Genomic DNA, 60948 nt, shown 5'->3' with positions numbered 1-60948 from the left:
CTGAGTAAAAATGAAAGTTTTTAAACTCGTCTTTGAATCTTCAGCTGAATAATTTTTTAAAAAGCTACGTAAATGTCTTGGAGATCACGAAATGAAGGCGTTCACATGTACATTTTAAAATTTTTTTCGAAAAATATTTAGTAAAATTTCAGGTAACATATTTGAAAATTTTCATGTTTACTTTTGCCTTACTATCCGCTTAAAACGAAAATCAACTAATTATGAAAAATGATTAATTATGTATATTGAGCGAATGAGATGGGTTTGACAGAAAATAAATTTATCTGATTTAAATAATAATGAAATTAATGGGTAATGCAAAATGCGTGTCAATTTTATTTTTAATAATGTGCGTGAAAGAATGGAAGGCATGAATTGTAGCAGAAAACTGGGCTTATTTCATCAACGGTGGTAATATACAAAACAATTTAAAAAAGCATGGACTTGATTGTAAAAATTGAAAACAAAGAGACAAAAAAACTCGAGTTCCTAAGATAAGTGAAGCAGTTTTTATGCTATCAATTCTCTATTGTAAAAATGAGCCAGTTGTGTTTTCCCTATATGTTTACATAGACAAACGTGTAAAAAAATACACAAGACAAAATTTTTACACAGGTTTATATAAGTACACGTTTTGATGATCGACGTTCGACGTACGCGCTCATGTTTCAGCCATGCGTTAAATACAGAAATAATCTATATCTATATTCTCTACACTTTAGGGCATTACCTATCATCATCAACAACATTGTAGATCTTAAAAGCAAGTATAAAATGAACAATCCGTTTTTGTTCGCGAGAACCGACGTCGAGCAGAGATTAGAATTTTTATTATTGATTATTATTATTACTACTATTATTAATTATCATTATCATCATTAACTAACCGCTACTGATGCGTATATTGTATATGTTATTTGTAATACTGACAAAGTAATATATTGTAATATGCGATTTTAGCCAGGACGAAAAAAAGAGAGAGAAAATCCAGTAAACACGTAATACCTTGTATAATCCCTATACTCTGGACAAAGTGTGTCAACAATTGCATAAAGTTGAATGAATTTTTACAAAGCAAAGTGATATACAAGATTATGTGATGATAAAGAACGAATAAGGAATTATATAAGGCGTAAAAAAGAAAAACAAATATATGGAAAACAAAAATTACACCAAAAGTACAATCTGTCCGTTATTATCATCATCACATCATTTTTGCACGACTTCCGCCTTGAGTCTCGCTGCCAAGGCTTTGCGGACTTGCAGCACCGACGCGTCGATGATGTTCTGCTGCTGCTGAGCCAACAGCTCGGCCTGGTTCCCGTCGATCGCAGCCTCGGCGACGACCCGCGCCGAGCTCGGACGCGCCGTCCTCGAAGACGAGCCGCCGCCGGCAGCGTGACCGCCGATGTCCGCCGCCGACTCCAGCTTGTGGCTTCTAGCTTGCTTCTTGAGGGCGACGAGCTTGTCGCGCTGAGCTTTCAGGTACTGTTGGCGCTTCTGCAGGTCGATCTTGCTGAGGACGTCCTCCTTCTGACCAAGGGAGTGGCGAATCGTAGTGAACGAAATGACGATAAGAAAATTTATCGCGCTCTATAGGGTGTACTTACCGCGGGCTTGACGTTGATGATCTCCGCCGTGGGGATTCTCGAGGCTGCCGCCGCCGCAGCCGGGGCGATAGCAGCGGTGATCGCGGCACTCGCCGCGGCTATCGTCGCCGCAGGACCGTCGCCGTCTGGACTTTCCAACGACTCCTCTCGGGTCTGCTGCTCTCCATTGAACTCGGTCTCTTGCTCGAGCAAGGGTGACTCGACGCTGCTCGGCTCGTCGCTGGTATTTTTCAATGCCTCCATGAGCAGCGCGCTCTCGTTGCGATATTCCGCGGCGAGACGCTCGTGCTCTTGTCGAACCGCCTCTTCGGCTTTGTCCATGTCCAAATCAGGCGGCGGTGCTACCACGTCCTCCATTTCCTCCTTTTCTGTTTCGTTGCTAGCCGGTGTCCTGGATCACACGCGATTTTCACGCGTTGAAAATCAGAACGTTGAGATTAAAAAAAAAAAAAAAAAAATGTCGAGCGATTGCGAGTCGAAACTTACGGATCGGTACGGAGTAGTTCTTCGATCGGCATATCGTCGTCTTTGCCGGTTTCCTCGTTGGTGAACGACGCCGGAGTCAAGCCGTACTTTTGCTCGATCATCCGCAGCGCTTGCAGCTGAAGCTCCAGATTTTTCTGAATCATCATGCGCTTGAATATCTCGAATTCGTTGGCGGCCCATATCTGCTCGAACAAGCTCTAAAACATGGAAGCGATATTTATAAGCACAAAGAGCCCCTCTGTGCGAGTATCGATTTTTGCAACTATTATATACGCGTACTTGCTGAAACTGGACGCCGATCCTCGAGCTGGTGTTCATGGTGCAGGCTCGCTCGAACTGCTCCGGCGTGATCTCCATGTCCTCCATGTAGCAACCGAGCAGCAGATCGACGAGGTTCTTGTAATCTTGGTAGACCTCTCGATACTCCTGGCAGTCTTGCGTCTCGGGCTCGAATACTGCATTATTGCGAATCGAGTAAATAGCAGCGGAGCTTGTAAAATTAATGAAAACTGCACGCGCGGATCGATTCGTTCGAGCCGAGCGGCTATAGTCGCTCACATCCGCCGCGTATTACGCGCGATCCACACGGTGATAATATCGATACTTACTCAAGGATTTGTCCTCGATGAAGGTGAGCAGCGGGGCCGACCAGATCGGGCCGTGCAAAAAGCCGATGAGCGAGTCGAAGACCCAGGCGATCTCGTCGTCGGGCTCGCTCGTCATCATCATGCTCTCGGCCTTGCCGCTCTCGGACATGATCTGGCTGAAGAGGACGCGAGGCGGCGGCTTGTGACTGCAGCTCGGCAGATGCCGATAATCCTCGGCGTCCGGACGACTGCAGCGACGACGACGGGGCTGATGCTGATGATGCTGCTGATGCCGATGAGGAGCGTCGTCGTGATCGGGCGCAGCGCCAGCGGTGGAGGAAGCTTTCTCGAGCTCGCCGCCACTGCTGCCTGCACTGGCCTGCTGCGAGCTATTGTTGTTGGCGGCTCGGACCGCCGACTGACCCATACGTGCGACGATGTGCCTCGCGTTCTATACACACCTACGCGCGCCGTATTTACCGGTTCGATATTGTTATAGCCGAGCGATTACGCGTTGGCGGCCGCGCGCGAACCTGCCTACGTCGAGTTGTACGATGTTAAATGGAAGCTCGAGGGCGCGTGTCAAGGAGCGAGTCATCGCCTCTGTTCCGCAAGCACTCGCGCGGCCTCGCGACGTCGCGCCGTCCAGCTCTCCGGCCTATAGAGCCTTTGTTGTTTTTTTATTCCTTGCGGCGCTGCCCGCACCGACGACGCCGCGATTGAACGCTCGCTTAGTACAATGCCACCTACGCCTCGAGCGTAGATTTTTTTGCCGTCACCAGTGGCAACCGACGGTGCCGCAGTGGCCACAACACGATGCTTATAGCAACACGTATGTACTACGCGCGGTAATCGGTATTATGTACTCGGACGCGCGCCTGATCGCGCACCTCCGTAACACAGCTGCGCCGCTGCTCTACGATACTTATTTTTTTATATTTTATATATGTGTCGCACGCGTAGTCGCGCTGCGCGATGAATGAAGTGAATGCCTTCCGAGTCGGCGGTGTAGTCGTCGCTGTGTGCAGTTACATTTCGAGCTTGATAGAGTCACTGTTCCGAAGCACGAAAGCATGAAAGCACGACGAGTCGCCCGCAAGCTCGGCGCGTTACACGCGGCTCTGTGTAGCTCGCGCTCTTATTATTGATTACGAGGATGGTATCTTGAGCCAGCTGCAGCGGCAGTAGTAGCAAGCGTATATGTGTTTGCAGCTGCATGTGGTCTATTTTTTTTTTCGAGTGCCACTGCGGATGACGTGTTCTTGCTCTCTTAACCCTCCTCCCCCGAGTTTGGAGTGCCGCGCGCGAGCCGAGAGCTCGCCAATTGTATAGAGCACGCGCACACACACACACACACATGCCATGTGTACAACCTGCACACTAAGCGTCTGGCTAGCTCAATTATAAAGGATTATTTGTGCAAGGTATAAGATGTGACGAGCGGCCCTTCGTGGGCGAGCTAATTATGTCGCGCTCGTAGGCCGGAGTTCTTAAATTACTGCTTTTACCGAGTATATGGCCGATTCTCCGTGAAGTCGAATTGCTAAAAAAAAATTGTTTTTCCGCAAATATGAAAAACTTGTTGTTTCCGATGTCAGATTTGTCCCGAAAATTTTTAGAATAATTGGGGCTTTCTGTGACGGGTCCGGCTATTCAGGGGAATTTGGTGGACGAAAATATTTTCGTACACGAAAATTTTATGAAAACTCATGTATTCAACAATTTTCGGATATGAAAATTTGGATTTTCCGGGATAAGTTCATCGACGTAATTTTCCGGGCATTTTGGTACACGATGCACGAACAAAATTTTCCAAAACAATTATTTTATCTATCAACAATTTCGTGGACGAAATCTCGAAATTTCTACAACGAGTTTATTAACAAAATTTTCAGGAAAATTTTCGTGTACGACACGGAAGGTCCCCGAAGATACAACACGTACAATCTAAATATTCTCAGGTTCACTTATAAAAATAAACTTTTTTCTTCTGTCTTGATCGATCTTCCTGAAAATCGATGAATACCACTTCGAAAATCCTGTCTTCGATGGTTCCTAAAGTCACTAATCAATACGTTTCATTTTATCTCGATGACAATTGAAGAAATTCACACTGAACAAAAAAAAATGAACAATCGCAATCGAATAAAAGCTGAAAAGAGCACCTATCGTTCAATATAACACCGTGCCTAACGAGATAAGTCCACCTTTGCGAGCTCCAAAATGCGATTAAGAGTCTGGATTGATTTGAAAATGGAAAAAAATGATATTCCAACATACAAATGGCTCTCACACTCTTCGAATGTTGTGAATTTCACTATACGATTGGTACATTTGATACGCGAGGGGCCATTTTCGCGATTTTCAGTGTGGCCTTTTTTCGTTGCAAGATTTGAGATCTAACACCAGTATAACGTTAAATGAGCTATTTTATCAATGAAAAATCATTACATGAGGTTTTGATCACAAACTAAGCGAAATTATCAATATTGAAAAAAGTGTGACCGCTAAAAGTGGACTTATCTGCTAAGCGGGGAAAGGGCTAACGAGATAAGTCCATATTTTTTGCTCCGTATCATCACTATGATGCGTCTTTCAATTTCACAAGTACATAGTTCAAAAGATACCTCATAATAGGTAAAAATGTCATAGATACAGATCTTTAGTCGTCCGCGTCTAGCTAGGCCTTCGTGCGCAACTTAAAACGCGTTTTTCTCGAAAACACGAAAAATGGAGTTATCTCGTTAGGCCTTTCCACCACAGATATATTTGAGCAATTCTAGACAAAATCATTCGTTTATTAACTTTCGTATATTTCTCTATAGGTTTGACGGAATAAATTAACTCATCTCGATCTGCGTTCCAAGCGACTCCTAACGTCTTATGAATCATTATTACCATCTCTCTCATTCAAATCTCGCAAAGCTCTGTCCGAATTAGACGCCCATTTTCTAATATCGAATCCACCTTTTTTCAAAATTCCGATTACAGCAGGCCCTCCGTATTCGCGGTAGTTAGGTTCCTAAAAAACACCGCGAATACGGAATCCGCGAATAATTGAAAAAAAATAATAATACATGTAATAATAATAATGTCGAATAACAAAAATATTCAATAATTGAAAGTATTTATTTTATTGGCATTTTTCAAAATATTCCGTAATGCGGGATTGTTTTATTCGCCGAACCATGTCTGTGTGCAACTTTTTATAAGGATTTAATGCCATCGTTTAAAAAATGTAAACAACAAATGCAAAAGTTAACTAAAAAGTTGTGTTTGGCATCAGGTAAACACCGCGAATATAGAATTCGCGTATACTGAATCCGCGAATACGGAGGGCCTACTGTACTTCGTCTCGTAAAATTAAAAGCTCTTCGATTGTGTTCGCGCCTGAAATAAAATCATCGACGTAGAAATCAAGCAACAACGTAGGCCGATCCTACTGAAAAACTTTCCTTTTCGTCTTTCGCAAGCTCATGCAGCGTCCTTATCGCCAAAAACGGAGCTGAGGACACACCGAATGTCACTGTGTTTAACTGAAACACTTGCGTTTTTCCATTTATTTGCCAAAATATACGCTGAAATTTACGATGATCTGCATGAACCCAGATCTGTCTGTACATCTTAACAATATCGGCCGTTAACGCATATTTGTGAGTACGAAACCGAATAAGGTGATCAAAAAGCTTTGCTTGTATTGTCGGGCCAGTTATTAGTGAATTATTTAACGAGATTCCTAAGTTCGTCTTAGCCGAAGCATCAAATACTACTCTAACCTTAGTTGTTGTACTTGACATTTTCACGACAGAATGATCTAACTTATAAAAAAGAGATGGACCTAAAAGTGAAGCCAATCTATTCGGCCTCTGATTGGTCGACTGACTTTTGACTCGAGTCGAAACGTAATAAAGTGACATCTACGGTCATAATAGCAACTTTTTCGAAACTGACTGAAAGATGTACGCACGCGAAGCGCGCCTGAAAGTTGCTAACCTCAAAACACAAATAAAAAAATTGATACGCGCGGAGCGCGTCTTAAACGTCTAGTGAGGTAAATAATAACCAGCTGTTGAATCATCATTTATCGGTGTCATGTGGCTTTTTTGAATTTACTCATCCATTACCTCTGTATACGCTAACTGCAACGAATGATCCGAACTGAACTTTTTCTGTAAGCTCACCCAGTTGAAAAAAATTGCGTGGATATCCACGTGGAATATCCACGCTGATTCCATGTGGATCATACAGGGATTCCTTGAGGATGAGACATTGATTCCACGTGGATCGAACATGGATCATATAAAGAGTCCACGTACGTAAACCACGGGGATTTGCACGGAAATCCTCGTTGATTTTCGATCGATCCACGGGGATTTTCGCGCAAATCCTCGTTGATTTTCGCCACATCCACGAGGATTGAAAAAAAATCAGCATGGATCAGTCGAAAATCCGTGGTGATTCGCCGCAAATCTCCGCGGATGTTTCGAGCGCGTGTTCGCGAACAAGTTCCACATCCACGAGGATTGAAAAAAAATCAGCATGGATCAGTCGAAAATCCGTGGTGATTCGCCGCAAATCTCCGCGGATGTTTCGAGCGCGTGCTCGCGAACAAGTTCCACATCCACGAGGATTGAAAAAAAATCGGCGTGGATCAGTCGAATATCCGTGGGGATTGCATTTTTTTCAGCCCATGATCGATCCACGAGGAATCCCTGTATGATCCACGTGGAATCCCTGTACGATCCACGTGGAATCCCTGTATGGTCCACGAGGATTAGTAATCCTCGTGGATTTCCACGTGGATATCCATGCAATTTTTTTCAACTGGGCATAAATCATTGAAATGCTAGAGCTCTAGATTACCCCAAATCAACGCCTTTACGAAATGGCAATTTTACAACATAACGCCCGGAATTTTCTCGATACGTATTATTAATATAGTGTGTTTCGCAATCGTGAGTCTCCTTACTATCATCACTATCCGAGTCATTTTCTAATTTCCAAAATTTTTCCGTTAAGTTCTCTAACTTCGAGACGTGACACACGGCTTCCTTGCAATTCGACATTCCTCCTGCGACAACCCATCCAAGCCGAGTTTTTTGTAATACCAAATCATCGTTATTTTGATTTAAATTAATTTGACCAATTGAAAACATAGATAATGTTGCACCTGAACCAATTAACAGATCAACCTCTCCTGGTATATGAAACTGCGGATCGGCTAATTTTATATTATTTGGTATATTCATTGATTCTCGCAAGAAAACTTCATCAGGAACACGATTAGTAATTTTAGACATAACTAAACTAGTTAACGTTTTACTGAAATCGCCATGAATCGAATTAAATGTACATTGTACTATTCCTAAGGATTTAGTTTTCAAATTGTTCATAGCTTCCACCGAAAACGAGCATGGATGAGGCTTCAAAGAGAGTTTATTAACGAGCTTTTCTGTAATAAAATTTGCGTCGAACAAGTGTCCAGTAAAGCCCGACAACTTATGAAATTCCCTTTAGGATCTTTGAAACGCAACTGTGCTGTTAACATTAATTGAGACTGCAGCGATTCAAATTCAAGCTTGTGATTCTCCGAATATAGTCATAATGGATTCTTAGCTTTCGATTTCTCTGGAGGTTGACTGACGTCGCGATGTAAGAGAGTGTTGTGAAATTTCGCGCACTTCTTGCATTTGAAATACGAACCCTCGCCATTGTGCCTCGATAAACAATTTCGACAAACACCAGCTTTTTTAACAATTTCCCACCTTTGCTGAATTTTAGCTACTCTAAAAGCATGACAACGGTATAAAGAGTGTTTTTCTTTATCCAAGCTAGACAATTTTCAGATAAGTCAGATAATAAAACTCTCGCCCCCTTGTCAGACTTGCTACGTTTATTTGCACCGGACTCTGTACATGGCAATGAACGCTTTTGACCGCTCTCTTTAACACTTGATTGACCGATGGCATTTTGTTCGATCGTGAATAACCTAAATGCTGCTTCGGATATAAAGGTATACAGTTCCTTCAGAATCGGTATTTGATCCAATGCTAATGTTTCTTCGCATTTCGATCGAATATCATTAGGCAAAGCGCGTTCTAAAATACGTATTAATAAATTTTCATCGAGCTTTATATCTAATGTCGCGAGCATGTTCACGTGCTGACGCATTTCGTCAGTCAGCTTGGTTAGACTCCGACGAGAACTTTCGAGAACGGGCTGTAAATTCAAAATTGCATCCAAGTGTTTTACCATCAAAATTCGTTTATGATCGTACGCGTCCAATAACAATTGCCAAGCAGAATCATAATTTTCCTCGCTAACGTTATCAATCGAAATTTTTTGTAATGCGTCACCCGGTAAACAATTTTGTAGGTACAGGAATTATTGCAATTTTGAAATGTCATTCGTGCCAACCATTGCTGTAAACGAATTTTTAATTGATAGCCATTCCGTGACGTCTCCGTCAAATTTAGGTAAATCCGCTACTGTCAATTTTAATCTGTGCGTCTTGTCCCCCGAGACTATTGAAGTAGCATTCAAGGAATTTTGTATCGTTGAAGAACTGGGGAACAACAATTCGCACTTCCCGATAAGATTGTAATATCGTGTTTGTATTGGCTCAAAATCTGCTATATTTTCTTCACCCGGCCCGTCAAGGATTGCAAGCTCATCGTGCGATTCCTCATATGATTCAAATAAGATTTTTACCCGGTCAAAACGTGCTTTCGCGGACGCAAGTTCCGTATGACTTAATGGCTCGCTCTGATCGGTATGAACGTTCACAATCCTTTCTAACTGAGTGATTTGTCCTTTCAGAGATATTCTTTTTTGGTTAATCGTTTTAATTCGCGATGCCATTGCTAATGCATGAAATTTTTATCACAGAGAACACACGAATTTCACAGCAAGCAAGAAAAAATATTGATAACTAATTAAGTTTTTCAAATGCTTTATTCGATGGCAAATGATAATTGAAGCTAAAAAAACAACGGACTAGAAGGCATATATAAGGTTATACTTAACGAACTGCACGAAACGTCAAAAGTTTTTTTTAAATTGTACTTAAATTTTTACTGGTTATGAACCGCCGGACTTGGGCAGCGCGGTAAACGGAGTGGTTAAGATGGAGATTGGGATGAGATGTGAGAAAAGTCGTCGTTGTCGATTGTAGAGTTGGCGTGGTCGTAACATTCGTTGTGAAGCGTAGTGGTATGAAGTGGTATCCTGGTCGAGGCACCAAAAAATGTTGTGGCGAGATCGTCAATAGGTTGATAGATCCCGAAATTGTTCCGAAAAGACACAATTGATTTTCGTGAAAAAAATCGTATTCAAAAAACTCACGTTTATTTTTGGGAAAAAATACAACATTGCTCAATTGAGAGCACTCTTTAAATCAAATTTATGATTTAATGTAATCAATGAGATTAATATAACAAAGAAAGAGAGAGCGATGAGCGTAGCTCCTCTTCTTTGCCCGGTTACCTGGAGAATGAATTTATTGATCATTACTCCGAACGACAAGACAACGGTTGCTATGCAGCCTTCGTTTTTTTTTAAAAATATATTTGTTCGATGTATATCGAACAAAATGTATTCAACCTTTGAAGCGAGTGTTTAGCTTGTGGCAAATGTCATTTCATATTCTTCCACATAGCAAGCAAGTGTATAGCTTGTGCGAAAATGTCGAATAATTTTACTCCACCTCAGGAGCAACGCAAATTCTCTTTCGTACCACAAATGAATGTACTCGACCATTAAAGCGACTTCTTAGATTGTGGCAAATGTCATATCCTATTCTTTAACATTAAGAGCAAGTGTACAGCTTGTTCGAAAATGTCGGATAATTTTACGCCCCCTCAGGAGCAACTCAATTTCTCTTTCATACCTTAAGTGAATGTACTCGAACTTTGGAGCGAGTGTTTAGCTTGTGGCAAATGTCATTTCATATTCTTCCGCATTGCGAGCAAGATTATAGCTCGATCAAAAAGTCGAAAAATTTTACTCCGTAGTAGCAACTTAATTTCACTTTGGAATACCTTGAAAAAGCTTTCTCCACCTACAGCGAAAGTTAGGAGCACGTGGCGAATGTCATTTTATAAAACTCCATATTACGGGCAAGTGTATAGCTTGTTCAAAATGTCGAGACAATTTGGGTAACGTAATGAGAAACTCTATTTCCCTTTCATACTTTAATTGAGTATACTCGACCTTTAGAGCGAGTGTCTCGCTTGTGACAAATGTCATTCCGTATTCTTCCACAGTGCGAGCAAGATTATAGCTCGATCGAAAAGTCGAAAAATTTTACTCCGTAGTAGCAACTTAATTTCACTTTGGAATACCTCGAAAAAGCTTTCTCCACCTACGGCGAAAGTTAGGAGCACGTGGCGAATGTCATTTTATAAAACTCCACATTACGGGCAAGTGTATAGCTTGTTCAAAATGTCGAGACAATTTGGGTAACGTAATGAGAAACTCTATTTCCCTTTCATACTTTAATTGAGTATACTCGACCTTTAGAGCGAGTGTCTCGCTTGTGACAAATGTCATTTCGTATTCTTCCACAGTGCGAGCAAGATTATAGCTCGATCGAAAAGTCGAAAAATTTTACTCCGTAGTAGCAACTTAATTTCACTTTGGAATACCTCGAAAAAGCTTTCTCCACCTACGGCGAAAGTTAGGAGCACGTGGCGAATGTCATTTTATAAAACTCCACATTACGGGCAAGTGTATAGCTTGTTCAAAATGTCGAGACAATTTGGGTAACGTAATGAGAAACTCTATTTCCCTTTCATACTTTAATTGAGTATACTCGACCTTTAGAGCGAGTGTCTCGCTTGTGACAAATGTCATTTCGTATTCTTCCACAGTGCGAGCAAGATTATAGCTCGATCGAAAAGTCGAAAAATTTTACTCCGTAGTAGCAACTTAATTTCACTTTGGAATACCTCGAAAAAGCTTTCTCCACCTACGGCGAAAGTTAGGAGCACGTGGCGAATGTCATTTTATAAAACTCCACATTACGGGCAAGTGTATAGCTTGTTCAAAATGTCGAGACAATTTGGGTAACGTAATGAGAAACTCTATTTCCCTTTCATACTTTAATTGAGTATACTCGACCTTTAGAGCGAGTGTCTCGCTTGTGACAAATGTCATTTCGTATTCTTCCACAGTGCGAGCAAGATTATAGCTCGATCGAAAAGTCGAAAAATTTTACTCCGTAGTAGCAACTTAATTTCACTTTGGAATACCTCGAAAAAGCTTTCTCCACCTACGGCGAAAGTTAGGAGCACGTGGCGAATGTCATTTTATAAAACTCCACATTACGGGCAAGTGTATAGCTTGTTCAAAATGTCGAGACAATTTGGGTAACGTAATGAGAAACTCTATTTCCCTTTCATACTTTAATTGAGTATACTCGACCTTTAGAGCGAGTGTCTCGCTTGTGACAAATGTCATTTCGTATTCTTCCACAGTGCGAGCAAGATTATAGCTCGATCGAAAAGTCGAAAAATTTTACTCCGTAGTAGCAACTTAATTTCACTTTGGAATACCTCGAAAAAGCTTTCTCCACCTACGGCGAAAGTTAGGAGCACGTGGCGAATGTCATTTTATAAAACTCCACATTACGGGCAAGTGTATAGCTTGTTCAAAATGTCGAGACAATTTGGGTAACGTAATGAGAAACTCTATTTCCCTTTCATACTTTAATTGAGTATACTCGACCTTTAGAGCGAGTGTCTCGCTTGTGACAAATGTCATTTCGTATTCTTCCACAGTGCGAGCAAGATTATAGCTCGATCGAAAAGTCGAAAAATTTTACTCCGTAGTAGCAACTTAATTTCACTTTGGAATACCTCGAAAAAGCTTTCTCCACCTACGGCGAAAGTTAGGAGCACGTGGCGAATGTCATTTTATAAAACTCCACATTACGGGCAAGTGTATAGCTTGTTCAAAATGTCGAGACAATTTGGGTAACGTAATGAGAAACTCTATTTCCCTTTCATACTTTAATTGAGTATACTCGACCTTTAGAGCGAGTGTCTCGCTTGTGACAAATGTCATTTCGTATTCTTCCACAGTGCGAGCAAGATTATAGCTCGATCGAAAAGTCGAAAAATTTTACTCCGTAGTAGCAACTTAATTTCACTTTGGAATACCTCGAAAAAGCTTTCTCCACCTACGGCGAAAGTTAGGAGCACGTGGCGAATGTCATTTTATAAAACTCCACATTACGGGCAAGTGTATAGCTTGTTCAAAATGTCGAGACAATTTGGGTAACGTAATGAGAAACTCTATTTCCCTTTCATACTTTAATTGAGTATACTCGACCTTTAGAGCGAGTGTCTCGCTTGTGACAAATGTCATTTCGTATTCTTCCACAGTGCGAGCAAGATTATAGCTCGATCGAAAAGTCGAAAAATTTTACTCCGTAGTAGCAACTTAATTTCACTTTGGAATACCTCGAAAAAGCTTTCTCCACCTACGGCGAAAGTTAGGAGCACGTGGCGAATGTCATTTTATAAAACTCCACATTACGGGCAAGTGTATAGCTTGTTCAAAATGTCGAGACAATTTGGGTAACGTAATGAGAAACTCTATTTCCCTTTCATACTTTAATTGAGTATACTCGACCTTTAGAGCGAGTGTCTCGCTTGTGACAAATGTCATTTCGTATTCTTCCACAGTGCGAGCAAGATTATAGCTCGATCGAAAAGTCGAAAAATTTTACTCCGTAGTAGCAACTTAATTTCACTTTGGAATACCTCGAAAAAGCTTTCTCCACCTACGGCGAAAGTTAGGAGCACGTGGCGAATGTCATTTTATAAAACTCCACATTACGGGCAAGTGTATAGCTTGTTCAAAATGTCGAGACAATTTGGGTAACGTGATGAGAAACTCTATTTCCCTTTCATACTTTAATTGAGTATACTCGACCTTTAGAGCGAGTGTCTCGCTTGTGACAAATGTCATTTCGTATTCTTCCACAGTGCGAGCAAGATTATAGCTCGATCGAAAAGTCGAAAAATTTTACTTATCCGTAGTAGCAACTTAATTTCATCTTGGAAAACCTTGAAAAAGCTTTCTCCACCTACGGCGAAAGTTAGGAGCACGTGGCGAATGTCATTTTATAAAACTCCACATTACGGGCAAGTTTATAGCTTGTTCAAAATGTCGAGAAAATTTACGCCACGTAATGAGAAACTCTATTTCACTTTCATACCTCAAATGTGTGTACTGAGCTCTTGATGCGAGTTTGTAGCTTGTGACAAATGTCATTTCGTATTCTTCCACAGTGCGAGCAAGAGTATAGCTCGATCGTAAAGTCGAAAAATTTTACTTATCCGTAGTAGCAACTTAATTTCATCTTCGAATACCTTGAAAAAGCTTTCTCCACCTACGGCGAAAGTTAGGAGCACGTGGCGAATGTCATTTTATAAAACTTCACATTACGAGCAAGTGTATAGCTCGTTCAAAAAGTCGAGAAAATTTACGCCACGTAATGAGAAACTCTATTTCACTTTCATACCTCAAATGTGTGTACTGAGCTCTTGATGCGAGTTTGTAGCTTGTGACAAATGTCATCTCATATCTCTGTACATTACGAACGAGTGTATAGCTCGTTTGGCAGGTCGAAAAATGATACGCCACCCAATGAGAAATTCTATTTCACTTTCATTTCTTCTATGAGTGTACTCGACCTCTGGAGCGAGTGTGTAGCTCGTGTCAAATGTCATTTCATATTACTTTACTTTACGAGCAAGTGCATAGCTCGTTGGAAAAGTCGAAAAATTCGACGCACCTAATGAGAAACTCTATTTTACTTTCATACCTTAAATGAGTTTACTCGACCTCTGGAGCGTGGGTATAGCTTGTGACAAATGTCATTTAATATTACTATCCACTAGGAGCAAGTTCATAGTTTGTTTAAAAATGTCGAATAATTTTACTCCACCGCAGGAGCAACTGAATTCCACTTATAAATACCTTGAAATAGTCTTCTCCACCTACGGCGAAAGTGATCTTTTTGCCATGGTTCTTTTCCTTCAGCACTGTTGAAATATTCTTGTTAACGTTAACATTTTGATTCGCAGTACCGACATGTAAATGTGGCTATTTTCAATTCCAGGGAGAAGTTTTTTTGTAATGAAGTAATCCATAAATATTACTCTTTTTAAAATATTTGAAAAACGAGTCATTCATTCAGATTACTCTTTTTAGAAAAGACTACTCTTTGCAGAAGAGTATTGAGCGCAGATAATTATTTTTTCCAAAAATGGATTGATTGGATTTCTTGAGTTTAGTGCTGCCGTGCATCAAGTGCTTTCAATCTATGTCTGATAGCCTTCCCATCACTATTGTGACCACGGCCGTTGCGGCAATAACACAATCTTTTTTTTACAATAATTTACGTATGATTAATTCTGTGATTTTAGATAATGTAAGCTTCGATTAAATCGCATCTGCCACATCCCATTTCTTTATTGTTCATATCCTCGGTTGCCTCATTTTCTCTGCAGGCAATCGACGAGCATCCTGTTGTCGTAGCGTACCGCCCGTCTCAGCGGCGTATCGCCGAAGACGTCTTGGACGTCGACTCGCACCGGACGATATCTCTTTTCATTTGAAGTCTCGGACTCAAACGTCGAGACGCCAGCGAACGCGACGCAACCCCCACCACTTGACAGCGCAGAAATTGCGGCTTCAACTTTGTACAATTTTATTATTGTTAAGATTTCGAGAGATCAAAATTATTATTATGTCATTGTAAAATATAAGTATTTAAGAATGTAACCACGTTGGTTTGATTCATTAATTGTTAATAACAACGAAGTAATGATTTTTTGAAAAAAAAACCTATTTTCGTTAAAAAAGCACTTATGCAAGTTTATTTTTTTTTAAAAATCTGCGTTTCAATGTCAGCTATTGAACAAAAAAAGAATTATCTGGCTAACTATTATAATTGACGCTCTGCGTCTATTTGTTCATAACATAAAAAGTACCGAATTTTCATCGCATTATTTAACGTATGTTTTTTCGATTTTCCGTCTTAAACTTTTTACTACGTATAAGTACAAGTCTTAAACTTTCATTTGCGCTTCGAACGGACTCGCTATTGTTGCTAACAATCGAGATATCGCCTAGGACCTAGGGAGTGTTTTTATAAACAAATGACTGTTTCTCGAAAACTATAAGTCCGATTTCAACTTTTAAAAGCTCATTTTTTTTGTCGCAAAAAGACCTACATTTTGATGTAATGCAAGATACGATTTAACTGAAATTGTTTATAATAAATGAAATTGAAAAAATGGCCATTTTAGAGGGTTTTTTGCACTTTTCTCGGTAAATAATTAACGTAATTAATCGCGGTTGGGCTCAAATTAAAGGTCTAATTAATAGCTACAACTTTTATTTGAACCTTTTTTCGATTGCTATCCATGGAAAAGCTACAGAGGCGAAAATGTGATTTTTCCACCCTTCTAATCATCCCCCTACCCCAACCGCCGCTCAAAAAGTGACGCAGCTAAGGGTGCTTGTTGTACTCATCGGGACCAACGAATCCCATATGGTCCGGTGCTGGCACTAATTTTGTCAAAATTAACATTGTGTGAGTCTAATTTGACTGGACTATTTGGCTGAACTCGTTCAACACGCGCAGCGAGTTCTCCTTCATGCCGTCCTGCCTGCAGATCATGTGCAGAGCCGCCGATCCGCTGATCCAGTTGGTCAGATTGGGATTGTCGCCGTGTCGCAACAGCAGCTCGGCCGTCCTCTCGTTGTCGTGGATCAGGGCCAGGTGCAGCGAGGTATTGCCCTGAGTGTCCCGTTGTTCGATCATCATCCTCCTCACTTTGTCTTTGCGGGTCTCGAGCAACATCATGGCGATCTCATCGGCGCCGGCGTGCCAGCTCTGGCCGACGACGTGCAGAGGCGTCTCGCCGTTGGCATTTATCGCAGTCGGTCGGCGCCTCGTCTCAGCAGCGACTCGGCCAGCCTCTTGTGGCCCTTGTCCAGGGCCAAGTGCAACGGGCTGTCGCCCAACTTGGTCTGGGCGTTGACCTGTACCGGCCGTCGAATCTCTTCGCTGGTCATGAAGAACAACTCCGCCAAGTCGTCGGCCGTGTACTGCCTATTGCAAATGACGTGCAGAGGAGTCTGGCCCCAGGCGTTGGCTAGATTCGAACTGGCCCCCTTTCTCAGCAGCCACTCGACCAGCCTCGAGTTGTCGAAGCGCAGAACCGAGTGCAGCGGTGTGTCGCCGATATTGTTCTGGGCGTCGATTTTTATCGTCCGATAAATGTCGCGGCTCAGCTCGAACAGCATCTTCGCCGAGTCGTCGTCGTCGTCGTCTCGCCGGCAAACGACGTGCAGAGGAGTATCGCCTCACCTGTTGACCGCGTTCGGATCGCGCCTCTTCTCAGCATAAATTCGACCCCCCTCTTGTAGCGTATGTCCTTAGCCGTGTGCAACGGGGAATCAACTATCTCTTCTACCCGGGTAGGTTTGGGGTCTACGTTTGAGGGTTCTTTGGATTCAGGAACTGAGTTCATCATGATCAAATTAACGCGATCGTCTTTATAAACTGAGATTTTTCAAAAATCACAAAATCACTCGACGCAGTCGATGAAATCTTTCCGAGTTGCTTATACGCTGCGGCGTCTGAGGCTCAACTGATTATATACAAACGCTAGTTATACGATCTTATACATGGAGAGAGAAAAACGCGTGTCCCTCACTTTTCTAAAGCACTTATTACACTTTTTGCATTCGCCAAAAAACTTGCATTCGCGGCAATCAAGTTATAGGTGAAAGCAATGTGTCAAAGACATGCGAGCCGTTCGGCGAGACAATTCAAGAGCCGTTCGCAGCTTATACTGAATTATACGTTGACGAGTGATCGCATTGACCGTAGCAAGTGATTTTCGTGAAAGATTTAAAAATATTACAAATTTAATTATATATTTTAACAAGATTGTTTGATGGTAAAATGAACTAGGGTAAATTGCCCAGTTGATGACCGAATCGTTGTTTTTCAGCGTTAGAAAAAGTAGAAAAAATTAATGATTGCGATTAGAAAAAAAACTAAATAAATCATCGCATCGCCAATTAAATGTTAAACCGATTAAAATACAGGAAAATTATTTTAACATCGTTAATTTTATTAAAAGTGATGATTTCACGAGTCACCTCGAAAACGCCTGTTAATGACCACTTCCGAAAAATATCTCCAGTAAATGACCGGGCGACGTCAGCAAATGACCGATGTACTCTCGCATAAGTTTTTATCAAAATTAAACACTACCCTTTGTTTAGATAATCAAATCGAATCATAGATCCTTATTACTTGTTCAGTGCTGGTCGAATAAGTACCGTTTAAATTGATTTTATTCAATATCATGTCATCACCTCAAAGGGGGCGGGGTTCACCAGTCATGACATTTTATGACAGTAAGGGGGTAGGGGGTCAGTGAAGTATGACGTCATGTCAACTGCTTCGCGCACTCGTTACAAAATATACTATTCAAATGAATTGAAAATCCCAATTTAATTAATCCGAAAAAATCAATTTGACAGTTACGAATAAGTAATGATAGTTGAACGCCTAAGGTTCAAGTAGTACACAATCATTTCGGTACAATTTTTATTAACATTTTATAATAATAATATATATAAAAAAATATTTTTATATGTATCTATACATATTTACAATAGTCAATAATCATTTCATCAAGTACTTATCGAAAATAAAAACTTTACGACCCTCGTGAACTGTTTTTTATTGTGAAAGCAAATACGTTTTGTACCCTAATTTTTTCTGGTACCTGTCAGAAGCATATTCCTTGCCACATTCATCTACAGTCTGATGGTTGAGTAAATTCTCTTTACATCTGAATTTCTTTTCGCAACTTGTGATTTCCATGGACTGTATTTTGGTGTCTAATCAATTTCGATTTTTCTCCAAATTTCTGCTCGCATTTGTCACATGCGAAATCTTTACGACCTTCGTGGACTATCTTTTGATGCTTCAGTAAATTCTCTTTACGTGCGAATTTCTTTTTGCACTTGTCGCATTCATAATCTTTGCGACCCTCATGGCCTGTCTTTTGGTGTAAAAGCAAAACATATTTTCTTCCGAATTTCTTTTCGCATTTGTCACATGCGAAATCTTTGCGACTTTCATGTACAGTCCTGTGGTGGATTAACAAATTTGATTGCTGTCCAAATCTATGCTCGCATTTGTCACATACATAATTTTTTCGACCTTCGTGTATTATCTTTTGGTGCCTGATCAAATTCAATTTGTGTGCAAAAAACTTCTCGCATTTTCCGCATATGAAATCTTTGCGGCCTTCGTGGACTGATTTTTGGTGTCTGGTCAAAGTACATTGTTTTCCGAATTTCTTTTCGCACTTGTCGCATGCGAAATCTTTCCGGCCCTGGTGTACTACCCTGTGATGGCTGAGCAAATGCGATTTATGCCCAAATTTCTTCTCGCAATAAGGACATTTAAAATCTTTGATACCTTCATGGACTGTTTTATGGTGGATCAATAAATGCTCTTTTCGGGTAAATATCTTCTCGCACTTGTCACATGCGAAATTTCGGATACTCCCATGAACTGTTTTAATGTGCACGAGCAAAATCTGCTTATTTCTAAATCTTTTGGCGCACCTTTCACATAAATAATCTTTAAAAACTTCGTGGAAAATTTTTTTGTGCTTGAGTAAAGTTGATTTATTTTCAAATTTCTTCTCGCACTTGTTGCATCTGAAGTCTTCGCGATCTTTGTGTACTAATTTTTGATGCGTAAACAAACTTGTTTTTTTTACAAATTTCTTTTCGCACTTGTCGCATGCAAAATCTTTGCGGAATTTGTGTTCTGATATTTTGTGTCTACTCAGTTTATTTGAATTATCTTCTGGGACAATTTCGTCTGATTCCTTGCCACTTCTATCCATTTTGGTACTTAAATTAATCGATGGATCCTTCTATTAAGTGCCACGTAAATTTAACGAGTAACACTTATATTTGGTATTATGGCTTGAAAAACAATATTCCAAGTAATTTGTTTTGATTATTAGTAGGATCAGTGTGTCGACAGACGATGTAAGAATCGTTAATGATCATAATGTTCACATTATAGGTACCGATTTATCTGTTTACATATTATCGTTACAATATTTGTAACAATTTAAAATTTTAACTTGGCGAAGATTGTTCGAGGAGTTTTTGACTTTCTAAAACTAAGTATTTCCAAAAAAAAACTTTTAACAGATAACACAAAAAACATGAAATAAATATATCCTCATACACATGGCCGATTCTCTGTGAAGTCGAATGGCCAAAAAAATTTTTTTCTGCAAATATGAAAATCTTGTTCTATTTGATGTCAGATTCGTCCCAAAAATTTTTTAGAAAAATTGGGGCCTTCTATGACACTTTTTCAGAGGCCCAAAGTTGGCCATTTTTGGGTTTTTTTGAAATTCATGAAAAATCACAAATATTCTAATAATTCCTGGATCAGGGTAGGGTAAGGGGGGGTATTACTGCGGTTTTTTTAAGGCTAACTTCCATTTCCATATTTTGGTTGCGTAATAGTAATTAGGTACTTGATTTTTTGATATTCACCTCTTAGACACTCTCATTAATTGTTTTGACCACAATTCTATATTAATTAAAAGAAGAATCATTAAAAAATCTATGTTTTAATGCACAGTGATTTTACATATATTACTGCGGTATGTGTGTGTATTACTGCGTGCATATTACTGCGGATAGTATGCATTACTGCGGATTTGAAGAGAGCGAGTTTTCAACTTGGGGCAAAAGAATAAAGCATCATAATGAATGAATTAATTATTATTAAATAACAAGAACGTAAATAACAATATCAAATACAATAATAAAATTATTTTAGGCTAAGAAATTATTGAAATCTAGTTTTAATTGTTTCTCTTGCAAATGTACTATTGTATTTTGTGCGATGCTTCAGCTACGCTTATGTCCTTGTCCACATCGTCTACCACTAATGAAACTTTTTCTGCCGGATAGTTCTGGCGAGTAAGCTTAATGACATTTTTCTTTTTAATTACACCTTTTTTACTTTGCCCGTGACCCTATATCACGTCAAAATAATATCAAAAACAATAACAAAGATTAAGATTGAGGTTAAAGATGCAGCCGCTCACGATGCTAGCAGCGGCGCGGGCGCTGACTGTCATCCGGCAGTTCGCACGCTAAAACTAAAACTTCATCAAATAATATAAATAAGCTTTTATTAATTAAAAATATTGGCTCAATACTTCTTCAATAGTCAATACTATTATCTTAACTTTTAATTGTTATATCTGATAAACGTAAATACATTTTTTAATCCCTAGAATGTATAGCATAATATGAAATTATTAACTTTTTTTTCATCTAAAAATCCGAGCGATCTTATCATCATTCTATTCCACTTATAATAATATTTTAGGGCATGCCATTCTTCTAGAGTATTAAACATACCTAGATGTATATTGTTACATATTTAAAATTACAATTATTAAGATTGATGTATATTTATAATATGTTTTTCTAAACCCGCAGTAATAGGTGCACCCACAGTAATACCGAGTGATTCAAAAGTAAAAGTGCCCAGCAACTTTTTGTTGTAAATTGTCCAAATTTTCAAAAAAAAATCATTCCAAAGTGAACCACACATATAAGAATTTTAATATGATTCGATAATATGCTGCCCCCACACCATGGCGTCGTTGTCCGAGAAGGCAAAAAAATTTCCTATTAATTTTTGTAAATACGTAGATGTATAAATAAAAATAAATTACAGGCGATCCCCGTTATACGCTGATCCGATATAGGCGGTTTCACGATAACGCGGTTTTTTAAATGCGGCTTTGTCCATTTTACGCGGAAATTTGTTCCAAAATAACGCGGTTTTTTGAAGATAAATTCACGTCGAACATGCAATGTTTTGTTTTTATTTACGTAAACAAAACATTGTATGTGGTTATATTTAATCAAATTCTTTTTTCCGTTTTTAACTAAATTATTGCACAATGGCTCCGAATCGAAGAAGTTCACCACAAAAGAAAAAGGAGAAAAAAGTTATGACTTTGTCGATGAAGCCATAAGCCAAGATCCTATCATGAGTCGCAGCATGAAATTTAAGCATTTTTGTAATTCAGCAATGCAAGTTTATGAAGAACTCTATAAAGATTGTGTTAGAAGTAGAAAACAGTTACAACAAATTACCGATTATTATCGCAAAAAATGACTTAATAAATTTTTGACTATCTCGTATTCTGTGATTTGAAAAATTTTTGAAACCGCACCCCCTATTTCCTATATAAACAATGCTTCTTTATACGCGGTTTCGTTATACGCGGTACCCTCCAGGAATCGTACCCCCGCGTATAACGGGGATCGCCTGTACAATAGCTGCGAAATGTTTTTCTAAATAAAGCCGACGAAAGATATGAATAATTTCATTGAAGCGACAAGGTAATCCTCGAGTTATCCACTAAACGATGTTAACGGCACTGCTTGAGGTTGGCTTATTCAATTATTTATTTTCCGATTTTTGAGATCAATTTTCATAAAAAATAGCACGATAAAAATTACTGAAAAAAAATCACAGAGTTCCCCAGCGTACTTAAGAACAATATTATGAAGTTTTTATCGATTTCTCATTGATTCGATATAATCATCGAACTACATTGAACAAAAAAAAACCATTGGAAACTTAACGAAGCAAATAGATAAAACAATAAATTTTCTTCTTATCACCTCGCTAAATGTAATTTTTTTAATGCTTCTTTAAATCATTGACTGACAAGTCAATGTCAAGCGTTACATTAAAAGTTCTATAAAAACTGTTTTGCATTAAAAATGATGTTCAAAACAATGTAAAATATGATAAGATATCATGAAAATTTTATGAGTAGAAAAAAATCGAAACGAAAATTGCTGTGAAAACAAAAAAAAACTTCGTAATCAATAGTAGACTAAAGAAAACCGATTAATTCTAAGCTCTTTTCATTTCGCAAAAATTATCTCGTAAAGTCAATCGAGAACAGATTGACAATATATACTTGTTGTTAAATTCACTTACTTCGCAGTACTATAAATGTTTTCTTAAAAAGATATACACGAATCGCTCGAATCAATCAATGAGCTAGTCAATTTTTTTAAACAATTCTTAAATCATCTCATTAATTCTATAATATTCCGATCGGTACTTCGACACGGGGCGATCGTACAGCTCGTTGTTCTTCTTTGCGCCCGGTGTAAACAAGGTAACGAAAATTGCTCGCCACAACCGATAAAACTATTATAAATGGTACGGCTAGAAGGTAATGATCGAAGAAGCCATCGTAGTTCAACAAGTTGATTATGCGATCGGCGAAGAACCACGACAAGAACGTCAGGCGAAGAAACGTCGTCCAGGCGAGTTGTCGCATCATCTGCCAAGAGAATGCAAATAATATATAGCTCGAACGAAATGACTATTATTATATGGTTGATTCTCCCGAAGTCTGCTTTTTGCATGTCTTTATGCCATATTCTTAAACTAGTGAAGATAAGCCAAATCTGGATCGGTCGTTCATTCAATATTGTTGTATTCTTCATGATAGGACATAAATATTTCAATTTTTTAGGGCCAGTTAAATTTGCCGTGAAGATATACATGCCAAATGACACCTCCGTGGTATGTCTACATCTCAAAATCAACTCCATTTGCATGTACCATGCATTCTTATTAGCACCTGGCCCTATAATAACTACGAGACCAGCTTCTATACATCCAAAGTAAAGTTTAGGTCTATCATAGGGCCTTGAAAAATGTTTAAAAAAAATTTCCCACACAATTGAAAAATGTCTTGGATTTTAATCATGCTCCTGAATAATTTCAAACATACCGCCTGCTTTGGGTCGCTAACTTATTTTTGATGTCCCCAGATACGTAAATGTCAAGTATTATAACCCAGCTTTCGATTAGTGTAGGTTGGGGGTTCAAATTTTACATTTTAGCTATCCAGCGATAATGATTCTATTGAAATATTCATATATGTATCAAAAAAACTGTCACCTCCGGGGACATGAATATTTCGAGCTATGATCATTCTTTTTTACCGCTCGCCCCGTCAAAAGACTCGTTTTTCATGACCAAATTTCGGGTTGTGCGGAAAGTTTTGTGCGTTTCTTATTTTTCTTACATGGTTGATCAAAGCAGCGATTTGTCACCTCCGTGTGTTTCACCTCCGTAACCGAAAATAGTCAATTTTAAGCATAAAATCGAATATAGTTTTCGTAAAACGAAATCTCAGGGCCCCAGATTCAATGATTATTCATATTTTATGGTTTAAAAAAGGGTGAACTAGTTCGCGCCGTTCAATGTGACAAAAAAATTTTCACAATTTTTTCATTTTCTATACCCGAAAAAGCAGACTTCGGGAGAATCAACCATATATGATGACTTACCAAACGCAGGTATCTGCGATCCCGATATGCCTCGAATTCCTCGAATGTCTCGGCGGAAGTCTTGGTGTCGTGAGCCTGCGCGCTGGAGACGATGTTAACACGCACCATCGCGACTCCTTTGTCCTCGCGCTCGACCTCCGGGCCGTGATCGTGGATCTGTCCGAGGGCGATGCGTCGTCTCGGCCGCGCCCAGTAGCGAGCCCCGTAGGCCATGAGGTTCCGCCAGATCCCGAGACTGTGAACCCGCGCCAGATCGGCCAGAGTCGCTCGCGAGCGGGCCACGACGCGCTGCATCTTCGGCAGTAAAATAAAGCTCGCGACCACCGGCCCTGTCACCGCGACGAAGTAGACCGACTTACTAAACTGATTGTCGATCAGGCAATCTCCGTAGTAGAACGGTAGCGAGATCACGAGCGTGGCGACGTCCAAAGTAAAGGTGAGCGACGGGAATCTGTGGAGCGAGCCGCAGGAGAAGTAAAGCGTGGCCCAGGCGATCGTCTGGCCAATGATTATGCTGGCGAGCGCCTGCGGTATCCTTGAATGCGAATTATTGTTTATTGTAAGCCCTATATGCTACGTATGATGAAATCGATAGGCTTACCATCCTAAAGGTGCAGAGCTGATTTCATCGATTTTCAAATTTGTACTATTCGTATGAATTCTGCTTTTCGCATAAAAGCTACATTTCGTATAACTGGTAATTTTCGGCTGGTACAAGTACATATCTGAAAAGTTGCACAAAATTGCAGGATCATTGAAATTTACATCAAATTAAGCTTGCTTGAGAGAAATTCGCCTTTCGTATTGACTTACCATTGTAGAACACGGCGAACGCCAACGCGAGCATAACGATATAAAACATTGCCCCGTAGACGTAGTCGGATTTCGACCTCCGACGAGTTTGGTTCTTGACAAGTACCTCCCCGAAGGGATAGAACGGTATGGCCATACGATCTGCAAAGTTGGAGCGAATAGATCAAAGTTGGGCCCGATTGAGCTTGATAAACGATATCTTATATACGGGCTCGCCTAGGATACGTAGAGAGCTCAATTTTTTTTTAATTACTCGTTAAACACAGTACTTTGCGATGGTTTACGTTGAAAATATTGATATACACGTTTAAGACGGTTGGGTGTTAAATGGAAAATGAATAGATCGTGCTAAATATTTATCGGGGTTGTTCTTTGTGACTTTCTTGAAATTTTCCCAAAATTTCAGCCCCGATTGTCTTACTAACTTTCGAGAACGATTAATAAGTGGCGTTTTTAACACGAGCCAGAAATCGCACCTAATCAACTGTATCATGGTTATCTACCTACAGATGTGAATAAAAAACATACTATTCGTAGATAGCTTGAAACCTCACCTTTCTATTGATATTATTTAATATGCCCCGAACGAACTACTTGAAGAGATATTTAATGTTTTAACATGAATTTCGTCGTGTTTTCGCCCATCGCGGTGTCTCGTATGCTTGTAAATACCAACCTACATGCGCTGAATTTATACTATATTTCTATCTATCTGTACTATTATTATTATCATCACCCAGCTACCCTAAACAATCGATTTTTTTTCTGGTAACTCGATATTGACTCCAACCTATACATCGTGTATATGGATTTATAAAACAAAACAATTTCAAAATAATTTGTCTCCATGCGATTAAAATGGACGAAGATAAAAGCGTTTAAAAATTGACAAAATGATGATAACAATTTTTGTTGCCGAGTGTATATAATTATTCGAAAATGTCTGCAGATGTCAGAAGTAAGTCTCAACGAGAGTTGTCACATGATTGTAAGCAAACCGAAAGCTATAGGAACATGAGAGATAGATACTTGAAATGATAATGTCAAATTATTTAAATCAAGGAAACGTTACTTCGAAGTACAATAAGTAACGTATAGATTACGGATTAACGAATTCAAATTATTATTTACCATCGTCAATTTCTTGTTCTTCGTGTATCGTCGGTAGCATCTCTCCTTCTCACGCGTAGCCAGAACTTCGACCCTTCACTGCGGCTACAACCAAAATTTCTTCTTTTTTTTCTTTTTCTATTGTTGTCGTTTCTCCCCCCTCCTCCTCCTCCACCCCGGCTTCTTGCCGCCGCTTCAGCAGCTAAGGCCAGCTGCTTCTGTCTCTCTGTGGATCGGATGAATATATATTAATGTTTATTCTACGATTTTTACATATGTATGGTGGTTCGCTCGAGCCTAAAAATAAAAAAAACCGTATATAGCTACGAATCTTTCGCGTGGCTATTATCAGTGCTGTGGTTGAGAACGAGGGCATTTTTCGCCTAAAGTCATTCCATTTCGAGATTAAAAATGTGTAGTTTTTTTGAAATGATATTATTTAGAAAAAATTTTGCATGGTTTTTCATCATCATGTTTTTAATCATTGCATTTTTTTGATATAGTAATGCTAATCTTGAAACTCAATAGAGACTTTTAATTCACGTTATTAATAATAACTGACAACTTCTCAATAATATATTGATATTAATTTTTCTAAATTAATTAATGAATAAAATTAATGAATTTTTCTAAATTACCTGCAAAATCTACTGTACCGAACGCCTCGAACCCATACCGAATATTTTACACTTATATTTTACTTTCCCAAGCGTAGGATAGTATGTATAATTTCTCCTCTGCTCGCGTAAACAGTAAGCTACGCGTTGCGTATAATCGGCAAGGGATCCTCAGGGCAAGTTTACATGTCGATCGGGAAGGACAAAGGCGCACCTGTGGGATACGAGATCACTCGTAAAGTAAGCGAAAAAATTTGATATAACTTCGTTTTAGTCTCTGTGCGATCTGCAAATTTATGCGGTGTATTTGACTTTGGTGGCCGTATAACGTCAGTCTTCAGTGTCGAAGTTTTCTGCAGGTGAGTGGATTTTTACACCGCTTTTTTGGCCTAAAGAAAAAAAAATTACTGTAAATGTTTTACATCTAACTTGCCATTAATTGGTTTGTTTTTTGACGAATTTTCTATTAAATTTGTGTTGAAAATATTGAGCGTTTTTCAAAAGACTTGAAAATGATTGCTAGTTTGTTTAAAAAAATTTGGACCAGTTTTCAATCGGATTTAATACGATACTGCCATTTTCAGCTTTCACCACTAGATGTCCAGTACCTCCATGGGTAAGTCTGCAAGCGAAAAAGTCAGAATATTGGTATAAGTCTATGCATGACTATCAAAATGTTTGTCATTTTTGTTAGATGTAGCATTACACCACAGGCACAATCAGTGCGGCCGGCCTGCCCTACACTCTCCGCTGCTACCTCTGTAACCTAAGATCTGGGAGTGCGAGCCTACAGGCTTCGACTCGCGCGAGTCTAGTCTCACCGCACTTTTTTTTTGTTAACCGTCGTCTTATGCGTAACACTTAATAACAGAAAAAAATTGTTTATTATATATTTCTTTTTATACATAAACCGTGTTACACTTTCTTTCATCACCCACCCTCTGTAATATTACTCGAACAATTTCGATATTAATAACTGTTATGTGTGTATAACCCAAAAACGCGAATCATCCAATTACTTTAAAATGAAGTATTAAAAAAGGATGCTATGCTTGTTTCTCTAGGTTTTACTGCCTAATGCGACAAACACAGAAATTAGAAAAATTAGACCTTCAAAAATAGGTGGGTGATATCAAATTTCTTTATGAATTTTCATAAATGAAACTAAAATATGATCAAAATAAATAAAAATAAATTCCAAGCAAATTTATACATTTAATTATTTTTTATTTATTCATTTGGATGACATTACATTTTTGTACAGTTTATGAACACCCGGAAAAAAATGCTTATCGCTATTACATGTTTTTGTCTATAACCTGCAGCATATTGTAGCCTTTTTGAAGCTCTTTCGGCTCTACGACGTTTTTTAACATTATTAATAATTTTATACGCATGAGAAGTTGTTGCTCATTATTACTTATTTGATTGACTAAAAATGTAGTTCAGGTAGATAATATATTTTCAATAACATTACATTGCAAGGTGAGAAATTTATGTTAACGATGTTGAAACTAAAAAATGATGGACATAAAATTATTTTATATATTTCATGTATTGATTCATTTTTATATGTTAATTACAATATAGTTACTTAATCGCGAATATTCACGTATCCGCAAAAGTCGCGAAAATCGCTAATACTTTCGTATCCGTATCCCAAGGTACAGGCGACGCAGTCGATAAACATAAAAAAATATATTTTTATATTTGTGTGATTGTATATCTCCGTGGGATTAAAAAATGAAGTGGCTCAAAAACGCAATGTTCGGCGAAAAATTAAATATATTGGAGATGATGGGACAGCGCGTCAAGTGGTCGGGTAATGAACGAACGAGATGTGGTATTTTTGATCGGATACTTTGTTGTAAAGCAGCTGAATAACCAAGATTTTAGTAATGTTTGTTTTGCGACTGAAGTCCCAGTACAGAATGTAAATAACCAAGATTTCAATGATGTTTGCTCTGTGACTGCAGCCCCAATTCAGAATGTGATCAATAAAAAAAATTTAAAAAGGAAGTTAACGGAAAGTAGTGAGGAACATACTTGAGCCAGAAGACCCTTGCGGGTTAAAAAAGTCCTAAAAAAGCAGCAAGATTATGAATGTTAAAAATGTTCTTCTTTATACTTTTTGAAGAATTAAATAATAATCAGTTATTAATAAGTCAATAACGTCTCGATGGGGATCTCTGAGAAGACAAAAGAGGTACTAGTTTACATTTTTGCATTTATGTATAGATTTGTACTTATTAATAAAGAATGTAAATATCGTAAATGTTTGATGATTAAAAATAGTCCCATTAATTTCATTAGTTTCTGTTGTTGACTGAGAAGGGAGGGAACATGAAATAAAGTGTATAACGCTCAAGTGAGTTTTACACACAAGACTTTATTACAAAAACTTAATACTATTAAAACAAAGCTTACAAACTAGTTCGGTCGATGATTGTCGATCTTCAAGGCTGGTAGTGCCGCCTGGTCGCTGCGGCTAGGCTGCTGCTAGGGTGTCGCTTTGCTGCTCTTGGCCGTCCGCGGTCGCGGCTACCTGGGTGGTGATGGCGGCGGCTTAGCTGCTGCTTGTCCGACGGGTAGACGGCTGGTGCAAGCACTCCCACGAGCTTTACCGTTCGCGAATACAATAAGTCACTTCGACACTCGCGCTGTATAATTACAGTTACAAAAGCTAGTGCGCTGATAATAAATTTCTATTGCTTCTCACGAAATACAAGTATGTTTAATCCGTAGTTACTCGTTAAGTATATTTTATTACAAGTCCGTTTAATGTATCGCGGAGTCGCCATTATAAAATATCGAGTGTTCGCGCACAGAGCTTCGCCGTACTCGACTGTAAAGAATGATCTGCCCAGAGCTTCGCCTTACTTGACTGTATAAAATGATCTGCCTCGAGCCGTAATTTTTGTGCTCATTATATACTAATTAAATCATGCATCTTTTCGGTGGGGGCATCTCTTGGTGGTTTTTCCCTCAATAACTAAACTACTTGTTTTTTTGTTGCTAAATGATCTGTGTCGCTGGTTCGAGCTTGTGTCGTTCTATTTACCCATATTTGGGCAGATCTTCTCGGAGCTCGGTCACACTGTGATTTTAAAGTGACCCGAAGATCAAACTCCCGGTGATAAGGGGACCTGTGAGTGCGCGTGCGGTTATGTTTCTTTCTTTGCATCATTTTGAAGAAGGCCACGGGTTTCACCCCCTGTGCGTGTGTCGTGCCTTCTCTGTGTTCGGCTAGCACACATGCGAGTGCATTTACGCTAAATACATTCGTGTGCAGAGGCCTGATCTAACGCGTCGGCGCAGGTTGGCCGGGCACATCCACACGTACATTCAAGCGATGGCTTTCGCCTGTCTCTGTAATTGGCTTACACACATGCGCGAGTACACACACGCGAGATACATATATGTGCTGCTCGATCTAATGCGCCGGTGTGCGTTGGCCGCTTACACTCACACGTACATTTAAACGACAGTTGGGCCTACGTACGCGTAACATAATGTACATCTTAAATGTACATGTGTGTTCATATGCCGGTCTAATTTGCATCATTTTAATTATTATATTTTAATTTTACAATACTTGATGCTAGGTTATTGTTATATAACAGCACTATAAAAAAAATCGTTGATGAAAGAAAAGCGGTTAGAGCTTTAAAAATCTGAAAAGCAAAAAAAAATCGTGATAAAAGCTAAACCAGTAATTGTCTTATAGCTATAGTTTTTTTTAGTTATTTATAATTACTATTTATATGTATCGCATGTGCACCTAACTTTTAGAAAAAGAGTGAAAAACAAAAATCAGTTCAGTAATATACTATTACAAGCAACTTCTGTCCCTGTGGAAATACTTTTTTTCAGAGACAAGCCTTGTTGTAAATACCAAAAGAAGTTCTCTCAAAGATGAAAGTATAAGCAAACTGATCTGTATTAATCGATGGATGAGGAGCTCTTTGAAGCGAGAAATTGGCGAAGTTTAATAGAAGTTTAATTTTAGAGTTAAATTGTAAGAAGTTTTTAGTGTAGAGCTTTACTTCTGTAATAGTTTTAACTTTTTGATGTTTTTCATTGCAACGTTGTGCCCTCGGCAAACGGTAGTCGCGTCGGCTACGAGGAGATTATAATACTAAATTTGAAATATTCGCATTCTATTTTTGCAGATACTCAAGCGCCGCAGCACGACGCGCCAGGCCACTGTGGCGTTCGGGCGTAAGCACGGCAATGTTTATGTCCGAAGTAGCCCGTGTACTGGATGATGCGACGCAACATGCCGAGACAGGGTGGCATTCCGAAGGAGATGAAGTCGCAACGAACTTCGGCGTCACAGACTTGTCAGGTCGCCAGGAGGAGCCTTAGTGGGAGACAGAGTATAAGGCCTCCCTCTTCGGGACCAAACCGAAGCGGCGAGGCGCCGTATTCGACGGCCGGCACGACATGCCACGCGATGCCCGGATCGAACCGCCAAGTGGTGGCTGCTTCATCTGCTGGGACACGCACCAGGCTACCAACGCTGGCTGCAGAGCCATTCTCGTCGCGACGGTCCCGCCACCCGCGAGGCGATCACCCAGCGATCTCCCTCATCCATCGCGGCGTTGCGCGCACCGTCACCGCCACGCAGCCCCTCTACCTTCAGTGAGATCGTGGAGCTACCCGCTGCCTCGGCTACAAGACCTTCGCCTTCATCTCCGCCCGAAAAGCTCCGCCACTGCGAGCTACTTCACGGGCCATCGAACCATTGCCTCGCGTGGAGGAACGAGCGCTCGTGGCCCAAGCTGCCGCGCTGCAACTGAATTTCACAATTATTTGCAGGAGTGGATTCAAGCTATGAATGAAGAGATGAAGGCTTTCGATGAAAACGAAACATGGAATTTGGTCCATTTACCACCAAACAAACATGTTATCGACGACTGATGGGTGCTTCGGATCAAATACAAGCTGGACGGCGCAATTGACCGATTTCGAGCTCGTTTGGTTGCCTTTGGAATTTTCAGCCTTCATCCCAGCCAAACCTTCAGCCCAGTCGCTAGATATGACTCAATCAGAGCTCTCATCGCCACAGCATCGAATGAAAAATTAATATTGGGCCAGTTCGACATCAAATCAGCATTTGTTCGCGTTCTTGCCACTAGGTGGCGACATGGCGCTTTAGCGACATCCGCAAGCAACCGAGTCGAGTTGGGAGGATATAAGTGAGAGCGACGCAGCACAGAGTCGATCTGGCTTTACCTCACTCTTCTCCTTGTATATCGGTGTGCGAGAAGACTCCTCGCGAGGATTTCGGCTTCCGCACTAGCTTTTTTTTTTAGCGAGTTGTAATTCATTATTAATTTTCTGAGTGATATGTCCCTGGATAGATTTGGCAATTCCATCTGTCATTCCCAATCTCACGAATATTTGAACGAGTATTTTTTTAATTTCTTCTATTGGGTTTGCAAAATCAAATAGTCTTTTTTCGGCAAGAACCATGTAGTGAAGCATCGTATTGATCATATCGACAAGCCAATCGTAGGATTCGATGAAAATTTTTGGTTTAACCGCAGCATTAAAATACTTCACAAGGTTTTTTGGAGAACTATACTGCAAAACTTCTTTGGGATCGGCGCTTCGTAGGATTGGATGAGATTCATCAGTAAATTCGGTTACTTTATGAATAACTTCCAATGGTATTTTTTCTTCCGGAAATGATTTGTACAACTCATCCAGAATGTTTTCAAAGTTCTGTAGTATGTGTAAATGGATGAGACTTCTCGAACCACGTATGCCTTCTAAATTTTTCACAGACTCCGGTTTGGCGCCGCATGACAAAAGAGCCTTGACCAAGGGTAAATTTAAAGCAGAAGCAGCGTTCTGCAAAATCGACCTTCCTCTTTTGTCGGTTTTTTCAATATCAGCGTTCCAAGCGCAGAGTAACTCCACAAGTTTTGGACTATCACTGTGTGACATCGGAACGTAATGCAACACTGAGCCCTTCGCAAGCGGAAAATCGACGTTCATTAGCGCCCCATTTTTAAGAATTAATTCGACGGCTTCGTACTGTGCGTACTGAACCGCCGTAATGAGAGGAGTCACCCAATTATTTTTTAAACGCACTCGTTCATTCACATCGACTTTATTGTCAATGAACTTCTGAATAAAGTCGAGGCGTCCCACTTTCTTTACTATGTAATACCACCCGGATTTTCGTAAATACAATATTTTCAGCATTGGTCAACTGTTCCCTACAATGAAACGAATTTTTAAAATTTTTTTTATAAGGTCTGGAATTGGGGCCTACTAAAATGACAATGAATACAGATACTCACTCAAAATTTAATTTTTCTTGGTCGTTCAGCTCACCTTTCTCGCGACGCTCGTATAGATCCTTCAAAATGGGATTTAATTTGAAGACCCAGCTGAGCGGCGTTAAATTCGGTAGCGAGACCTTGGATAGCTCACACGCTTGTGAGTACAGTCGAATGACATCTATATTGGTATGGGTTAATTTTTTGGCAATTAGATCGACGCTCATGTTAGAACCGGCACACACCAAAATTCTTACGGTTGGACTTTGTTCTCTCAAAGCATGGATAATTTTTAAACAGGTATGACTTTTTCCTGTTCCTGGAGGACCGTGTATTAGAAAAAGATTATTATCTAAAGCCTTTTGTATGGCTTCAATTTGTCTTTCATTACAGCCGGTTAGATTCTTGGTACTGATGGAATTTGTTTTTTCATTCGTGTTGTCGATGACGGATAATCTATTTAATAAAATTGAAACAAAATAACCAAGTTTTTCATCCTTCTGATCTAGTTTTTTTAATTTTGTTAAAGCTTGTTTCATCCTGAAAAATAAAGATAAGTTAGATTATTGTATTTGCGTAGATTCAAGAGATGGTTTTTCTTCTTATCTTCCTCGGGAAGCTCTATAATGGACTCTGATGTGTGTGAGTGCGCGCGCGTGTACTCTCTTCAATTCTTAGCTTTTTGGCTAAGAAGCTGACCCAGCTGCTGGTACTACCCAAAGTATACTGAATTAGCTTCATTTTACACATATATAAATTTTTTTTATCTCAGCTTCATTTTCTCATTCAATTAATATTTCACATGAACAAAGGATTGATGTCAATTTTTGAAAGAAGTTTTTTTTATTAACTTGAAAAAGATGATGCTTTGTAAAATTTGAATACTCACCTATAGAATGCCGTTTCATTCATTTTTTGAGTAATGGAATACCCATCCTGCAATTCTTTCCTCAAACTTTGACCATTTTTTAATTTTATTTCATATTCCTCATTAGTATAATCAACAGGCACATTAAGAACAGTGGCTGACATCTGATACTCTACGGTATTCTTCAAGCGAACTACTAATTGATCGAACAACTTTATTTTGAAAAAATCGTCTCTCGCTGGATCAAGTTTGAAATAACCTGTGGGTTGCTCTCTACAAATTGTATGATAATGTTGTATGATAGAAAAAATTGTATGATAATGTTCTGTGCTATCAAATATTTCAGGAATTTTGACTACGGCACAATCACATTACTTATTATCTATAATAGTAGAGAAAAAATATCTTTATTTAAAAAACTGTTTACTCCATAAAATATTTCAAGCTTTGCACAATACATCAAGATTTTTTACCTTGTGATTGAAAAAGAAACGATTTTCTTTACACGTTGTTATATACCCTTTAATACGGGGTAATAACTTTATAATTTGAATATTAAATATTACTTTCTGTTGTGTCTGAGTGGGGAAGGATCATGAAATAAAGTGTATAACGCTCAAGTGAGATTTACACACAAGACTTTATTACAAGAAAACTAATAACTATTGAACAAGCTTACAAAATAAGTGTGGCCGATGGTCGTCGATATGTAGGGCTGCAAACGCCGTCGGGGCGCTACCGTTGTTGCTGTTGCTGGAGCGTTACCCTGATGCTGCTTGGCCGCCGGTCGCGGCTGCCTCGGTGGTGTTGCGGTGGCTGCTACAGTGACGGTCGTCGCTGATGTTGGGCTGTTGCGCTGCTGGGCTGGGTGAAGCACTCACTCGAGCTTTACCGTTCGCGAATACAATTAACAATTTCGATGGTCGCGGCGTATAAGTACAAGTACAAGTTAGTCGCTGTTATTGACTCGCGCTTGGTTCTCACTAAGTACAAAATGTGCAATTCGCGTTGTATTACAAGTCCGTTAAATATTCCAAGTCGCTGTTACACTGATTTGATTATTCGCGCGCACAGAGCTTCGCCTTACTCGACTCTTTAGGATGATCTGCCCAGAGCTTCGCCCTGCTCGACTGTATAAAATGATCTGCCCAGAGGCCTAATTTTCATGCATGTTATATACTAATTAAATCATGGACCTTTTGGCGGGGGTACGTCTTGGGTTTTTCCCGCAAGTCGTAAATCTACCAGCTATTTCGTCACTTGTTGACTCGGTTTCCGCTAGGCCAGTGTGCCCAATGGTTATCTGAGGTCAGAGGTCAAACTTGGGGGAGATATGGGACTTGCGAGCGCGCGTGCGAACCTGCTTCTCCCCTTTGTGCCAATTCAAATTATTCCACGAGTCTCGTCTCGCATGTGTGTGTTATGTCTTCTTTGTGTTTGACTTACACACACACGCGAGTACACATACACGGAATATATACGCGTGCGAAGGCTTGATCTAATGCGTCGGTAATGTTGCTCGCGCACGTCCGTACATACCTTCAGCCTTTGCCTTGCTCTGTGTTCGGCTGATACACATATGCGCGTGGGTTCGATCTAATGCGCCGATGTGTGTTGGCCGCTTACATTCACACACACATTCATGCGACAGCGCCTGCCTGTCTCTGTGTTCATCTTACACACATGCCTCTTTACGCGAGATCAGGCGTCATACGTGTTAATTTGACGGTCTTATTTTAATTATTATATTTAAATTTTACTATACCCAACGCTGGGTTATTGGTATATAACAACGTCTTATGAAAACCACTAATCATGTGGGTTTGAAGTTGTGTAATTTCAATTTGACACTCAGAGCAGGTTTTATGACGAGTTTCTTTCAGTAACTTAGAGAATTGTTTATGACGACCATTAAATTGCAAATGTTGTTTAATACCATTGGCTCCATCATTTATTTGTACTTGGCAAGCAAAACATATACTTTTATAATCCATGGGGCTCTTTTGTACACTCAAAAGTTGAATATTCTTTAGAGAGCTCAATGAAACCACTATGGTGTTATCAAAGAGCTTTTTACACATGTCATTGTCCAAATCAAGAGGTTCAGCAAGTGAACTGTCTGACGCTGGTGGTCATTGACCTGTAGATGCTGTGACACATCGTCTTCATTTTTCAAGAGCTTCTCACAGGGCCAACATTGATATTTCAATTTTCCTTCCTGAGGAAGTGTAATCACACCATTGACCAAAAATTTCTTGTAATCCATTTCAACATGTAACTCAAATACTAGATGTACACATAAAAAAAACATAATTATTGTACATAGATTACATAGTAAAGAAAGTGGGACGCCTCGACTTTATTCAATTTGGAAAAGTGTTGTTTTTTCATGGAACCACTTCAAGTTAAGTCTATGCTCGCAATCATCAAAGAGAATTTGAAGAATATCAAAATTTTCTTTTTTAAATGCCCCATGAATTGGAGTTAGATTAACTAGATCAACGTCATCTTCAATGGTGTAGGAAGATAATTGTAATCCACTTTGCCCGACGAATTTAGCGATTCGCTTATTATTTTTTTTTACTGCCTCCATCAATAGATTAGCGAGACTTTCGCGATCACTCCAAAACTCGTCGCCGAAGTTGAGTGAACGTAATCTTTTGATTGTTGCAAAAAAAGTGAATAAAATTTTGCCGCCGTGAGAGCTGTATAAGTAATCTTTCGCACACAGTGTCACTGCTTATCTCGGTCCTAACGAGTGTCTCGAGAAACGATCGCGTCACGTCGTCACAGCTCTCTCGCCACCTCAGCCATACTAATGTATAATATACAATTTGAATTATGTTTTACACAGCAGTAGTAGCGAGACGCATGTGTGCGAATATGTGTGAGTGGGCATACTGCTTGTCGCGAAACTCATGATGCCAGTAGATATTTTGAAGCAGAGGGGACGAATTGGTCACGTGATCAATTCGCTCCGGCAAGCCACGCCGCGTGGGGTGTAATTTTATCACGTCGTACGTCGCAAGTGCGTGTACCCGATGCACGACCCGGACTAGCGTAAACCAGTAGCGCTGAATGTCGCGGGTGCGTGCGGTATGTACGACTTGGACTCGCGTGTGCGCCTTCGGACGAGCTTGATTGTCGGAACACGTAAGCGGTGTCGCGGGCCGGATCTTCACGTTATCTTTTCGTCATTGCGACTTCGTGAACCATGCGTGCCAGCAGCAGCCCATGCGAGCGAGAGGGTCAAGCCAACTGCGACTACTACGAGCGGCCATGGATGGCAGCGGCGTACAACGCCTGTAAGTACCACTCGAGTACTCTGACCTCTCGTGCGTGTGAAATCGCGTCTCTGTGTGACTGTGTGAGTGTGTCTCTGATTGCGCTGCTGCGTCCGCTATTCGGAAGTCTTGTTCAATAAATACTTCTATATTTTGTTACTTCATTTGTTACTCCCTTTTTGTTATTTTGGCAAACCTTTCCCCGTTTAACTTCATCCTAGGTTGGACCACGATCCGCGGTGGTAAGAAATTAGCACCGAGTACTGAGTTAGCCGGCTACCAACGCCAGGACGCGCATCGCCGAGGATTCTTAACGAATACTAGTGTACATATTAGTCCTTATGCCACCCTACCTGGCTATTTACACATACCAAGTAGACGGTTGCCGGGATAGAGGAGAAGGTGGTAAAATCACTAGCCAGTGAGGATTAGTATTCTAGCCACTACTGATGGGGAAAAATACAACCTGCCCTTTTTTCCAAGAGACTTCGTTTGTTTTCTTCAACACTTTCAAAATCGAAAAAATGTATTACCGAACTCAATACTCTAACTGAAAGAATTATAATTAACACATTATGATATATTTGAATTTAATTTTAAACGCGTAATTTAAAATCAGCTGTCCTCAAATTATCTGTATTGGTTACTTGAGCATTCATACTGCTCAAGTCCAATATTTGCATTCTATTCCCACTCATTTTCACTATTTTATTAATTATTAATAAAAATTAATATATTAATTGAAAAAATAAGTTGTTATCGTTACACTGTAGCAGCTACGATGAAACTGACCTTCGTGCACTTCCTTTTGTGATAAGCAATGTACTTTCATTAATGCAGACGGCTTTCGGTGGCGGTGCGATGAAACGCGCGGTCCATTCCAAGATATTGCGCTGAGCAAATTCCAGCGGCACGCTTGGAAATATTCCGAGTTTCAAAAATCTGTGATTATTCCGTAGCGTCACAGTATTCATTCGTGCCCGCGCGGGGAAACATTACATGAGACATAGTGTGGGATATGTCCATGTGTAGCGCTACGGAATCATTCTGTTATGACCCAGTCACGAGAACGGAGTCGCGTCGCTTCGTTCCCTACTGGTACGCGTAGCTGCTTATTCCTTCGGTGGGGTTGCTCCTCGATAAACGCGTAGAAACGCGAAGAAGCTGCTGCGTCCCTCCTCGGTAGTGATGTGCCTCCGAAGGTGGAAAATAATGACCTCAACGAGGTGGGCCGACGTTGCCTCAACTCTGGCGAGGAGGACTTACGTCAGGGGAGGTCACGTCAACGAGTGCAACGGTCTCGTTGCTGCTCGATATGCGCGTGCTCCGTTCGTTCGAGTCGCAAGTCGGAGCTTGCGAGGGGCGGTCGGTGATCTGCGGGTCGTGAGACTCCGTGGCGCGACTCTTTCCTCTGGACGATCTTGCCCGTGCCGAGAGTCAAGAGGACATCCGCCCAGGTTGATTCCCGAACACGAGGTCGACTGAGGAGAGGGGAAGAGGGAGTATCGGCACTCGATCGTCAGAGTCTCGCACCGGGATATTCTCCCGTGTACGATGCTGTGGCGATGAGCGACTGTGATGCTCTCGTTCGAAGGACTATGTCCGGTAATTAGCTCAGAGGCTAAGTTCGCTAATCACTCTCGAGCCTAAGTCCACTAACTGGCTCTGCGGCTGAGTCCTTCGCGGATATGCTCCTAACAAAGGTTAAGTCCAGCAGAGGTTCGTTAATGAAATCGGTTCGCAAGTAAGAGCTGACTGAGGTAGTGCTCGGTTGGTCGTTCAAGAATGACTGGCCACGGCTCGGATGCTCCTCTCCTTTTATACTCGTGGTCTGGCGAAAGGTGGGGAGAAAGAGAAGGTAAGAAAGAAAGAAAGAGAGAGAGAGAGAGAGAGAGAGAGAGAGAGAGAGAGAGAGAGAGAAATAGAGGGGAAAGGAAAGACACGTGCCACGGCGGCTCTGCCGCTTTGATCTGCGACTCGCCGGTCAGCCGATCTTGCGTGCCGCGATTGTCGGCTTCATACCTTGATCTACGACGTTACCACGAATTCAATCGTCGGCCTTGCCGATTTAAGGGCGCGTGTCGCGTGCGTTCGGTTGTCGGCTTCATTGCCTTGATCTCTGGCCCGCGAGTCAGCCGATTTCCGAGAAACGGAGGCAGGTTACGGCAGTAGCCTGTTTTGCTGGTCTGGACCTGCGCTGTTGTTGCTGTTTTTGGAGCCATGCGTTGTTCGACCTTACCATTTCGGTGAGCGGTGCGTCGCTCAACCTCGTTACTTCGACGTGAGGCTTTTCGTCGCCTCGAAAGAGCTGTGCGTTGCTCGATGTGAGGCTTTTCTGTAGAATTTTTGGGGGAGCTGTTCGTCGCTCAACCTCGCCGCCCTCAAGTATTTATCAGTTTTCGAGCCCGTAGCGCGCTGTCTCCAGAATGGAGCCGAGCATCGCCCGATCAAACGTTGTTGCATCTCTCGGATGCTCCGGCAGATGGCGCTGCTGCTCAGGGCCGGCTCATTACAGCACCTTCCCCGAGAAAAAGGTGTGATCTAGTGATCGCACCCTTTTATGTTCCTTCTTCTGCTGTTTGGTTTCCTTCCTTTTTTCTCTCTTTTCTCTTTTATTATTATTATTGTATATATGTTTTTTCATTATTATTAGGGTAGGGGATGAATATACCTATCAGTCTTTTTCTCTTTTCTTTTTTTTTGTTTTTTTTTTATTTAACAACAATTTTTTGGCGCAACTGCGCAATACAAACGTGGTGCATTATGAATGCGCAACGGCGCGGCGACTAATGTGGTCCTAAATCTAACGCAATTTGTAACAAAAATAACTTAAAAAAACGTTCTTTTTAATGCGCAACGGCGTGGCGACTAATGTGGTCCTAAATCTAACGCAAATTGTTACAAAAAAAATAATTATGCTCTATTTAATGCACAACGGCGCGGCGACCAATGTGGTCCTAAATCTCACGTAACATTGTTATAAAAATGTTCTTTTTAATGCGCAACGGCGTGGCGACCAATGTGGTCCTAAATCTCACGTAACAAAAAATAATGAAGAAGAAAAAAAAAATGTTCCTTTTAATGCGTAACGGCGTTATAAAAATAGGCTATATTTCCGAATAAGGCGTGGTGGTGTACTACCTGGAAATTCCTACTCGGAGTTGAATACCATACCCTCCTCGACGTCGTCCTCGTTGAGGAGGACGACCAGCGCGCAGAGTTCACACTGTTCCGCTGGTCGTCTGCTACGCCCAACGGCCTGGTCGTAAAAAGGGCAGTGCGTTAGGTGATCATCCAAGGCTTCTGTTAGCCCTACAAGGTGGAGGGTGACTTCCTGGGCTCCGTGGCCACGTGTCGACCGGCCGCAGCATGACGACACCCAGCTGCCGTCGCCGTATCTGAAGTAGCGAACTACTACGTGCTCGCATCTTTGCAGGAGCCCGGTGAGCACCGGGTGTCCCATGAGAGTCCGCTCGTAATTGTCCCTGCTCTCTTCGGATTGGAGGTCGTCATACACGCCAGCCGGTTCTCCGCCTTCTTGCGGGGGTAGCGGGAAGGCGCGTAAGTAGTTGATGGCTCGGTCGTCTTCGTCATCGCCCGCGTCTTCCTCGCGACCGGCGACTGCTCCGTTCTCCTCGACGACGTCGGCGGCGGCTCCTTCGTCTTCGTCCTCGTCGTCTGTCTCCATCGGCTCGTCTTGTAATGGCGACACTGCTCTGTCGTACCAGTCGGGGCTGCTCATGCACCTCAGGTACGGTTTTGAGCTCCCCGCTGGTTCGTCCGTCTCGTCATCGGGTTCCGATGGTGGGGGCGATCCTGGCGTCGGAGTGCCGGGTGGAGTAAATCTCCGCACAACCCTTGGCCAGATAGCCGCTCTGGTGTTTGCGTCGTCGTCGACCTCCATGTCGCTTTCAACGTCCACTGTTTCCGTACTTCCTCTTTCTTCGTCCTTGCTGCTGCTGCTGCTGCTGCTAGCGATGTTGATCTCTTCTTGTACGAAGATCACCTCCTCGCCATCGCCCGCGAGGTTAATCAGCTCTGGCTGTTGTCTTGCCATTTTTTCTCTTTCACTAGTTGTGCGTTTGTCGAAGGTCGGTTTGCGAATGAGCCGGCCGCTCATCGGTGCGGTCCTCTCGTCTGCCCCTTCCAAATTTTTCGGCGCTGCGGAGCAGCGGCGGTCGTTGCTGATTCGCTCTTGTGTGGTCACGCGCACCGACGAGCACCGAGCTGCCCAGCTGAGTAGGGGAGTCGTGCTTACTGAGCGCGACCGTTGGAGTTTCGCGCGTTGTTTGTATGTACGAGCGGCACCTTTGATTTCGCCGGCTGCGTATGCCTTTGCGCCTTTATGTGCGCTGATCGTCCGCTCCTTTTTCGTTTTTCAATCGCGCCGAGTTGTTGTTGGTTGCCTCTTGATGCGTGTATGTATATGCCTTGTTATGTCGCGCGAGGCTCGGCCGCTTGCTCCTCGGTCGAGACATGGCCATTGGTTTCGGTTACCTTATCTCCTTGTATGAATTGAGCTTGTCCAAGTGCACGATTTTAGTTTTATTCGCATTACATCTAATTTCGGCGTTTCTTTCTCCGAGCAGTTTAATGATAGGAAAGGGGCCGGAGTAGTGTTCGTCCATCTTATTTTGTCGGGCGTCTTTTAGCAAATATACGTGATCGCCTTCTCGGAAGGTCTGATCGTGCGCCTTTTGGTCGTAGTAGTACTTTGATCTCTCCTTTGCTGCGATAAGGTTTTCTCTCGCTTGTGCTTGTGTCGCATTGAGCTTTGCAATTATGTCATCCAAATATTCATCGTAAGTTTTCTCCATGATTTTGGTTGCGAATTCGCTCGGGATCCTAGCTCTCCGGCCGAACACCAGTTCGTGCGGCGTGAGTCCGTGCGCGGTGTGCACCGATGAGTTATAAGAGAACATGGCATACCTTACATGCGTATCCCAATCGTCCTTGGCGGCGTATATCTTTAGGTACTCGATAAGAGAGTGGTGGCTTCTTTCGAGAGATCCTTGGGTCTGGGGCCTGTAGGCCGTGGATTTGAATTGCGCGATCTTGAAGATTTTGGCCATTGCTGAAAATGTCTTTCCGATCAAGTTTGGGCCTTGGTCGCTACGTATTATTTTCGGACAGCCGAATCTGCATACAAAATCGCGAGCGCAGGCAGCCACCAATACGTCTGCTCTTACGTCGGGTAGCGGTATGGCTTCCGCGTACTTCGTCAGGTTGCATTGTATTGTTAACAGGTACCTTTTGCGTATGCGGTTGTATGTTTTCGTTACACCCTTGTGGCTCCCCAGGGCCGAGTCGTGGCCTTCTTGTATAATGTGCAGTCGGTCTTCGGTCACGGGGGTGTCAATGAGGCCCGCGCACAACGTGATGGCTACCGTCCCTCTTAAGTTCGTCCGTAGGTAGCTTTCGATCGAGGGCCAGAGCGCGCTTTTTATCCCGTTGTCGTGTTTCGCTATCCTTACAGATGGTATTTTGTATTTTTCCAATGCTAGTTCTAATCGTGATAACGAATCGCATATGACGTCGATATCGTATTCGTCGGTGTGCTTCTCGCGTCCGAAAATAGAGAATAAACTGTGCCCGTTCGATAGGCCCGTCTCTATGATCATTTCTAATTTTAGTTCATGCGATTTTAGTAGATCTATGCGTAGGTACCCCATATCGGCGAGTTGTTCGCTAATCTTCGAGTACGGTATTGTATCACCACTGCGTCCACTGCGATGAAATGCGCCCAATTGTCTCCCTTCGCTAGTAGTCCATCCGGAGAATAATGTAAAGCGCTCGCCACCAACGTCCTTTGATTTTGTTTAATCACTCTTGTGAACGAGAGTTGATCGTCCTCGTCAGACTCGGATACCTCGCCTTCGCCTGATTCGTTTTGCTCTGCTTCGCGTTCCGTGGTCGTGCTCCTCACATCATCGGCTCGCAGGGGTGTGGGTTCTTCCGGTCCCGGTTCTTCCGTTGTTTGTTGTGCGGTATCGATCGCCATGATTTCCGGTAGTCCGTTATTTGACCGCTCCAATTCGCGTCCTTTGCGAAACGATCCATGCAGTAACTCGTATATTTCTTCGACGGGTACGTTCGGAAGGCCGTTGCTCCGTTCGGCGTCCCTGCGTGTCGCTTCGGCCGCGTGCTCTGGGTCAGCCGACGAAGTCATCATGAAGATCTCGCTTATCTTTTGCTCAATGTTGTCCTCGTGGTACGGTTCGTACCGGTCGCATGGGTTTCGTGACAGAGCGTCTGCGTTGAGGTTGATTTTTCCAGACTTGTGGATTATTTCGTAGTCGTAATCGCGTAGCCGCTCTCTCCAAAGCGCGAGTCTCGATGTCGGGTTTTTCAAGTTGTGTAACCATACTAGCGGTTTATGATCTGTAATAATTTTGAACCTTCGGCCGAATAGATACGGCCTGAAATATTGTACGGCGTAAACGATGGCTAGCAGTTCCTTTTCCGTGGTCGAGTAATTAACTTCCGCCTTTATCAGGGTTCGGGAGGCATAAGCGATGGGTAGATCGCTACCGATTTTGCCCTGGCTTAACACTGCTCCTACGGCGTAATCCGACGCATCCGTTGTTACGAGGAAAGGCTCGTTGAAATTCGGATATTGCAGCAGTGGCGCAAAGCTAAGTAACCGATTGAATGTTTCGAAAGCGGCTTCTTGCTCTTCCTTCCACGCGAATGGTTGTCCCTTTTTTAATAGCAAGGTTAATGGCTTCGCTATCCTTGCGAAGTCGGGTATAAATTTGCGGTAATACCCGGCTAGTCCTAGTAGTTGTTTAATGTTTTTTCTCGTCTTCGGACGTGGGAATCTCGTCACCACGACTACCTTTCCCGGGTCAGGTCTCACCCCTTCTTCCGATATGATGTGTCCGAGGAATGTCGCTTTTTTCGAAGGAAGAAGCACTTATCCGGTCGCACGGTGAGATTGGCCGTTCTTAGTCGTCCGAACAGTTTATTCATTTTCTCCTTGTGCTCGCTGAGCGATGACGCGTAGACTACGATGTCGTCCATATATATGAATAGTTCGACCCCTTGCAGTCCCGTCAGTACCTTGTTTATAAGGGCTTGGAACGTACCTGGGCTCCCCTTGAGGCCCATGGCCATACGCTTATACTGTAGGTGCTGGAATGGTGTCGAGAAGGCGGTTTTGTGCGCGTCTTTGGGGTCGATCTCCACTTGATAAAATCCGGACTGCAAATCCAACGTCGAGAAGTACTTGCTCCTTCCCAATTGGTCTAATATTTCCGTAATGTTGGGTAATGAATAAGCGGCCGCGATGGTTTTTTCGTTGAGTGCTCTGAAGTCGATCAGGAGGCGCCACTTCCTTTTTCCGTCTGGGCCTGGTTTTTTCGGGACGATCCATAAGGGGGAGTTGTACGGTGATTCCGATTCTTCGGGATCGCTTCTCGATGAACGCGTAGAAACGCGAAGAAGCTGCGGTGTCTCTCCCTGGTGATGATGTCAATTCCGAAGATGGGAAATAATGACCTCAATGAGGTGGGTCGACGTTGGCTCAACTCTCGCGAGGAGGGCTTACGTCAGGAGAAGTCACGTCAACGAAGAATCACGAACCCGTCTATACTCGCTCTTATACGTGCAAATGGCAAGTGGAAGCTTGTGCGCAGGTCGTTGACCTGTTGAGTCGTGAGACTCAAGGAACCCAACTCTTTCCTCTCGACGGTCTCGCTCGTACCGAGAATCAAAAGGACATCTGCCCAAGTTGATACTCGAACACAAGGTAGACTGAAGAGAGTGCGGAGGAGATATAGGCAGTCGAGCGATTGAGTTTCGCTCCGGAATATTCTCCTGTGAACGGTGCAGCGACGATGAGTGACTATGATATCTTCGTTGAAAGGACCACGTCCGGTGAACCCTTCTGAGACTGAGTCCAATAATTAGTTCGAAGACTACGTTCATCAACTTGTCCAGAGACTATGTTCAATAATCACTTCCGAGACTAGGTCCGACTATCACTCTTGAGACTAAGTTCGATTATCGTTCGCAAGTTAATTTAGTAGAGCTTTGGTGATGCCCGGTCGGTCGTTCAAAAACGAATGATAGCTTGGCTCGGATTTTCTTCTCCTTTTATACCCACGGTCTAGGGGAGAAAGGAGGGAGAGAAAGAGAAAGAAAAGAGAGGAAAGAAAAGAAGAGAGAGAAAAAAAGGAGGGGCGGTTGACACGTACCGCCGTAGATCCAATCGGCGGTTTACAACTTTGATCTGCGACTTGCTGGTTAGCCGATCCTTAGCCTTTCTCATTTCTGGGAAGCGGGAGCAGATCACGAGCAGGTTCGCACCTGCGTTGTTGTTGTTGTTGTTATTGTTGTTGTTGTTGTTGTTGTTGTTCGGTTGACTTCCGCGAGTAGGTTTGCTTGCAACGGCCGTTGCCCCGAATATATCGCCTGATGCATTTCGCAGCCCAATGTGTAGGTTTTTCGTTACCTGAACGTAGCTGTACGTCGCTCAACTCCATAATTCTCGATAAGCATTGCGTCGCTCAACTTCGTCATTCTCAATGAGAAGAGCGTCGCTCAATGTAAACGCCTGCTTCTGTTTAGTTGCACCACGCTGCTCCGAGAACGGAGCTGTGCATTTCCGAACCGACCGTCCGTCCTACCTCCTGGGTACTCTGAATTTCATTTAACTTTAAACGTAACACGTTGCATCTATATTTCAGAGATTTGAGCATGGCTTTACTTCTTCTCACCGCCCTAGAATAATCCTTATTCCACCATATACAGGTTTTTTAGTTTTTTGGTGACTGATTTTACCATTGTTGTCTGTTGCTTACGATATAGTTTGGTATAGAGTTTTCGACTGAGGCACGAATCAGCTCTGTGAATTGCTGGTATCTGGTCACTACATCTAGATTTAGAAACGTAAGCTCATGAAATTATCATGAGTTTCCGCCGAACTATGTCTTCCACTTTGGTTTACCTTATAGGTAATTAGACAATATCAGAGTATTTGAGAGTCTAAAACTACATTTACTCACGTTTAAGTCGCTCGATGACGAGTCGATAATACTTGCAAGCTTTGAGTATTTCAAAAGTCAAGTAACGTATTTCTCTTTAACTGTCTCGGCTTGTCGTCTTAATAACAGCACCCCCTGAGATCATTGCCATTTTCCGGCAAAAAGTGAAGTGCCGCATACAAAGAATGACGGTACCAGTGAAAATTCGAGTTTCCGCCGAACCATGTCTTCCACTTTGATTTACTTTGTATGCAGTACGATCATGTCAGAGTATTTGAGAGTCTAAAATTACACTAACATACGTTTAAGGCGCTCGATGACTCGACGAGTTGATAATACTAGTAAAGCTTTGAGTATTTCATGGCCAAGTGATGTATTTTTTCTCAACTGTCGCGGCTGGTTGTCTAAAATACAGTATCTTATGAGATCATTGCCATTTTTCCGGCAAAAAGTGAGGTGCCATACACAAAGCATCACGATTGCAGCAAGAATTCGAGTTTCCGCCGAACCATGTCTTCCACTTTGGTTTATTTTGTAGTCTGTCAGACCATGTCAGAGCATTTGAGTGTCTAAAACTACACTAACTCACGTTTAAGTCGCTCGATGACATGACGAGTCAATAATACATGCAAAGCTTTGAGTATTCCATGGCCAAGTGCTGTATTTCTCCTTAACTGTCTCGGCTTGTCGTCTTAATAACAGCACCCCATGAGATCATTGCCACGTTTCCGGCACATAGTAAGGTGCCATACACAAAAAATCACGATACCAACGAGAATTCGAGCTTCCGCCGAACCATATCTTCCACTTTGGTTTACCTTATAGGTAATTAGACAGTGTCAGAGTATTTGAGAATCTAAAACTACATTTACTCACGTTTAAGTCGCTCGATGACATGACGAGTCGATAATACTTGCAAGCTTTGAGTATTTCAAAAGTCAAGTACTGTATTTCTCCTTAACTGTCTCGGCTTGTCGTCTTAATAACAGCACCCCCTGAGATCATTGCCATTTTTCCGGCAAAAAGTGAGGTGCCGCACACAAAGAATGACGGTACCAGTGAAAATTCGAGTTTCCGCCGAACCATGTCTTCCACTTTGGTTTACTTTGTATGCAGTACGATCATGTCAGAGTATTTGAGAGTCTAAAATTACACTAACATACGTTTAAGGCGCTCGATGACTTGACGAGTCGATAATACTTGCAAGCTTTGAGTATTTCAAAGGTCAAGTACTGTATTTCTCCTTAACTGTCTCGGCTTGTCATCTTAATAACAGCACCTCCTGAGATCATTGCCATTTTTCCGGCAAAAAGTGAGGTGTCGTACACAAAGAATGACGGTACCAGTGAAAATTCGATTTTCCACCGAACCAAGTCATCCACTTTGGTTTACCTTATAGGTAATTAGACAATGTCAGAGTTTTTGAGAGTCTAAAACTACACTAATATACGTTTAAGTCGCTCGATGACTTGACGAGTCGATAATACTTGCAAAGCTTTGAGTATTTCATGGCCGAATTCTTTATTTCTTCTAAAATTTTCGGATGTTCGTCTTAATAACAGCACCCCCTGAGATCATTGCCATTTTTCCGGCAAAAAGTGAGGGGCCGTACACAAAGAATGACGGTACCAGTGAAAATTCTAGTTTTCGCCGAACCATGTCTTCTACTTTGGTTTACCTCATAGGCAATTAGACAATGTCAGAGTATTTGTGTGTCTAAAACTACAATTACTTAAGTTTGAGTCGCTCGATGACTTGACTTGTCGATAATACTTGCAAATCTTTCAGTATTCTATGGCCGAGTCATGCTGTATTTCTTCCAAAATGTTCGGATGTTCTCCTTAATAACAGCACGCAAATTTCACGGGCACACAAAAAATGCTGCCGAGCGCAGCAAATTTCTGCGCTACCGGAAAACCAACTTTGCACTGGTCGGGGGACTTGTATGAATTTTTGGTCGCGTGACGAGTCGACGTAATGCCCGCTTCACGATTCCATTACCGCGATCCCACAGCCATCGGAGCTAAGCCTCGGTACCGGATCGGGCTGCCCGCCAGATTGTGTCACGGTAATTACGGTTACAAAATTTTCTTCATGGAATTACGCGGGCGACCCGGTGGCGTGCTCGTGGTGCTCGCCGAGGATCTACGGCGCCCACTTAAACATTTTACAAGTCCCCCGGCCAGTGCAAAGTTGGTTTTCCGGTAGCGCAGAAATTTACTGCGCTCGGCAGCATTTTTTGTGTGCCCTTGAAATTTGTGGCTCAGCGCAGCAAATTTCTGCGCTACGGGAAACTCAACTTTGCACTGGCCGGGGGACTTGTACGAATTTCGTATGTCGTGGCGAGTCGGCGTAATGCCCAGTGCACAATTCCATTACCGCGGGCTAAGCCTAGGTACCGGATTGGGCTGCCCGCCAGATTGCGTCAACGTAATTACGGAAACAAATTTTCTAACGAAAACTCGCACAAGCGACTCGGATGCGTGCCCGCCGTGCTGGTCGTGCTCGTGGTGTTCGCCGCGGACCGACCGGCGTCGATCGTTGCTCGAATCATGTATCTTGTAAAAATTCAGGATCGCGTAAAGAGACGACGTAATGTCCGGTGCAAAATTCCATTACCGCAATCCCACAGCCACCGGGGCTAAGCCTATGTACCGGATTGGGCTGCCTTGCCAGATTGCGTCAACGTAATTACTGATAATTATCAACTTCTATGGTCTTGATTATACTGTGTTTGTGTAATCGTATATACAAAATATGAAAGAAGGATCAAGACATTAAAACAAGGGTTTGTGATTAAATTTTCTTTTATTGTAATCACCAGTCGGTGCAATTTTGCGCGTTTAAACAACGATTCAGATAAACATGGATAATTATAAGTGCTAATTAACAAAACATCATTAGCTTCTTGTAGCATTACAATACATAATCAGTTGTGCTGACCAATTTGTTAAAGTAATTACGCTAGTTGGTTACATAAAATATACGAAGGCATCTTTTTTTACGTGACGCATTTAAGCGTTTAAAAATTTAATCAATTACATAAGCCGTTATACGACAATCTTTTAAGATTACATGGTATCAACTTTCATTGGGTTTGTAAATTCGAAACCAAATAACAAAACATCTTTATAAATGATAGAGTTGAATACAGTTTGAGTATTTACAGAAGCCGTTAAATGGCAGTCTACAAAGTATACAAGGTTTGTACTAAGATATAGTTTGATAACTTAAAATCTACTAAAAATAAATCTTAAAAGTAGATGGAAACATGATATGTTAACGTATGAACATAGGCCGTTTTACGGCGATGAACAAAAAAACAACAACTTAGATCTAAGTTTGAAAACTTACGAGCCAATAAAGACATTAATTAACATTAAATACCAAATGATTGATAAACTAAGTATTTACATTTACCGTAAAACCTTCACTTTCTTTTACGGTCGTCCTCCAACTCGTACTTTGACCCAAGATTGTTGGCTATTTTTTTAAGTGCCTCGGGGTCTCTTACGGAACTACGATCTGTCTGGTGCGGGGATGTGCCATTGCAATTACTATTGGGTGCCGGACTGCCGTTCTGACTTAAGTTCGCGCTCATATTTAGTAATTGCAGCAACTGTGGGTTTGTGGCCAAGAGTTTGGCAATTTTCTCTACTTCCAACTCTTGTTTTGCGGCCGGCGGCACTTCACTGGATTGCTTGTTTGTCGAATCGCTTTCGTAATTACCGTATTTCGGCGATTCATCCTCCGACAAATGCAAATCTTCTTCGATTATCGATTTCTCATCGATTTCAGAGTGGCCGACTCTGTCGACGATCTGGGACAGAGGAATCTGACTGTTGGGAATTGTTTTTGCTCCGGAACGTACATCCTCGTTGTCGCTGCAATTAAGATGCGCCTTGGCCAGTCGTTCCTTGATCTTATCTTGTGAATGCTGCTTGTGCGGCGATTTACCTGACAAGCCCGATGACTTGCGTTCTCCGTGCTTTTCTTTTGGTGGCGTTTGCTTACGCTTTTTCAAAGACGAAGAATCCTTTGGCGAGGAGCTCGACGAATTTGATTTCCTTTTCCTGCTTGCATCGCCACGATCTTTTCGCGGACTCGGGGACCGCAATTCCTCTAGCGAATTTCGCCTATCGCCTGAGCGAGTATCGCGAGCGGGCGAGAACGATGCGGCCATGGTGTTCGATTTTTCAACGTCAGCGTTGTCCTTTGGCCTCGGTGTCGATGAGAATAGAATAGAAACGTAGGCTTTGGCCGACTGCTGTTGCAATTGCAGAGACTTCTTCTCCCCGACCAAACTCTTCAGCCACGCTACAACTTTCTTGGTGCTGGAACATGCTGGCTCTGTAAATGAGGAAACAAATAAGATTAAGTAAATACATTAAAAAATTGCTTGGCCTGATAAAATGTTTGGTAAGAAATAGTGGCGACTTACGTTTGTCGCGCCCATTGGACACTGTCGGTGTGGCGAACTTCGCTTGATCGTTCGAGCTTTGGGAGTCGACTTCGATTGTCGAGGACTGGTCGCGCCGCTTGCCGCTGTTATCATCGGAATCACTGTCCGAGCCCGAGGTAAGTTCTTTTGATTTATAATCTTTTCCTGAAACGAAAATGTAATTACATATACCATATATATGCGCTGATAATTTTGAATGACGAACGATGAAATTACCTTTTCGTCCTTTTGAACTTGTTTTTGTTTCTTCGGCCGATTGTGAGTTCGACGATTCAGTCGGCGGATCCATCTCGCAACCGTGCATTGTCTCGTCTACGTAAGGCTTATCTTTGGGTGGCTTCGGTCGCGCCGGCGATTGATAATCTGACGTTCCGTTAAGATTGCCCGTGCCGTTTGTTTCCAAAGTGTTCAATATCGGCTTGATAAATTTCCCTTCCTGATTGGTACTGCTTCTGCACCGATCGAGCCTGTTTGGAAAAAAAATTGTTTAAGTAATTACACAGTAAGGGAAATGAGACGATACTTGAAAAAAACTAAAAACTTACGTGCTGCTCGCGTAACGGACGAGGGTATCATCTTCTCTAATTGGGCCGGTAATACCACTATGAGGCAGCCAGACGTTGTGTTCGTAGAGTGTGCCGTAGGTTTGCTTGGCCACGTTACGGACGTCGTCAGTTTCCTGAATCGACTTGTATCGCGTTAACAACCGTTTGATCATCTCCGTGGCCCTGTAGGCCAGGGCGACGTACATGGCGCCATCGTTTCCCTCGCCGATTTTCGACACTAACGCGTCGCCCAAGCAATTCTTCGCGTACTGGTGATATCCACACTTGCGGATTTCCCGACGCAAATACGCCCCTGAATACGTCATCAGTCCGCATACGCGGATGCTATCACGCAAGCCGGTATTGACGGTGACGTTAACTGAAAGACAAAGTAAAATCAGATTCAAGGATAGAAACGGTAATTACTTGATCAAAAGGTACTTACGCAATTCTTCGGCGGACAGACTTTGAAAAGGCTTCGTCATCCGCTTGCCATCGATCATGGCTTTGGCCAAGGCGATGTAGAAGGCACAGTTGGAGCCGGTGAAAAAGGCCGACATGGCCGCGTCGATGCGAGGAACATTAGGTGCATCATCGCCCCAAAAACATTTAGCAACATTGCCGGTACAACTGTATCGGCGCTTGTGGAATTCCGAAAGCCAAGCGGTTACCTGACCGCGCGTAATCTTACTGCCTTCGTTCCTATCATCCTTCATAATCAGGAGATTGCGAATGTCTTTTTTAAAGACGTGCAACGAATCTCGCAATCCTGGCGCACACAGCTTCGGCCACACCGACTCGTACGTCTTACCGACTTCCTCTGCAAAAGTAATTTCGTGATTAATACCATCCATTGGAACGGTAATTACATGGACAACACAATGCCCCCCCTCCCCCCCCGCGATCATATGTGTACGAGAGATTTTCGCAATCGGTGTGCAATAACACGGCGTTAGATGTATACACTTGGGTACATATGANGGGGGGGGGGGGGGGGGGGGGGGGGGGGGTATGATTGTATTGTGTAAGTGTAATTGCGGAAGCGAAATACTTACTTTTCAAGGTGTACAGGTCGCGCATTATGTTCCTTTTGTGGACGTCGAAACTACCGACCCACGCGTTGACACAGTTTGTGGTGCTTCGATCGCCACGGCACAAGTTGCTTAATGCGGCAATTACCAGCTCGTGGGTCATGAACGTGATCCCGTAACGATGATCGTCGTCCATATCCCACAAAGCATGGTTGAAGAAAAGGTATTCGCAAAAGCGGTACCATTCTTCGGCGCGAGCTAGCACGAGTGCTCCTTCCTTCTTCTTCTTGTCCTTGTCGCACATCGTCGTGTGTTGCCGTCAATTCACAAACAGATGTTGATATCGCATACACGCGTCGTAACTTGTACTGCGGGCAGATGTAGTCGACACGGGACAAGTGGCCGTTGGGGCGACGCGTCGTCAGCTTGTGTGTTTACACAAACGCGCGAAAAACTAACACCGCAACACACACACAGCACTTGTTTCGCGGTTATGTTCTTTCTAAGTCTTATGATAGCGTAATTGTTAATACGCTGTAATGCACTGAGTCGATTGTTTTTACAAATAGTAATTGCGAACACTATTTGCAAGCTATGTCCATTGATGATGCACTCGGCACTGTTTGTGTTTTGAACACTTTGCAAATGTAATTGCACACGCACTGATAATGTTAACTGTTGCACTTGAGTCGAACACTGCAATGGCACTTTGTTTTTGCGTTTTGCTTTGTCAATGCAATTACGAACACTTTACAAATCTAGAGTCACGGCACTTATCACTTCACTGCACTATGTGTTGGTCTCTTGTATGCAAGCTGCGTTGCGATGTTGACTGTGTGGTGTCGGACGAGCGAATGATTCGCACAGCGATTCGCGCGGCCTTTTATACTCGCGGCGCGGCGCTGCGCGCGCGCTTCTGCTAGCGGCGGCGGCGGCGGCTCGGTGGCACGGCGGCCACGGCTGCTATTCTATCGGTCTGCTCTGATTGGCCGACTGCCAGGGCCAATCCCCTGCCTTAGCGCTTACGAACCCCCAAGTAATGGCACAACTTGATTACGTAGACGTGGTCGCGATTGCTGAAATTGGTCGTTCTTTTGTGGTTGTCGTATGAGCGCATCTGGTTGTAATTGGTATTGAAGAAGCGTCCGTGCAATTGAGTAAAAATTTTTCTCACACGTGCATTGCATCTGCTTGCGCCTTCCTTCGTAACTTGAACATTTCTGTCGTCTATCGCGGTGTACAGGTCCTCCACAACGTACTCGCGACCCTGCGTAACGTGCGTACGTAATGTATTACAATCTTCTTACGAAATACCGGAATCGGAAAAGGAAACGATATCAGTAATTACGCTTGCTTGGTACTCCTCGTCCAATGGATAGGCATCGTCTTGCGATTCAACGTCCAGAAAACGACCCTGTAATAGCAAAACCATTTTACAAGCTTATCGATGAAGTGTCGTAGCGTAACGTACCGTGGCCACTTTGTTGAAGAAATCGACGATTTTTACTGCTTTCGTAATTTCCGGTGGTAAAGCCATTTCTACGCATCCGACGATCGCCGCTGCCATCTCGTTAGTTATCGGTTGGCGTTCCGCAATTGCGTGATAACTCCATACCTCGGCGGCCTCGTTTAACGGGGTGTAGTTCGCGATGTTCCATTTGGCGAATTCCCGCCAACAGTATTTTTGTATTCGGTCTCTCAAGTAATCGATCAGAACGTTGGACTCGACCGTCGGATCGTGTATGGGTACTCGTACAGGACTCTGAAAAAGCGGAAACATTGAAGTATTATCTTAGAACATTTCGTACTTACACCTACCGATGCGACGTCAGTTTCTCTAGCCAGTGGCGTCAGGAAAATATGCTCTCCGTAGTCCGCGTCAGTGGCATCTGCGTCCACCGTTTGTTGCACATAATCAGTTTACCGTAATTAGGACATCTGACCACATTGGGCGGGGTTGTAAGGCATTTCTCGGCCGTCAGATACATCACGACTCGAGTAAGGGAAATACCTTCACATTCTGGATCCGCGTTGCATTCGGTAATGAAATTGATCAAATTCGACTCTTCGGGTAGTCGAATTATAAGACAAGAAGACCCGTTCGCTCTCGTGATTACCGTAAAATATGCAACGAGTTGCGTTTAGTACCAAAAACAAGTAGCCAGGTATGTTGGGTGCAATGCCGACGCGTGTCACGCTGGTATTGTGGTTGACTGCTCTCAAGTTATTCAGCGCGGATTCGATTGTTCGTCGTACCTCCGGTGTGTAGAGAGCGCGAACGTTTGGCCTATCGTCCGTAGGTACGGGAATTCGCTGTACAACGGCTTCGAGGATCCTCGTTTACAACTGTATACCATGCGGAAATTATGATGCGCGTTGTACACGTCGAAGTCGATGATACTGTTGGTTCGCGTCAAATCCAAATTGGCGAAGTCGTCAGCTGCCTGTTGTTCTGTTGATTGAAAAAAAGGATGATAACGCAATTACGTTGCAAATTATACATATGAATGTGAAATAACGTACCTCTTAATTCTTGATCTTCTGCCACAACAAGATGCCGCAATTGAATCAACAACAGTCGAGTGGCTCTTTCGTGTAAAGTGTGGTTCTCGTTTCTGCAGATGGCCCCGAAAAACTCACGGAACAACAGCACCCCATGAGATCATTGCCATTTTTCCGGCAAAAAGTGAGGGGCCGTACACAAAGAATGACGGTACCAGTGAAAATTCGAGTTTCCGCCGAACCATGTATTCCACTTTGGTTTACTTTGTAGGCAGTCAGACCATGACAGAGTATCTGAGAGTCTAAAACTACACTTACTTAAGTTCAAGTCGCTCGATAACATGACGAGTCGATAATACTTGCAAATCTTTTAGTATTCTATGGCCGAGTGCTGTATTTCTTCTAAAATTTTCGGATGTTCTCTTTAATAACAGCACCCCATGAGATCATTGCCTTTTTTTCGGCGAAAAGTGAGGTGCTGTACACAAAGTATGACGATTGCAGCCGGAATTCGAGTTTTCGCCAAGTCGCGTCTTCCACTTTGGTTTACTTTGTAGGCAGTCAGACCATGACAGAGTATTTGAGAGTCGAAAACTACACTAACATACGTTTAAGGCGCTCGATGACTTGACGAGTCGATAATACTTGCAAAGCTTTGAGTATTTCATGGCCGAATGCTGTATTTCTTTTAAAATTTTCGAATTTTCGTCTTAATAACAGCACCTCATGAGATCATTGCCATTTTTCCGGCAAAAAGTGAGGTGCCGTACACAAACAATGACGGTACCAGTGAAAATTCGAGTTTCCGCCGAACCATGTCGCCCACTTTGGTTTACTTTGTAGGCAGTCAGAATATGTCAGAGTATTCGATTGTCTAAAACTACAATAACTTACGTTTATGTCGCTCGATGACTTGACAAGTCGATAATACATGCAAATCCTTGAGTATTTCATGGCCAAGTGCTGTATTTCTCCTAAACTTTTTTGGCTTTTTATCTTAATAACAGCCCCTATGAGATTATTGCCATTTTTTCGGCGAAAATTGAGGTACTGTACACAAAGAATTACTATACCAGCGAGAATTCGACCTTCCGCCGATTAACTAAAAACGAAGAGAAAAAAAACAAAGAACTAAGAGAGCAGAATAGTTTTTTACGTACTGTAGCCTCTTCAAATGCTTTAAACAAAAAACAGAATGAGCGAAGTTATGCAAATGTACTTACAAATTGTCTACCTAAACCAAGTTTTGTGTAGTTGATTGTTAAAACTAACACTAATTTTATAGGAGACTCTTTGCAGCTTATACAAAATAAGTGTCGGTCAAAACCAAAGCTAAAGTATTAAATATGAAAAAAACTGATAATGGAAACATTTTTCTAAAATGCAGTAGTGAAGAAGATTCACAAGCTTTTCTTCGAGTTCTAAATAATGAAAATAGTGCTGATATTACAGCCAAAATCTGTGAAAAAAATAATCACAAAAAAAACATACAATGCAGATGACCAAAGACATCATAGAAAGAAATCAATTGATACCGGGTAGTTTAAACATAATGCACACTTTTAAGCAAAGAAACAAGCGTCCTGTAGGTCGTTTTGAAGATACCATAGAATGTATACGTAAGATGCCTCACATCGCGTCGACTTTAGAAAATCGCGTCGATTTTAGCTAAACGTGGCATTTGGATAATGGATCTACAGGACGCTAAAATGATCGTAGAGAACTCTTTTTTTTTTTTAATTTCTCGTTGAAAAGAGTACTTTTTGACGATGCACTTTGCATTGAGATAACACAATAAATAAACTCCAGCTACACGTTGAAACGATCCATTTTTTTAAGAAATTCATAAAAATCTGATTTTCTTCGAGCGCGCCAAATTTTTCCTTCTCTAAAAATCACCTCAGTGGACATTTTCCTTGTTAGTGCTTATCTCAAAGAAAAGAAAGAGACCGCCGGCTATGGTGTTAAACTTAAAAATCGACCTCGACAGTGTAGTCGAAAATCGGGTAAAATGGGCAAAAAACAGCCAAAATCCCGGCTTTATACGCATTACGTGGTTCCATATCTTAATTTTGAGCTCAGGTGGTGGTTGAAACATGTTTATTAGCCTATCAGTTGATGAATCGCGGAGTTTAAAATCGCAAAACGTCATTTTTTCATTTTTGGCCCGTGGTAGAGTGAAAAAAGGCGAATTTGAGCAAAAAACAGCGAAAAAAATATTAATCGACGTTGAGGAGACAGAAAGAATCATTTGTACGCGCCTGCCTTGAACGAGCTTTCATTTTATACATGAAACTTACAGAAAGTCACTATTACAAATCGATACTAGAAAAAAGCCAAAAACGGCCCACCCTACAGTACAGTCCTGAAACCTTGTAAGAATGGTCATTGTCAATACGTATTACTGAACTAATCACCTTCAACAAACCGTACTGTTCAAGCGAGACCTCAAAATTTAGATTATCCTTTCCATAAATCACAACACCATCAGATCTATTAATTCTGCTTTGATTGTCTTTACGCTTATATATATTTAACTCAATGAACATCATACGATCCTTTAACCAAGCTTCAATGCATATAATCACATCGGGTTTTCAACTGTATGTCGAAATCATAATAGCCAGTTAGTTTATATTTTTAGTTATGCTCCTGATATTTACATGACATATTAAGACCTCAGAACCTGTAATATTCCAATCATTGTTAACTCCATCAACCTCATTATAAACAACTTCTTCATTGGGGTGCAAATTAAAATCCTCATCATTGTCCTCGTATATCGGCTCCATGATGCTTCTATTGTACAAGGGTATTGCTACTCTGAAAAGTTATCGGTCGCGGAGTCCAAGGATAATTTGTATTGTTCACGTATTGGTCCCACTTCGCTTTGTAGGTCTCACATTTCCCAAAGTCTGTTGCTTCGTGGTCTTCTGATCTTTTCTTAGTTAAGTATTTATTGGCGCTTCCACAATTTATACATGCTTTTGTACTTGACTGACAATCTTTGGCTTCGTGGTTCCCAGCACATTTATAGCACGCAATAGGCCTTTTGAATATCTCCCGGCATTTTCTGTATATCCCACAAAAATGTATCCCGAGTTCATGAATTTAGCATATGTTTCACCAGTAACCTGTGCTAGGGCTGCAGTTTTATTGCTTCTTTGCTTAAAAGTGTGCACTATGTTTAAACTACCCGGTATTAATTGATTTCTTTCTATGATGTCTTTGGTCATCTGCATTGTATGTTTTTTTTGTGATTATTTTTTTCACAGATTTTGGCTGTAATATCAGCACTATTTTCATTATTTAGAACTCGAAGAATAGCTTGTGAATCTTCTTCACTACTGCATTTTAGAAAAATGTTTCCATTATCAGTTTTTTTCATATTTAATACTTTAGCTTTGGTTTTGACCGACACTTGTTTTTGTATAAGCTGCAACGTGTTTCCCTTAAAATTAGTGTTAGTTTTAACAATCAACTGCACAAAACTTGTAGGCGAGCGGGAGGTTACCCAAAAAACAGGGTTGACCGACCACGGAGAGGTAAGTGGCTAAACGACATGATTCCTTACGCATTTTTCGTCGCTGAATCCGAATATGAAATTTATTTTACTCTAAAATGACAGCGTCATGGAGAAAAACGCGATTTTCATGAAAATCGCGGAATAATGAATTTCTCATTTTTTCGAGTTTAACTCGCTGTAACTTTTTTTGTAGTAAATATTTTTTGATGAAATTTTAACAGCATATTCTAGCACTCAAAGGGAAGAAAATAGCGCCAAGCAGATGTCGAAAAGTTTATTAGAACCGAAGATATGATTTTTTGAACATAAAAAACGCGAATTCACTAATTCTTAACTTCGAATTAAAAAGTTGAGTGACGAAATTTCAAAATTCAAAATACAACAAAAATACTGCTCCAAAAGGTCGATGGCACAAAAACCATTGTAATAATCAATATTTATTACATTATTGCTTATGTTCCATCCATATTCATTTAAATCTTTGGCACGTATATTTGGTATTATAGAATCCATATTAGAATCAATATTATAGAATTGATTATTACAATGGTTTTTGTGCCATCGACCTTTTGGAGCAGTATTTTTGTTCATGTAAAGGAAAAAATGCATGCACTATCGATACATGTAATTGTATTAAATATAAGATAAAATGCTGTGAAGTTTGTTTGTGTGAATCTAATTGTAAGAATGTTGATGAATGTATGAATGATGATATAGATGTTGATATTGATGTTGATATTGATGTTGATATGTTCAATAAAAACGATTAAATGGATTTCGTATATTAATTATTAAACTGTATGCACCATTACACGGGCCAACGCGCAACGCTAGCTGGCGAGGCGGCTGCTGCGCTGCACGCTCGGCGAGCGCGCGCTCGGTGCGCTAATATTGAAATTCTTGCTATTTCTTCCCTAATTGATATTTTAATCTCAAATTTTACCAAAAACTTCCTTATACTATATATTTTAGTGCTGTGAAGTTTATATTTTGAATTTCAAAATTTCGTCACTCAACTTTTTAATTCGAAGTTAAGAATTCGTGAATTCGCGTTTTTTATGTTTAAAAAGTCATATCTTCGGTTCTAATAAACTTTTCGACCTCTGCTTGACGCTATTTTCTTCCCTTTGAGTGCTAGAATATGCTGTTAAAATTTCATCAAAAAATATTTACTACAAAAAAAGTTACAGCGAGTTGAACTCGAAAAAATGAGAATTTCATTATACCGCGATTTTCATGAAAATCGCGTTTTTCTCCATGACGCTGTCATTTTAGAGTAAAATAAATTTCATATTCGGATTCAGCGACGAAAAATACGTAAGGAATCATGTCGTTTAGCCACTTACCTCTCCGTGGTCGGTATGTCCCCTTTCTAAGCGACTTTTTGGCAACCTCCCGCTCGCCTATTGGTTCAGGTGGACAATTTGTAAGTACGTTTGCATAACTTCGCTCATTTTGTTTTTTGTTTAAAACATTTGAAGAGGCTACAGTACGTGAAAAACTATTGTGCTCTCTTAGTTCTTTGTTTTTTTCTCTTAGTTCTTGGTTAATTTCTTGTTTGTGCTCTAGCTCGTTCAGGTAATACGAACAATTTGAGCACTCATTAGGGTTGTCATAATAATCTACTCGTCTTTTTTTGCTATTTTCGCTTATGACCGAGTTTCTATAATCATCGTACATAAAGAACTTAACTTTCGGTTTCTTTCACCGAATCATTTGAAATTAGTTTGCTGCTCTCGTTGTATGATTTGATTTTTGTAGTCCGGTGGAATCCCACGGGAATCTTTGCTCACTCAAGACATCTTGTCGAGAGAAACCACTACATACGCATGTTTACACTTTAACAGTCTACAGACTAACTTTTCGTGGCCAAAAACTTTGAACACATTACTTTTGATTTATGACCGAACTTACAGTCACGATATATTTTTCGTAAACAGTGACGATATAATAAAAGAAACAATCATGGAAAATCCGAAAAACCCTAGGAAGATCTTTTTGCTCAACTTGCGAGTATCGAGTTCACGCTCAAATCACCGGTAAGTAATAGTTTAATATTTTGATAATTTAAAATTTTTCAAAATCTTGACGATATTCCCCTGAGGTAAAGCAATTATGAGAAGCAATTTTTTTTTAATAAAAACTTATTTATTTCAAGTGCCATTCTTTAACTTTTAGAGATTAACATAATGAATGTTAAGAATTTTAGTTGACGATTAGATTGTGCTTAAAAAGTTATGGAATTAAATGTTAAATTACTGTTTTTGGAGCAAATAACAATAAAAAATGATTAATATAATAATTAAAATTTACAAAAATTAACATAATCAATAACAAATACCCAAAAATAACAAATAACAACAACCAATTCTTCTTTAGATGACTTAGAAGCCAAAAAATTGTTTAATACTAAATTTCAGGAGGCAAGAGCTAGAGCTGAAATGGAAGCCAAGCAAAAGGAAAAAGAAAAGCTTCTACAACTGAAAAACGAAGGGCAAAGACAAAAAAGGGGAACAAGCGGTTGGATTGACACAGCAAAATATAAATAAAACTAAAATTATGAATCTTGCTCGACCTTACTTATGTAAATCCAAATTCGTAATTCTTCTCTAATAAAAAAAAATGCATTTTTGGAGGTGCAATAGTGAAATTTTTCCCCCTTAACATTTTTACAGATGGTTATACGAGAATATTTAGATCATACTGTTCTCCGATTTCTGTTCTCGAGCCGTTTTTGTTAA

The 60948-nt window shown here is 41.4% G+C and overlaps 3 protein-coding genes and 1 long non-coding RNA gene across 4 annotated transcripts; 1 reads left to right on the top strand and 3 right to left on the bottom strand.

Annotated features, from left to right (window-relative positions):
• Positions 1-601: 601 nt before the first annotated feature.
• On the bottom strand, positions 602-3394 carry LOC106652302 (cilia- and flagella-associated protein 36). The gene is made up of 5 exons (XM_014371179.2): positions 2705-3394; positions 2376-2551; positions 2097-2293; positions 1611-2001; positions 602-1533 (listed from the first exon to the last, which is right to left on the bottom strand). Exons 1-5 carry the CDS (start codon positions 3108-3110, stop codon positions 1210-1212), a joined length of 1494 nt encoding a protein of 497 aa, XP_014226665.2. The 5' UTR covers positions 3111-3394; the 3' UTR covers positions 602-1209.
• Positions 3395-16633: 13239 nt separating this feature from the next.
• On the bottom strand, positions 16634-17008 carry LOC106656781 (ankyrin repeat domain-containing protein 65-like). The gene has a single exon (XM_014377931.1). It carries the CDS (start codon positions 17006-17008, stop codon positions 16634-16636), a length of 375 nt encoding a protein of 124 aa, XP_014233417.1.
• A 9969-nt stretch (positions 17009-26977) lies between these two features.
• Positions 26978-27631, top strand: LOC111693738. Its single transcript, XR_002763472.1, has 3 exons — positions 26978-27068; positions 27294-27325; positions 27404-27631. It is a non-coding gene; the product is annotated as an uncharacterized LOC111693738 (long non-coding RNA).
• Positions 27632-32836: 5205 nt separating this feature from the next.
• On the bottom strand, positions 32837-34034 carry LOC106656780 (DNA polymerase alpha-associated DNA helicase A-like). Its single transcript, XM_014377930.1, has 3 exons — positions 33892-34034; positions 33024-33542; positions 32837-32939 (listed from the first exon to the last, which is right to left on the bottom strand). Exons 1-3 carry the CDS (start codon positions 34032-34034, stop codon positions 32837-32839), a joined length of 765 nt encoding a protein of 254 aa, XP_014233416.1.
• Positions 34035-60948: the final 26914 nt, after the last annotated feature.

Source organism: Trichogramma pretiosum, unplaced genomic scaffold (assembly GCF_000599845.2).
Source record: "Trichogramma pretiosum strain Unisexual culture from Peru unplaced genomic scaffold, Tpre_2.0 scaffold31, whole genome shotgun sequence".
In the NCBI taxonomy this organism is placed as follows: Eukaryota; Metazoa; Arthropoda; class Insecta; order Hymenoptera; family Trichogrammatidae; genus Trichogramma; species Trichogramma pretiosum.
Note: the sequence above shows the minus strand (reverse complement) of the source record. Positions and strands in the feature narration are given on the sequence as shown.

Excerpts from the sequence above, each read along its gene's own strand:
- LOC106656780 (XM_014377930.1), bottom strand. The coding sequence starts at position 34,034 with ATGTCAGCCACTGTTCTTAATGTGCCTGTTGATTATACTAATGAGGAA. Across the intron at positions 33,543-33,891 it reads AATGAAACGGCATTCTATAG|GATGAAACAAGCTTTAACAA; the intron begins GTGAGTATTCAA and ends TTTATTTTTCAG. Across the intron at positions 32,940-33,023 it reads CAAGAAAAATTAAATTTTGA|GGAACAGTTGACCAATGCTG; the intron begins GTGAGTATCTGT and ends GTTTCATTGTAG.
- LOC106652302 (XM_014371179.2), bottom strand. The coding sequence starts at position 3,110 with ATGGGTCAGTCGGCGGTCCGAGCCGCCAACAACAATAGCTCGCAGCAG. Across the intron at positions 2,552-2,704 it reads CATCGAGGACAAATCCTTGA|TATTCGAGCCCGAGACGCAA; the intron begins GTAAGTATCGAT and ends GCAATAATGCAG. Across the intron at positions 1,534-1,610 it reads TCATCAACGTCAAGCCCGCG|AAGGAGGACGTCCTCAGCAA; the intron begins GTAAGTACACCC and ends TCCCTTGGTCAG.
- LOC106656781 (XM_014377931.1), bottom strand. The coding sequence starts at position 17,008 with ATGCTGTTCGAGCTGAGCCGCGACATTTATCGGACGATAAAAATCGAC.